The 72,089-nt window shown below is 37.7% G+C and overlaps 5 protein-coding genes and 1 long non-coding RNA gene across 6 annotated transcripts; 2 read left to right on the top strand and 4 right to left on the bottom strand.

The window, feature by feature from the left end:
* Window positions 1–17,590: 17,590 nt before the first annotated feature.
* On the bottom strand, window positions 17,591–20,646 carry LOC118484961. The gene is made up of 2 exons (XM_035981097.1): window positions 18,567–20,646; window positions 17,591–17,753 (listed from the first exon to the last, which is right to left on the bottom strand). Exons 1-2 carry the CDS (start codon window positions 19,540–19,542, stop codon window positions 17,719–17,721), a joined length of 1,011 nt encoding a protein of 336 aa, XP_035836990.1. The 5' UTR covers window positions 19,543–20,646; the 3' UTR covers window positions 17,591–17,718.
* Window positions 20,647–20,742: 96 nt separating this feature from the next.
* Window positions 20,743–22,608, bottom strand: LOC110895227 (glucan endo-1,3-beta-glucosidase 3). Its single transcript, XM_022142507.2, has 3 exons — window positions 22,451–22,608; window positions 21,063–22,352; window positions 20,743–20,976 (listed from the first exon to the last, which is right to left on the bottom strand). The coding sequence occupies exons 1-3, from the start codon at window positions 22,512–22,514 to the stop codon at window positions 20,942–20,944; spliced, it is 1,389 nt and encodes a 462-aa protein (XP_021998199.1). The 5' UTR covers window positions 22,515–22,608; the 3' UTR covers window positions 20,743–20,941.
* Window positions 22,609–25,575: 2,967 nt separating this feature from the next.
* On the top strand, window positions 25,576–26,384 carry LOC118484960. Its single transcript, XR_004875226.1, has 2 exons — window positions 25,576–26,143; window positions 26,288–26,384. It is a non-coding gene; the product is annotated as an uncharacterized LOC118484960 (long non-coding RNA).
* A 20,136-nt stretch (window positions 26,385–46,520) lies between these two features.
* LOC110893037 lies at window positions 46,521–48,166 on the bottom strand. Its single transcript, XM_022140159.1, has 4 exons — window positions 47,823–48,166; window positions 47,552–47,735; window positions 47,009–47,266; window positions 46,521–46,934 (listed from the first exon to the last, which is right to left on the bottom strand). Exons 1-4 carry the CDS (start codon window positions 48,164–48,166, stop codon window positions 46,521–46,523), a joined length of 1,200 nt encoding a protein of 399 aa, XP_021995851.1.
* Window positions 48,167–55,848: 7,682 nt separating this feature from the next.
* LOC110895226 (AUGMIN subunit 2) lies at window positions 55,849–59,914 on the bottom strand. Its single transcript, XM_022142506.2, has 6 exons — window positions 59,646–59,914; window positions 57,714–57,836; window positions 57,488–57,592; window positions 57,314–57,382; window positions 57,050–57,163; window positions 55,849–56,303 (listed from the first exon to the last, which is right to left on the bottom strand). Exons 1-6 carry the CDS (start codon window positions 59,772–59,774, stop codon window positions 56,004–56,006), a joined length of 840 nt encoding a protein of 279 aa, XP_021998198.1. The 5' UTR covers window positions 59,775–59,914; the 3' UTR covers window positions 55,849–56,003.
* Window positions 59,915–62,423: 2,509 nt separating this feature from the next.
* On the top strand, window positions 62,424–65,989 carry LOC110893036. Its single transcript, XM_022140158.1, has 2 exons — window positions 62,424–65,273; window positions 65,342–65,989. Exons 1-2 carry the CDS (start codon window positions 62,424–62,426, stop codon window positions 65,987–65,989), a joined length of 3,498 nt encoding a protein of 1,165 aa, XP_021995850.1.
* Window positions 65,990–72,089: the final 6,100 nt, after the last annotated feature.

Below are 72,089 nucleotides of genomic sequence, written 5' to 3'. Positions count from 1 at the left end.
TGAGTAGGTTTCACCATCTTGGCCGTGTAGGCTAGGTCTTACCTTTAAGATCCTTTTTAAACTGCATACTGGCAGAGAAGGAAAGATATTTATTTTATTCAGGATTTTTCTTTTTTCATAAATCCTAATTTATAAGTTAGTAATAGCACAAATGGCCTAGTCGCGTAGACAAGTTTAATTTATAAGCCATGATCGTCTGGGATCGAGGCATTTAGTAATAGCACAAAAGGCTTAGTCACGTGGACAAGTTTAATTTATAAGCCATGATCGTCTGGGATCGAGGCATTTAGGTGTGGATCAAAGTTCATTACCTTTTCTTGACAGGGAGTCATAGACCATGTAACAACCCTCACTAAAATTAATATTTAGTATGATAATTATGCAATAAGGAGACCCTAATTAAGTTTAGTATGATTAATTAATCAGTTAATCAATATTAATTAAGCTCACAAGATTAATTAAGCTAAGTAAGGTCTATTAAAAATAGATATATATAAGGTCGTATAAGAACGTTTAATATTAATAATAAAATATATTATTTTTTCCTTACTCCGTTTTTAATGAAACTTAGGTTAAAACGTAGATAAAAATATGCTCGTTCTAAAGACATATTCGTCGTTTTATAAAACGTTATATTTTAAAAGTTATACAAGAAAAACGAGTTAAGCAGCTGAAATAAAATAACTAAGCTAGCTAGCACGTCAAGCTAGCTAGCAAGCACGTCACTTAAATCCCACATCGACCAGAATATGAAATTGAGCTGCCTGCCTGCTTGCTATAAATAAGAAGCTTAGGATTCATTTTTCTTTGCTCATTTCTCTTCTTCTTCTCTCTATACGTTGGTGTTCTAACCAATAATCACTCAATCGCTATTACGATTCATTTTTCGAGTGATCAATATATCCAAGGAATGCCCAAGTGCCGCCCACATTGAGCTATGCTTTATCGTTTGTCGGTAATCCGATAAATGAGCCGAAGCATTGTACTTTGTCGTTGTCGATAATTCGATATACGAGTTGAAGTACTATACTTTGTCGTTTGTCATTTTGATAAATGAGTTGAAGTATTGCACTTGGTCATTCATTGTGAGAATTTGATCTCGGGAAATTATCGTAACTGCTGTATTAATCATTAACCCGGTTTTTGTGAAATTCGTTAAGGTTCGAATCTCATGACTACCGTTAAAGGTTTGATTTGGGTTTTACACCAATACGTATTCTATTCTGTTAAACCACCAAAAACACTCCCAACTACACCCTTACAATCAAACAAACTATTAAATCATCAGAAGATCCAGAATAATAAAGTACATGCTTAATTATCGGGAAAAGTAGAATCAAGAAGTTTGTTAACTCAATCCTGCATGATGATTAGTGAGTTATTCCTCTTTTGTAAATTCTTTTCTCACAGTTTGTGAGTTATTCTTCTTTTATAAATTCTTTTCTCACCGTTTGTGAGTTATTAACTATTTTACAATACTCCAAATTCATTTTCCGAGATTATAATACCAGTGATTAAGTTGATGTAATCACCAAATTACAGCCAGTATGTGGGGTATTGTGCACAATATTACAGTTTAAATCATTTTAGGTGGGCGAACCTAATTTAATTGATTTACGTCATTCATTGGGGCAGCCAATGGTGATATGACCACTGTCACAGATTCGGTCGAGTGACAAATACTGTGGGTAGTTGGTTGATATCAGAAACATGCGTAAAAGATCTTAACACTGTGAATAATCGTAAAACGTGTCATTTTCAGTAAAATGAATAATTCACTCAGTATTTCCCTGCTGACAAAATCTTTTTAAAACGCGTTTCAGGTAATTACAATAGATTGGAGTAAGGATTGGATCCGACACTGAAGGACTTCAAAAAGTGGCTTATTTTCAAATTAAGAAATATTATTTTTTTTTATTAAAAGCTACCTTTGTAAAACATGGAATTTATTCCATCTTTTTAAATAAAATCCGGTGTTTCTAAACTCTGATATTTTTCCTAACTCACGGTCCTGATGAAATTCCGCTGCAATGTTTTTCAAAATAATCACCGGTACCACTGGACTGTTCACGGCACCGATTCCGGCCAGATGGGGTCGGGGGTCGTGACAGAAGGTGGTATCAGAGCCAGGTTTTCATTGCTCATCGGTGGATTAGGTAGGGGTTCTGGGTCGAATTGTGGAAGAAACGAGTAAGGACTGTTGACAATGTTTTGGAATTGCCAATCGTTAGTCCACCATTCTTCTGGTTCTATAGGTTGGTCATGGACAACAGGATTTAGTGTATTGTAATCTGAGTACATAATTGTACCAAGAAAATGAAGAATCAAACGAATGACTCATGAATAGGGTTTAACACAGGCTACAACTCTATTCGGATGCTACAAAGCGTTTGTAATGATTTGAAAGAATTCAATAATGATAACCGAATAAATTCACCGTTTTCGAAATTGTGAGTTTCAAGGAAGCGAATCTAGATATTTCCAAAGATGAAATGTTCAAACGAATGAGATGAAATGGTATAGTTTTTTCAAGGTGATTGGGTTTAAGCCAAAAGATATATGATCTATAGATCTTTAAAATGAATGTGAAGAACTTTTTGGAATTAGTAAAATTCTTTGTCAGAAGAAAACTTACCTTGATTGGTACCTAAGGAAGACTTAAGGTTGACCAATTAAAAATGAAATGAAACCATGAAAATGATTCGGCAAATATTAAATTATGATATGAGAAAATCAATGTGCTGAGATGGGTGATTTGTAAGAATACATGAAAAGACAATAAAGTTAGAGTATTTTTGTCTTAATACAAAATTGTATTCAGATGATTTTAATCAAAATGTTTGATTTAAAGATAGGTGATATTTTGGTTTACTAAATACCTTTTCCTTTTATGTTATCATAAAGTAGAATAATAAATAAATATAGATAGGTTTAAAATATCAAAACCCGTAATAATAATAATATATGTTTTATAAATAGGTTTACCCAATATCGTGGAACTCATGATTATTATTTTTAAAATCAAGTATGTTTACTATAAGATTAGGGTATCATGAAAGTAGAATAATAAATGTTTATTTTAATATCGAGCATACTTAAATACTGGCTTGCGTAAATGACAGTTGATATTTTAATATGTACATATTATAAAGGAATAGTTCTATAAGTATTTAATAGTTGTGAAATATTAACCAAAAGTTTATTTATAATATGTCTTGCTTATGAATATTTAGGCGATTATTTAGATAATTTTATTCGTCTCTTTATTTGTTTTATGAAAATATGTTTTCTCTTCACAGTACGAAGTATATATATATATATATATATATATATATATATATATATATATATATATTTCTATAAAAATATTTATATATATAATTGAAATTTACTAAATAAGTATGATGACTTAATTTATATTAAATAGTTATTATCATTGTTTGATATTGGTTAGTACTGCCTTGTTTAAGCATAGGTGATCAGTCCATGCCTAACTAAGGCTGCGCTATCCAATATCTGTCTTGATAATACCCTTAAAATAATGTTAATACCTACTGTTATTAATATTTAAATATTTACTAAAAATAAATAATTTAAACGAGATCAGCGAAATTTTCAAATGTTGTGAAAAATGTCACCACAAGGTGATTGTAATCAAAATAAATGTTTTGATGAATTCGAAGACTAAACAAGCATGCTATGGTTCAAGAGAATTGAAGTGCTTGTCGGGACTATTTTGAATATGATGGCTTCAATCCATCATATGGGACTTTGAATTGAATACATGATGCGAGCAGGTTCACACAATTGAACTTGGTGTAAACAAAACGAGTTCATGTATTAATAAGAAATTTTGGGATATGTTTACAACAAAAACCATGTATGCAAAAGGAAATTGAGTTTTTTTTTTCAAGGAACTTATTGACTCAATATCAAAGAGTCAACGTTTTGCAATAAACGTGGTTTATAAATGCAAAGATTAAGTATAGTGATATGATATTTGAACTTTTGATAAAAATAATAAATTGGAATGAAGCCCTCCAGGGGTCTTTATAAATCAAACGAACCACATGCGCAACAAACAGTGCATGTGTAAAGTGTGGATTTACCAAGAAATGAAATAGATCAATATTTGCTACTATGAAAGAAATCCTCATGGTATGATGACTATTAGAGGAAGTAAAAACACGAAAGTCAATTCTTTATAGGCAGAAGTCAGAATTGTAACGAAAGAAATATAAGAGCTTTATCTGGAATTTCGTGTGATAATACCGACCCCATCTAGCTGGAATCGGTGTCGTGAGCAGTCCAGTGGTACCGGTGATTATTTTGAAAAACACTGCAGCGGAAATTTCATCAGGATCGTGAGTTAGGAAAAATATCAGAGTTTAGAAACACCGGATTTTTTTTAAATGGATGGAATAAATTCCAAGTTTTACAAAGGTAGCTTTTAATGAAAACAATATTTCTTAAGTTGATTTAATTAATAAAATAAGCCACTTCTTGAAGTCTTTTAGTGCCGGATCCAATCCTTACTCCAATCTACTGTAATTACCTGAAACGCGTTTTAAAAAGATTTTGTCAGCGGGAAATACTGAGTGAATTATTCATTTTACTGAAAATGACACGTTTTATGATTATTCACAGTGTTAAGATCTTTTACGCATGTTTCTGATATCAACCAACTACCCACAGTATTTGTCACTCGACCGAATCTGTGACAGTGGTCATATCACCATTGGCTGCCCCAATGAATGACGTAAATCAATTAAATTAGGTTCGCCCACCTAAAATGATTTAAACTGTAATATTGTGCACAATACCCCACATACTGGCTGTAATTTGGTGATTACATCAACTTAATCACTGGTATTATAATCTCGGAAAATGAATTTGGAGTATTGTAAAATAGTTAATAACTCACAAACGGTGAGAAAAGAATTTATAAAAGAAGAATAACTCACTAATCATCATGCAGGATTGAGTTAACAAACTTCTTGATTCTACTTTTCCCGATAATTAAGCATGTACTTTATTATTCTGGATCTTCTTATGATTTAATAGTTTGTTTGATTGTAAGGGTGTAGTTGGGAGTGTTTTTGGTGGTTTAACAGAATAGAATACGTATTGGTGTAAAATCCAAATCAAACCTTAACGGTAGTCATGAGATTCGAACCTTAACGAATTTCACAAAAAACCGGGTTAATGATCAATACAGCAGTTACGATAATTTCCCGAGATCAAATTCTCACAATGAATGACCAAGTGCAATACTTCAACTCATTTATCAAAATGACAAACGACAAAGTATAGTACTTCAACTCGTATATCGAATTATCGACAACGACAAAGTACAATGCTTCGGCTCATTTATCGGATTACCGACAAACGATAAAGCATAGCCCAATGTGGGCGGCACTTAGGCATTCTTTGGATATATTGATCACTCGAAAAATGAATCGTAATAGCGATTGAGTGATTATTGGTTAGAACACCAACGTATAGAGAGAAGAAGAAGAGAAATGAGCAAAGAAAAATGAATCCTAAGCTTCTTATTTATAGCAAGCAGGCAGGCAGCTCAATTTCATATTCTGGTCGATGTGGGATTCAAGTGACGTGCTTGCTAGCTAGCTTGACGTGCTAGCTAGCTAGCTTAGTTATTTTATTTCAGCTGCTTAACTCGTTTTTCTTGTATAACTTTTAAAATATAACGTTTTATAAAGCGACGAATATGTCTTTAGAACGAGCATATTTTTATCTACGTTTTAACCTAAGTTTCATTAAAAACGGAGTAAGGAAAAAAAATAATATATTTTATTATTAATATTAAACGTTCTTATACGACCTCATATATATCTATTTTTAATAGACCTTACTTAGCTTAATTAATCTTGTTAGCTTAATTAATATTGATTAACTGATTAATTAATCATACTAAACTTAATTAGGGTCTCCTTATTGCATAATTATCATACTAAATATAAATTTTAGTGAGGGTTGTTACATTCTCCCCACCTTAATAAAAATCTCGTCCTCGAGATTTGAACTATGATATTTTCTTGGGGTTATGTTTCTTCTTTTAATTAAGAGGAATAATGTAGCGTGGAATGGAATCAAAAGATATTTTGAGGGGTATGAGTTTTGAAAAAATGATTTATAGAAACAATTGGATTCAATATTCGAAATGAACTTACTTTGATTAATTGAGGGAGATTCTGAATTGATAAATATTTATTTGTAAATGGAAGTGTGGAAAATGATTTGTTAATGATTATCCGAAAATCAATATCGTTTACTTAAATGGTACTGGACAACATGATTCAGTGTATCGTAATCTGAGTACATAATTGTACCAGGAATATAATAAATTAAACGAATGGCGTATGAATAGGGTTTAGCACAGGCTACAAATCTATTCGGATGCTACAAAGTGTTTGTAATGATTGAAAGAATTTAATGATGATCGAACAAATTCACTGTTTTTCGAAATTGAGAGTTTCAAGGAAGCGAATTTGGATATTTCAAAAGACGAGACATTCCGATGAAATGATATAGTTTCCAAGTTGGTTATGTTTAAGTCAAAAGATATATGCTCTATAGATTTTAGAATGAATGTGAAGAACTTTTTGGAATTAGTAAAATTCTTTGTCAGAAGGAAACTTACCTTGATTGGTACCTAAGGAAGACTTAAGATTGACTGGGTCAAAATGAAATGAAAATATGAAAATGATTCGTTAAATATTGAATTATGATACGAGAAAATCAATGTGCTGAGATGGGTGATTTGTAAGAATACATGAAAAGACAATAAAGTTAGTATATTTTTGTCTTAATACATAATTATATTCAGATGATTTTAATCAAAATGTTTGATTAAAGATAGGGGATATTTTGATTTACTAAATACCTTTTCCTTTTTATGTTATCATAAAGTAGAATAATAAAATATAGATAGGTTTAAAATATCAAAACCTGTAATAATAATAATATATGTTTTATAAATAGGTTTACCCAATATCGTAGAACTCATGATTATTATTTTTAAAATCAAGTATGTTTACTATAAGATTAGGGTATCATGAAAGTAGAATAATAAATGTTTATTTTAATATCGAGCATACTTAAATATTGGCTTGCGTAAATGACATTTGATATTTTAATATGTACATATTATAAAGGAATATTTCTATAAGTATTTAATAGTTGTGAAGTATTAACCAAAAGTTTATTTATAACATGTCTTGCTTATGAATATTTAGGCGATTATTTAGATAATTTTATTCGTCTCTTTATTTGTTTTATGAAAATATGTTTTCTCTTCACAGTACGAAGTATATATATATATATTTCTATAAAAATATTTGTATATATAATTGAAATTTACTAAATAAGTATGATGACTTAATTTATATTAAATAGTTATTATCATTGTTGGATATTGGTTAGTTCTGCCTTGTTTAAGCATAGGTGATCAGTCCATGCCTAACTAAGGCTGCGCTATCCAATATCTGTCTTGATAATACCCTTAAAATAATGTTAATACCTACTGTTATTAATATTTAAATATTTACTAAAAATAAATAATTTAAACGAGATCAGCGAAATTTTCAAATGTTGTGAAAAATGTCACCACAAGGTGATTGTAATCAAATAAATGTTTTGATGAATTCGAAGACTAAACAAGCATGCTATGGTTCAAGAGAATTGAAGTGCTTGTCGGGACTATTTTGAATATGATGGCTTCAATCCATCATATGGGACTTTGAATTGAATACATGATGCGAGCAGGTTCACACAATTGAACTTGGTGTAAACAAAACGAGTTCATGTATTAATAAGAAATTTTGGGATATGTTTACAACAAAAACCATGTATGCTAAAGGAAATTGAGTTTTTTTTCAAGGAACTTATTGACTCAATATCAAAGAGTCAACGTTTTGCAATAAACGTGGTTTATAAATGCAAAGATTAAGTATAGTGATATGATATTTGAACTTTTGATAATAAATTGGAATGAAGCCCTCCAGGGGTCTTTATAAATCAAACGAACCACATGCGCAACAAACAGTGCATGTGTAAAGTGTGGATTTACCAAGAAATGAAATAGATCAATACTTGCTACTATGAAAGAAATCCCCATGGAATGATGACTTTTAGAGGAAGTAAAAACACGAAAGTCAATTCTTTATAGGCAGAAGTCAGAATTACAACGAAAGAAATATAAGAGCTTTATCTGGAATTTCGTGTGATAACTATTTGTTAAATGACATTATCAGAGAATGTCGAATGAAGTGAAATGAAATCAGGGATTTGCAAAAATATATGACTTCTTTTGTAGTGCTAATAATTATGACTCAGATTAGACTATGCACCGATGTTTGTGAAATATTGTTCCAACGTACCTTAGCGATATTTTGATCGTTTGTAAGATCATGTGGCAAAGTGCCGATTTTTGATTTAGGAGTTCTTTTACTGATGGAATTAGTGTAGGTATCATCGTGCCTGATTTATATTTTTTCAAAGATCTTGCCTTTGGAAGTTGTGTGTATGATAAACTTTGACGTCTGTGGACGTATAATTGAAGTTTTATGTGTTTTCTTGTGCATTAGCACAACTTGACATGCTTCTTACTTGCGTTCATAATTTATGGCGTTAATAATTTATGGTAACGTATTGGTAATTCTTATATTTTTGATGGTGTCCCAACTTAAAGGGGTTTCCATTTATTATTGTTGCTCGAGTTACGAGGTAGATGATCAAACGAAAGAATGTTTGACATCAAAATTAAAGATATATGCGAAAGATTCCTGATAAAGAAATCTATATACATATGCTTGTGCTTTATTCTTAATTGACTTTTGGAATTCCTTATAGATATACATATCTATATTATATATTTCACATGTTGTAATATACATACCTTTCATAGGGTTAAATGTATATAATAGATTCATATTTCCAAAAACCAGTCAGATATTTGGTCATGATACTATTTAGGGAAATCTTGTTACTGGTTTGACATACCATTTATCCCGTCTTATCCGGTTCGCGCCGGAGCGGTAATTTCAGTATATCCGGACAAGCTGGAGAGTCTGCTACTCTATATCCAGTTTTGCCGGAGAAAATTTTCTATTTCCCATAAATAGTATCTTTTCAAGATTTTAAAAGTGTCTCTTTTATTAGGACTTTTACCCAGAATCAAGGAAATTTGTATTTCCATAATATATCTTTATTCGTGACCAAGTAATACTAATAAACAAGAATAAGTAGCAATTAAATGCTATTGCCTGCTAGTCGTTATTCTTATTGAATAACAATTATACTTCTTTATACTCATATAAGTAATTTTATCTTGAAGCTTATATTAAGACAAAATTCTTAAGTTCGAGTCTAAATATCATTCAGAGTGCTATCAATTAATATTAAGTTTCTAATTTTCCGTTTAAGCTTAGGTATTATTATAACACCTATTTGCATAAACAAGTGGCTTAGCTTATACTAAGGCATCTTTTCTTATGTTCAAGTCTAAATGCTATCAGATGTGCTACCAGTTAAGTTAATAGTAATCTCCTAACTCTTTTATTTAAGCTTAAGTATTGTTATCACAACACTTATAGGCTTAAAGTAGTGGCTTAGCTCTGATACCACCTTCTGTCACGACCCCCGACCCCATCTAGCTGGAATCGGTGTCGTGAGCAGTCCAGTGGTACCGGTGATTATTTTGAAAAACACTGCAGCGGAAATTTCATCAGGATCGTGAGTTAGGAAAAATATCAGAGTTTAGAAACACCGGATTTTTTTTAAATGGATGGAATAAATTCCAAGTTTTACAAAGGTAGCTTTTAATGAAAACAATATTTCTTAAGTTGATTTAATTAATAAAATAAGCCACTTCTTGAAGTCTTTTAGTGCCGGATCCAATCCTTACTCCAATCTACTGTAATTACCTGAAACGCGTTTTAAAAAGATTTTGTCAGCGGGAAATACTGAGTGAATTATTCATTTTACTGAAAATGACACGTTTTATGATTATTCACAGTGTTAAGATCTTTTACGCATGTTTCTGATATCAACCAACTACCCACAGTATTTGTCACTCGACCGAATCTGTGACAGTGGTCATATCACCATTGGCTGCCCCAATGAATGACGTAAATCAATTAAATTAGGTTCGCCCACCTAAAATGATTTAAACTGTAATATTGTGCACAATACCCCACATACTGGCTGTAATTTGGTGATTACATCAACTTAATCACTGGTATTATAATCTCGGAAAATGAATTTGGAGTATTGTAAAATAGTTAATAACTCACAAACGGTGAGAAAAGAATTTATAAAAGAAGAATAACTCACTAATCATCATGCAGGATTGAGTTAACAAACTTCTTGATTCTACTTTTCCCGATAATTAAGCATGTACTTTATTATTCTGGATCTTCTTATGATTTAATAGTTTGTTTGATTGTAAGGGTGTAGTTGGGAGTGTTTTTGGTGGTTTAACAGAATAGAATACGTATTGGTGTAAAATCCAAATCAAACCTTAACGGTAGTCATGAGATTCGAACCTTAACGAATTTCACAAAAAACCGGGTTAATGATCAATACAGCAGTTACGATAATTTCCCGAGATCAAATTCTCACAATGAATGACCAAGTGCAATACTTCAACTCATTTATCAAAATGACAAACGACAAAGTATAGTACTTCAACTCGTATATCGAATTATCGACAACGACAAAGTACAATGCTTCGGCTCATTTATCGGATTACCGACAAACGATAAAGCATAGCCCAATGTGGGCGGCACTTAGGCATTCTTTGGATATATTGATCACTCGAAAAATGAATCGTAATAGCGATTGAGTGATTATTGGTTAGAACACCAACGTATAGAGAGAAGAAGAAGAGAAATGAGCAAAGAAAAATGAATCCTAAGCTTCTTATTTATAGCAAGCAGGCAGGCAGCTCAATTTCATATTCTGGTCGATGTGGGATTCAAGTGACGTGCTTGCTAGCTAGCTTGACGTGCTAGCTAGCTAGCTTAGTTATTTTATTTCAGCTGCTTAACTCGTTTTTCTTGTATAACTTTTAAAATATAACGTTTTATAAAGCGACGAATATGTCTTTAGAACGAGCATATTTTTATCTACGTTTTAACCTAAGTTTCATTAAAAACGGAGTAAGGAAAAAAAATAATATATTTTATTATTAATATTAAACGTTCTTATACGACCTCATATATATCTATTTTTAATAGACCTTACTTAGCTTAATTAATCTTGTTAGCTTAATTAATATTGATTATTTCTGTCACGGTCCCTGATCCGGTTTGACCCGTTTCAGGACCCGCGGAACAGAAAGTCTGCGGTAATCTGTTTATTGTGAGTTTAGCAGCGGAAAATTTATTTCACAGGATCGGCTAAGTTAAAATTTTTCCCGATTATTTTTATTTGACAATTCGGGTTAAAACCCCGGGTAATTTACAATATAAGTTTTTAGTAATAAAACACATTTCTTTATTTTTATATCGAGCCACTAAGTTAAGCTAATTAAGTATTTAAACGATACTTAATTTTTCCTGATTACTATATGTGATTATGTGTTTACATGCTTCTAACTGATTATTTGTTAGTTACAGTATGGATAAACAGAAGTTGCAAGATATCCATCTTAAATTAAATAGATCAATTTACAAAGAGGGTAGTTCTTCTAAAACAAAAATTTCAAAGCTCCCTACAATTCCTGAGGAAGGAATATTTGTGCAAAAAGCGAATTACGAAAATCCGCTTTCTCCTAGAAAAAGGAGTATGATTATTAAGAAAAGTAAGGAGCAAATCAAGGAAAGGAAAATTAAAAAGGAAACCCTGGAATTACTTAAGAAATCCCCTTGCGAGGATAAACTTGATGAAAAATGGGCCAATTTATATATGTTAGCTACTATAGCAGAAAAGGCTAGTCCTTAAAAAGTATCTTGAATACAGTACTAGTAATTCTCAGTAAGTAGATAAATAAAATTGAGTATTCCCTGTATTTTGTACAAATAAGTAAACAATACTGATTTTCGGATAATCATTAACAAATCATTTTCCATACTCCCATTCACAAATAGATATTTATCGAATCGGAATCTCCCTCAATTGATTAAAGTAAGTTCATTTTGAATATTAAATCCAATTGTTTCTATAAATCATTTTTATTTTTAAAAATGTTCATACCCCTCAAAATATATTTTGATTCCATTCCACGCTACATTATTCCTCTTAATAAAAAAAAAAAAGAAACATAACCCCAAGAAAATATCATAGTATAAATCTCGAGGACGAGATTTTATTAAGGTGGGGAGAATGTAACAACCCTCACTAAAATTAATATTTAGTATGATAATTATGCAATAAGGAGACCCTAATTAAGTTTAGTATGATTAATTAATCAGTTAATCAATATTAATTAAGCTCACAAGATTAATTAAGCTAAGTAAGGTCTATTAAAAATAGATATATATAAGGTCGTATAAGAACGTTTAATATTAATAATAAAATATATTATTTTTTCCTTACTCCGTTTTTAATGAAACTTAGGTTAAAACGTAGATAAAAATATGCTCGTTCTAAAGACATATTCGTCGTTTTATAAAACGTTATATTTTAAAAGTTATACAAGAAAAACGAGTTAAGCAGCTGAAATAAAATAACTAAGCTAGCTAGCACGTCAAGCTAGCTAGCAAGCACGTCACTTAAATCCCACATCGACCAGAATATGAAATTGAGCTGCCTGCCTGCTTGCTATAAATAAGAAGCTTAGGATTCATTTTTCTTTGCTCATTTCTCTTCTTCTTCTCTCTATACGTTGGTGTTCTAACCAATAATCACTCAATCGCTATTACGATTCATTTTTCGAGTGATCAATATATCCAAGGAATGCCCAAGTGCCGCCCACATTGAGCTATGCTTTATCGTTTGTCGGTAATCCGATAAATGAGCCGAAGCATTGTACTTTGTCGTTGTCGATAATTCGATATACGAGTTGAAGTACTATACTTTGTCGTTTGTCATTTTGATAAATGAGTTGAAGTATTGCACTTGGTCATTCATTGTGAGAATTTGATCTCGGGAAATTATCGTAACTGCTGTATTAATCATTAACCCGGTTTTTGTGAAATTCGTTAAGGTTCGAATCTCATGACTACCGTTAAAGGTTTGATTTGGGTTTTACACCAATACGTATTCTATTCTGTTAAACCACCAAAAACACTCCCAACTACACCCTTACAATCAAACAAACTATTAAATCATCAGAAGATCCAGAATAATAAAGTACATGCTTAATTATCGGGAAAAGTAGAATCAAGAAGTTTGTTAACTCAATCCTGCATGATGATTAGTGAGTTATTCCTCTTTTGTAAATTCTTTTCTCACAGTTTGTGAGTTATTCTTCTTTTATAAATTCTTTTCTCACCGTTTGTGAGTTATTAACTATTTTACAATACTCCAAATTCATTTTCCGAGATTATAATACCAGTGATTAAGTTGATGTAATCACCAAATTACAGCCAGTATGTGGGGTATTGTGCACAATATTACAGTTTAAATCATTTTAGGTGGGCGAACCTAATTTAATTGATTTACGTCATTCATTGGGGCAGCCAATGGTGATATGACCACTGTCACAGATTCGGTCGAGTGACAAATACTGTGGGTAGTTGGTTGATATCAGAAACATGCGTAAAAGATCTTAACACTGTGAATAATCGTAAAACGTGTCATTTTCAGTAAAATGAATAATTCACTCAGTATTTCCCTGCTGACAAAATCTTAACGCGTTTCAGGTAATTACAATAGATTGGAGTAAGGATTGGATCCGACACTGAAGGACTTCAAAAAGTGGCTTATTTTCAAATTAAGAAATATTATTTTTTTTTATTAAAAGCTACCTTTGTAAAACATGGAATTTATTCCATCTTTTTAAATAAAATCCGGTGTTTCTAAACTCTGATATTTTTCCTAACTCACGGTCCTGATGAAATTCCGCTGCAATGTTTTTCAAAATAATCACCGGTACCACTGGACTGTTCACGGCACCGATTCCGGCCAGATGGGGTCGGGGGTCGTGACAGACCACCACTGCCTTTTGTCTTATATGACAATTAGTATGGCCCGTAGGCGCTACATCACTATTGGATGTTTAATAAGTTTGGCCCGTAGGCACTACATCACTAATGGATGGCTATTTTACTTGCAGGGAATTTTAAATAAATCCCAATTTTCAAATTTATTACCCGTAGGCATCAAGTCATTATCAGACTTGTATACAGATATAATCTGTAGATAATTTATAAAAAGGGTGGCTTGTGTGATTTTACAGGTCACGCTTAGCCAGGAGTGTTAACATGTTTACAGATGTTAACAGAGATTTGAATCTTTTCAACCAGGTTTTACCATATTGGCCAGGCCTTTTATTAAGACATTCAAGCTAGGTTTTACCTTACTAAGATTCTTGTTAAATGGCAAATCAAATAAAAATTGATATTTTCCATTTATTTAATATTTCTTAATTAGAATGAAAGTCCAAACGTAATCATTCCATTATATAAAAGTAAAAGTATAAAGTTGCCCTAAGCGGGACTTGAAAGGAATAATGTCGTCCTCGTAGGGACTGAAAGATAATTATGTCCTTATAAGGACTAATAAGGAAACGATCTTCAGTAAAAGGAGTTTCTTCTTCATTTTATTTCTGAATGCTTTCTCCTTGGATGTTCATTTCACTTTAGCCGTGGTACGAAGCTCAGCATCTCGGGACTCCGGGTGTGGAGAACTCCTATTACGGCCTCTTCGTTTGGCGACGTATCCAATATAAAAATATTTGGAAGCAGTAAATTCCGGATTAGAATCGGGAGTATTCCTATGTTAAGTCTAGACTCAAGTATGTGCAATTGTGTCACTGAGATTAAACACATTAGGAAAATGTTTAATTCACTCAGCGTTGGCTCTGATACCAACCTGTCACACCCCGATTTCCACGTGTCACCGGTGGGCCCGGTGTGGGGTACAGTGACGTAGTTGGCATCGTCATAGACAATCAACACAATATAATAATGCACAGCGGAAGCAGAATAGATACATTTCAACTTTTAAATAAATTGCAATAATAATTATCACAGTAGTTGAAACGGATCCACAGGCGGATCAAATAAAATAAAATAAAAATTGTTCAACAGATATTTTGTCGTCCGAGCTTGCGAGACTATAGTGGACGCTCTTAGGAAACAGCCAGCCTATTTCGTATAGTACCTGCACTTAACCTTTTGGGAAAAATACGTCAGTTTACACTGGTAAATACAAATCGACTGACTCATTTTGAAAATGATTGAAAATTTATTTAAATGCACAAGGCATAAATATTTTTATTAACTTGGGATATTTATGCAATATAAACTTGTGAACGAATTACATGCACTCGTATCTTTGGTGGCCCGGGATCTACTATCCGGGCTAAAGATTAAATGACACACCACATTAAAGAGTTATACACGCCGAGTGTACGCCTACACCCCATGCTCTGGTCGTGGCCATCTCGTAAGATAATGCCAAGGATATCCGGGACACGGTCAATAACCCCCCAAAGCCTAAAGTAAGACAAGACTGTTTAAACGAGTCGCACAAGCTATTCAAGACTGTACACCCATAAGGTGCAGGACTTGTGCGCCCGATCAAGCGGTATTTTAAATACCGTACCCCAAGCCCGTATAGGGAAAATAAGTCAAAATGTATTTACCTGAGCTAAATATAAATTCAATCCCCAGCCGTATACCATCAAGCAAGTACAGATATCTTTTACTGGTTCTCCTATTCTGGAACAGAGGTTTATAATAACCTATTAGATTCCTAACGGGTCTTTTAATTAAGCCTAAGCTTTGACCGGTTAGTTTTAAGGACGATACGGTACAAGCGCACGATTAAGCGAAAGACCGGATAGAATGTGATTTAGTCCCGACAAGTTTGAATACTTGTATAATATGGGTATACTAAATACCTTCTGGATTTTGACATAAAAATGATAACGTTTGACCCGTTTCGGTCAATTTATGCAAACTAGTTACATAAACCGAACCGAATGCTAAAAGGGCGTTACGGGTAGCCAAATGAGTCATATGTAAGTTCCCTGAGATAATATGCTTTAAATATGATATAATATCAGTAAGTTATGTTCTATATTACCCGGAATAATTTTAAACTCAATTTATGCCTCAAAAGGGCATTTTGGTCATTTAAGAGATTATAAAAGAGTCAAATTAGAAATCTGAGTTTCGGGTCTGGTTTATACAGAAAATATACTCCATTTAACATATTATAACAGTAGGGTATGACCCATATACCAAACTTAACATTTAAAATCAAACTATGCACCGTAGGGGTATTTTAGTAATTTCACAAGGGCTAAAACTGCCAAAACTGGAAATCTGAGTTCATATACTTATACTTACTGTTATGATATGAAAATATATCATTTACATCAGTAGGTATGAGTTTTACATGTTTAAAATGAGTATAACGCTTACTATGCGCTAAAAATGCTTAAAATGCGATTTAACGCCGTTTCCGGGTTTTCAAAATAAATCTGGGATTTTTATATTTCCAGAATACTTAAAATAATTTATTCAACATATAAAATCAGTAGGAAAAGGTTCCGGGTCAAAAGAGTGCATAAAACTCATTTTATGGCCTAAACGGTCAAAACCGACATAAACCGAAATAACTAAGCGATCTAAGATACGACCAGCCAAAAATTAAATAAAAATCATCTAAAATCCCAAAATATTATATAACATCAGTGGGTAAAAAGTTTTATATCAAAACGTGGCCTGAAATGGGTTATACGCGAAAAGGGCCGTTTATGTAACTTAATAACATAGTTTTACGCTAATGGCCATAACTCAAAATCTGGACCACCAACTGATCCGAAATTTTCGGTGCAAGTTTATATATTAGAAATAAAGATTTCTACTCTTTCACTTTTCCAAAAATCACGTTTTATATCAAAAAGGGCAAAATAGTCAACTTTTAAGCATAGTCGGAAACATGCAAATGAATCGGCTAAGCATAGACTCAAGCAACAAAATTCCAGAGAGTTTTACCGAAATAAAAATGGTCAAAAATACTCTCCAATACAGAGCTCAAACATGCATGTACGAATCCGAATCGATAGTCTACGAAATAGTCGTTTTACAAGACTTTCGGTTCCGATTCGTATTTATACTAAAGATTTGTCGAGTTTATTATGATAAAACATATTCTTACATGTATTATAAGTTGTTTATGATGATCAAACAGATTGCATGTCCTTTACATTATCATTTAAGCTTATTTTTGCAAAAACAACTTCTGTTGACTTTTTAGAAACAGGTTTGACTCGACAATCAGCATGCATATAGTGGGAATCAGAGAATACCCTTTTGAGGGTTTGTTTCCCACATAAATACCAACATATATGTGGTTTCAATTTGAGAAATGACTGAGTAAAATTCGTTTAATCAGAAAGTCAAAGTATAAGAACAACAGTTTGACTTTTAGCAATTAATCTATGCTAGAACGAAATTATGATGATATGAAAGATTACCAAGGTCCTAATGAAGCCTAGCAAACACTTGGAGTCGGCCTTGATGTCCAGAAATGCTCCAGAAAGTCTTGAGAGCTTTTGCAAGTTGAAAGAGTTCTTGTTCACAAGTGCAAATGCCAAGGAATGGAGCTTTGATCTGATTTAAAGAGGGATTCAGAGGTTTGAGGATAGGTTACTATTACCATAGGCATGCATGGGATTTTATTGGAGCTTGGAGAGGTGGAATGAGCTGTTACACACTTCAATTTCGGACCAAATATGCAATTTTCGCGAATTTCTGGTGCTGGGGGGTTCACGCGGCCCGCCTAAGGATTCCCAGGCGGGTCGCCTGGGGTCTGCAGGCCCAAAAATGTTTCAAACTTGGCAGCTTTGGTCCCTGGTCTTGCACGCGATGTTTCGGCCTCTTATTTTGACTCGTAAACCCCCAAACTTGGTTTTTAAGAACCTTGGGACATTTACCAACATGGTAATGTCCTCGGATAACTTTGCGCTCAACCGAAAAGCCATGAAATTCGACGTTGACGCTTTTAGTCCCTCAAGTACGGTTTTGGCCATAACTTTCTCATACGTTGACGAAACTTCACGAAATTTTAACCACATATTCTAGTGAGTATATTTTAGCATTAAAAAGCTTCGGGTCTGCCAAAAGTTCACTTAGAGGTATAAATTCAACATGTTGACACTTTTGGCCCCTATAGTTTGTAATTCCTCACCTTTGTGCAATTTCCGCGTCGTATGATCCATGAACCATCCGTTTAAGGTTATAAACATTATGTAGGGTTATTATAGAGTCTATTTATCCATTGTTGACACTTTGGACCCTTACGTTCCATAGTTTTCACTGTTTGTCACTTTTAGTCCCTCTAAAGTTTGTTTTCACATTCCGGAACCTTATGACACGTGTCAAGACATTATTGGACGAAATTTTTCGAGGTGTTACACGTAGTACCTTGATCGGCCGTACTCTGGGGAATGGAGGAAGTAATCTCCGCGGCAGTGTGTTCCGGCGCATCTTGGGGAAGGACAGGACGTATCTCCTGGGCCGAAGAGGCCACTTGCTTCATAAGGGGGACTTCCCCTTCCACCTGATCTTCCAGATCAAAGTCAAGAACGTCGAAGCTAGGAACCTTCAGAGCGTCCAGGAGAGACATAATGGTACCTGCATTTTCAAGAAAACACGAGTCAGTCAAATTAAAAGAAAATGCCAAAGGGAAGGAAAAGGGCCGGAACTTACGATCACGTTTCCTACGGATAACCGGCCAAACCCTATCCCCTTGGCTCCACCTAAAACAAACTCGACTTAACAACAGAAAATGTTCATGAAGGGGGCGGATCGGGGACTTGTGCTCTATCAGGGAGCGGGCAAGATCTCGGTTAAAGACGAAGTCTTCACCGAGATCAAAGGACATCGTCTGATCTTTGAATCGCCATCTCATATCATCCAGAAGACAACGGTCGTCCAGCCAAAGAAAGTTATCTTTCCAATTCTTTAGGCTGGACCGTTCATCAGACGAAGGGGAAGGAATGCCTTTTCGGTGGGCAAATGTATACCAATCCCCCGCGGTGATGAACTCATAAAAATACCGAAAGACGTTCAAATCCGGTTTCTGGTCCAGGGCCCTGCACGAGATTTCAAAGTGATTCACGCGGCTCAGGCCGAACGGATTCACTTGACTAATGTGAACCCGGAAAAATTGAAGCACCCTTATCAAAAATCTTGAAAACGGAACCCGATAGTTCGCAAAGTTGCAAACACGGGTATAAAGAGGAAACTTCCCCCGGCGAAAGGGGTAAACAGTTTCGTCTTTCGAAGGCAGAACCGGATCTAGGTCTGAAGGAATGTTATATTCACGGATGAACTTATTCAACTGGCGTTGAGTAAGCAGGCTCACACTCTCTGACATGTTATCTTTACCAGGTGCCATAATAAAAACAGGACGCACCTTACCTTGAAGAAGAAGAAACTAAAAGAGGAAAAAATAACAGGGAGAGAAGAGAAATGGGAAGAGAAAAAGGTAAAAATGAAAGGGTAAAGAGTAAATTTATAGGGGCAATAAGTCGGTTAAGGGGAAATCAAATCGAACCGTCACTTCAGCCAGGGGATTTACAGCTGTCACGGATGGGTGACTGACGGTCGAATCACAAAGGTCACCCACGCCACCTCATCACCATTCGAAAAACGCCACGTCATGAACGCAGACCACTGCGATTACGACACGTCAGCAGAATGTGACAAAAGCATTAATACAACATTTTGTCAAGTCTCCATCAAGACTCAACAAACTGGGGGACTTGAAGATACATATCCGAGGCCGGATATTACCCACCGAAGAACGAATGAAACATAACAGCTCCGAACCCAAAACGGACATATCGGCTCCGTCCTACACATAACTCCGGAGACGAATCGCCATTCAAGTGCGTCTGACCGAATGACGTCATCCCAGTTGACCATTATAAATACCTCGCCCAAGTACAATCCAAGTACGATTTTCTGAACCTCCGTCCTTACTTTCTCTCTCTACTTTCTCTCCCTAAGCAAATACTTATCCTCACGCCGGAGGGTGGTCGCAGAGGGGCCCTCCCATCTCTGCGGCGAGCCTAACGGTTTTCTGTTTTGCAGGAGACTCTCTTAACTCTCTACAAGATCCAAACCCTCGATTACAGGCTCCGGCCTTAATTCGATTCTTTGGTTCTTCAGTATGAATTCTTAGTGAAAGTTTAAGTGGACGATTGTTTGATGAAATGCTTCTGTGAAGTGAATGAGTACAATAAAGGGTGATTTTTGTTTATATAGAAGTAGGGCAGGAGACTACTGTGAATACTGAGTGTAAGATGATGATCGAATCATCGAAAGGTATGTTGTTAATGGTGGTGGTTTTATTTCCAGAGGGTTGAGGCATGAGTGTGAGTTGAGAGAGAGATGGAGGGGTGAGGGTAATTTTAGTTTAATTAAATTGGTAAAAAGACTAAATTACCCTTATGTGATAGGATTTAACTGAAAATTGTAACCAAGTTAGTGGTAAAGGACTTAGGGTGTGATGAGTTTTCTAAATAAATGATTGTGAACGTAATTATTGAACTTAAAAGCTATTCATTGCAATCTGATCCTAACATAAAGGACGAAAAGTGTAATTAGCAAAAAAATGCAACACTTCTAAAAGGAATTCTCGTAACACCATATGCTTAAAAATATAAGCTTCGATTACGGTAATTACAAGAAGATATGCCATCATCTAGAATGAAATAAAACCTTATCATAAATATGTAAAAAAATGCTAAATTTTAAATGATATGACGACTTGATTTCTATTGCCATCATCTTCAATACCCCGTGGGAAACTCACACTTCCCAAATCCTGCATAAAAAAAATAAATTAAATTAAACTTTTGATAAGAATTCATTTTACAATATTTAAGCAGAAGAAGAGGGTAGAAAACGTACTAGGTCGCTGAGTCACCACAACACCCGCCCCACCAAAATAACACGCGCCAGCCGCGCGTCCCATCTTCTGATAATAACTATTAAAAGCATACGAAGCATGTGCTTTCAACTCATTAGGATCATAACACGTGGCACCTGGCTGTATCGGACGGCAATCCGCCCCACCTTCCCCACACGCATAATCCAAACCCGCTTGCAGCCTATCCTTCCCCACATCCTCCTTCGCCACACACCAAACCCGACCCGACCCGCTTCCCTCCACCCTCTCACCCTTACCCGTACCCGTTTCTTCCCTAAAATTTTTCAAACCCTCCACAGTAAAAGGAATATTATAAACCGGTTTCATATCCGGATAAAACAACCCGTAGTTCCGCTCCGAAACCGGACCCGGTTTTTTATTCTCGTTAAAAAGAGCGAAAAGGAATACTGTGAGATTTGCTTTTGGTTTAAGAGGTGTACCTCCGCCGTTAAGTATCCGTTTAATTAAATTTCCGTTATAAGCCGCAGCGTTTTCTAACGTCGAACCGATCTCATTATCGTCACCTTTTGACGGCCATCCGGTTTCCGAAACAACAAGCGGAACGTCGTCGTATTTCAAAGCCGACATAGCCGCAAACACGGCGTCGATTTGAGCATCAAACAGGTTAAAGTAACGTAAACCGTTCCCAGCGTCTACAACGCCGTCGTTTTGACGGAAGAGGGCGTAGTCTAACGAGATGACGTCAGCGTTTGACTCGTAAGCGAAAAACGGGTAGGCGTTGACCATGAGATAAGACCCGGTTTTTCTAAGGAATTGTAGTAGTGGTTTGAAAACCGGTTCGATTAGCTCCGGTTTGAATGAACCGGCGGATGACGGGTAGGAGTTTTGTAAAGCGCTTAAAGCGATTGGTGATGAGAGTTTGATTACGGAATCTAGTTTATATTTTACGAGTGATTTGTGGATGTTTTTGATGGCGGGAATGAGGAATGAGGTGGTGTTGGAAGGGTCGACGAAAACTTCGTTGCCTACTGCAATTGATTCGATTTGAGTGTGGGGATAGTATGCGAGGATGTTTCGTTGGATCCATTTGTTAGCGAATGAGGGTTTTTTAGCGGCAGCTGAGAGGAGCTGGTTTGGGAGATTTACGGTTACTTTGATGTTGGATCCGGATAAGGATTTGAGTACGGCTGGATCGGTGTCGTATACTTTGACGCGGGTGATTCCTTGAGATTTGAGGAGCTTTACGACTTTGAAAGCGGATGGTAGATCGCCTGCGGTTCGACCGTAGTTAACTCCAATTGAACCTCCATCTGCAAAAATAAAATAAAACAAGCTCATTCAACAAATGTGTGGAATTCATATATATATTTTTTTTAATAAATGGATAAATGTGAGTGAGGTTATGAACCTGCAAGTGAGAAGAGAGCTAAACAGATGATAAAAATGGAGGAGAAGAGGAATGTGGTCGGCATGGCTGATCGGATGTGGAAATGATGAGAGGAATAGGGTTTTTATGGGAAAATTGAATACGTTGGTGGGTCCTGTTTTGAAACAGTAGAATATAGCCGTTGATTGTAGAAAGTTTTCCGGATGCCGTTGGATTGGACAATCGTACTGATATGATATGGGACTTTGTTTCAGAAATCCGACCGTTCCCTGTAGGTGGGCAAAAGGACCAATAGCATAAGGTTTGAAAATTAAAAAAAAAATGAAAATGTAAAATAACATAATAATATCTTAAATTCTCATTTTATTAGTATTTAAATTAAATGATTGCTAAAAATGAGAGTGTTATGTGAACATAAAACTTCTTCGTAAATGTGAAACCAGCTGTTCAGAAATAATAATCCGTTCTACATAAAGGGTAAAAACACATAGTTTATTGTATGAAAATTTGATGTAGATGTTAAGATGAGAAAATAAATAATTAAAAAAAGTGACGTTTATAATTTCTGAACGTCATGGTAGGTAAGGGATTACTCCTGTTTATGAATTATGATGTAGGACACCACAATCTCGAATTTTGTACGTTACACCTTCCATTTTCTTTTAGGAGCAGGGACTAGAGGGGTAGATGGTAGAGCTGTCCAAAAAACTCGCGGCTCGAAACTCATTTGAAGCTCGTTTGGATTCAGATTGGGAAAAGCTCGCCCGATGTGGCTCGGTTTGAAAGTGAGCCGAGCCAGCTCGGCTCGGCTCGTAACAAGCCGGATTGGCTCGGTTTGGCTCGCATACCAGCTCGGCTCGGCTTAGCTCGGATTATTTTACTTTTAATATATTTTATTTTTATATACATTATAATATATCACAAAAACTGATTATTATTTACATGTGATTAGGAGTGTAATTTGATATCCATACCACATTTAAAGGTTGATTACCATGCTAATGAATTTATATATTGTATTTCGTTGAAATTAAAATGTATTTTGTGTTGTTAAACTTGATTTTGGCTTGTAATGTATTAATTGAGCTTATTTTGGATATATTCTTTTGAATTATTGAATAATATTTTAGATTACTAAATTTTGAGAGCCATGTATTAATTTTTCTATTCAAAATCGAGCCAAACAGCCGAGCCCGAGCTTAGATTTCTAGCTCGGTTTCAAATCTGAGCCGAGCCAGCTTGGTTTATAATCAAGCCGAGCGCGAGTTTTGCCCTAGCTCGGTTCAGCTCGGCTAGTGAACAACCCTAGAAGAGAGGGAGTATGTGAGTATGTGACCATGGTGCTCCTTGCTAGAACACCCTCCCACCCCTATGGTGCTGTGTGTCTGGGTAATTGGTTACCGAGAAGTATGAATAAAAATTGTTGTTGATAACTGCTAGTGTTTTTATATAATAATTTTAAAAAAATATCACATTTTTCTCTTATATATACCACTTGTAAATTTATTTAAGTTACACTTATATTCTATCAGTTTTCACTATATAACTCTTTTTATATTTCTTTCTAGAAAATAGCGATATAGCCTCTACCATGGACTACGATTGAGGAAGCAGCTCTAGCACGTGTGTGGATTGATATTTCAGAGGATGTTGATATCAGCAACATTTTTCATAATATTTAACGTATCGTGTGTAATCATTCTTATTTTATTGTTATGTAATGTTTTGTTATATTATAATATAACGTAACTCGTGAACCGAAGGTAGTTTTTGAAGATGTATTATCTAGTTTTTTTTTTTTTTTTTCACACTCTAATCTTACACATCATCAACTAACTCGAAGTAGAGGGATTTAAGACGGAAGTTGACGAGGTCTAATGTCCTCCATAACAACCTCTACAATCAAAGGATAAGTGGCATGGGTGAAGTCGATCATTTGAATACGGCTCATGAGATATATTGTTTGATAGACGGTACGTGATTTGCGCATATGGTGGCATGGTGAATAGTTAAATATCATCCTAAAGGTGGTTGGGGCGGTCGTGTGATGGCAGCTTGTGATGATGAGTGATAGCACACAGCCGCGAGTGTGCTATCACGCGTGATGCAGGCTAAGTGATGGGTATCGCATAGTGATGGAGGAATGTGTGCGTGTATGTGTGTGTTTGACGTTGGTGTTGAGGTATGAGTGGAGAATGTGTGTGTGTGTTTGACTGTGATGTTAAGGTGTTAAGTTGTAATTGAGTGTATGAGTGATTGACCACTGCAAATGTGATAGAGTAAAATGTGATAGAATATAATGGAGTGAGGTATCAAATGATGATCGGATATGGACATATAATGTGTGATGGGTGATAACGACCCATTCCACCCTAATACTTTTTAGTGAAACGTAACTTTTATTAATGAAATGTTTCTTTTATTCTTGTAATGGTTTATCAATGGCATTTAGTTTTTGTTTATCTAGTTTTAATTAGTTTATAATAAGTTTTATTTGTTTAGAAATGGTTAGAGACGGAACGAAAATAATTTGATGCACAGCTGATGTGATTAAGAATTTTGGCCACAATATTTTTCTTACTGTTTTTTTATCCATTGACCTTTTGAATTGGTATATTTTTAAAAACTGTTCTTACTTTTTGAGATACACATATCAAACGTATCATATGAGTTATTTAGTTAGTTGATACAAAGGGGTATATGCAGAACTTTTTAGCTATATAAAAATTATATTTAAAGGTCGATACGAACTGTAGAGAGTTTTTTTTTTTTTTTTTTTTTACTTTAAGTTTCACCGTTTACGTTACAAATAATATATGTCTTTAACTAATTTATTTTGTATTTAATTTGTTTTTACTCTAACAACTAGCGTATATTAACTTTTTAAAGAGAAAAATGCCCGGATAGTCCCTGTGGTTTCGCTTTTTTTCACCTATAGTCCCCAACTTTCTAAAATTACCTGAATAGTCCCTAACTTTTCATTTTTTGTTCCCGGATAGTCCCTGGGTCTAACTTCAGTTTGTTTTCTCTGTTAAGTGGGTGTAAAATTACAAAAATACCCTTAATAATTAATAAAAAAAACCTAACCTTTTACCCATCCCCATCCCCACCCCCTTCCCTTTCCCTTTCCCCTTCCCCTTTTCTTCTCTCCGACCGAATCACCATCACCAGTTTTCCTTCTTATTAAATAAATACACACAGTAATTCACATTCTCTCTCCCTACTCTTTCTCTCTGGTACCACCACCACCCTCAGCTCCACCTCCACCACTACCTCCACCACTGACCACCATCACCCCTGCCACAACCACCACTTCCGCCACACCCACCGCCATCAAGACCACCCCCGCCACAAAATCAACCATTGCGATCTTCTTCAAACCCCCTCTGTTTCTCTCATCAAAATCCAAACAAAACCTTAAATACCAAATCATGTTATCATAAACCCAGTTGCAAAACACCCAAAATTTCACACCAAGAAACCTATGAGAGCTCTAATTGGAGTTGGATTTGCCCTAACATCATCCCTCTCTTAACAGATGGGGCTGAAACCATAGATTTGCCCTAACATCATCCCTCTCTTGGAGAGGTTTTAAGTGCTCCCTTATGATATATGTTCGTCCTTCTGACCATTAATCTTATCTTGTTTGTTGGTGGCAGCTGGGACTTCTGTGTTAGACTGCAATATGTTTGGCCAGAAAGACAAGTTTGTGAGGTAAACTTTATCTTCACTAGGGACAAGTCATAACTCTTTCATATTAAACCAGTATTCTTCTAATATATCTATTTTTATATCTTGAAACAATAATTATTATTTTTTTTTATATATTTGGAGTAACACCCATTGTTTCATTTGAAGGTTGGATGATTTGGATTCAAGATTATCATCACCCTCTTCTTCAGTTGCTATAAATAAATGTGGATTCGACGGATTAACCCGTCCAAGACACGCAACCGCTACTCCCACAAGATCGTTCAAAAACGGAATCCGAAAAGGATCAGAAGGACTTAAATCAATCGGTCGATCACTCGGATTCAGGGTTTCTCATGCGGTTTTCCCTGAAGATCTAAAAGTTTCCGAGAAAAAGATCTTAGACCCTCAAAATAAATCCCTGAAGATCTAAAAGTTTCTGAGTAATGAACCGTGATTCACTAGCACACAAAAAACTAAACCCACCATCGTCTAATTTCTCAGAGAAATTATGTATGCGGCAGTTTATTGTGATTATGTTTAAGGATCCGGAGTAAGAAAAGTGAAAAACAAAGAAACATGCCCAAATCAGTAAGGAGGTGGTGGCCGACAGTGGTGTTAGGAGGTTGGATATCTCTGTTTTTTGTTGGGTGTTTGCAGGTTGCAGAGACAAAGAAAGAGGAAGAGAGAAATCCGATAGGGGTGTGGGGGTGGGGGTGGGGTAGGAAGAAGGGAGGAGGAGGGTGATGGTGGGTGGAGGTTGAAGATGGAGTGTGGTGGTGGTGTTTTATAAATAAAAATGAAGAAGATGCCCGGATAGTCCCTGTGGTTTGGCCTTTTTAAGAAAAGGGTATTTTTGACATTTCACACCCTTTTAACAGAGAAAACAAACTGAAGTTAGACCCAGGGACTAGCCGGGAACAAAAAATGAAAAGTTGGGGACTATTCAGGTAATTTTAGAAAGTTGGGGACTATAGATGAAAAAAGGCGAAACTACAGGGAGTATCCGGGCATTTTTCTCCTTTTTAAAAGTATGCAATTTTGTTTAAATTTATTCCCTCGCCATTCTAATATACATTTATATTGAAAATGGAATAAAGTGTTTCTTGGTATCGTAAACAATATGAGATATGTATATCTACACGTATGATATTAGTTGTTTAGTCAATATGAGATACAGTAGAAACTCTATAAAATAATACACTTGGGACCACCAAAATTTATTAATTAAAAGAGTTATTAATTAATCGATAAATTAATAATTATTAATTTATATATTAATTAATATTTTATTAATTTATAGTAGAATACTTAGTTTACAAACACCTTTCAAGCTTCCACTTAATTATTGTATACAATGCATGTATATCAAATGAACGGCCAAATTTGAAAGAAACCTTCAATCTCCCACCTTATTATGCTTCTTGTGTTCAATGTATCACTTTATAGACATTAAAAATATTTTCTATATAAATACAAGATCAAAATAGGTTAACACAAACAAATTGATTTCAACAAAAAACAAAAGACAATTGAGTCATTTTTCAAGAAACCTTCATAAATCATTCATGTAATATGCTAGAGTTAAATGCTTGGTTGGTCCCTGTGGTTTCCAAAAATTGCAGACTTGGTCCTAGTGGTTTACTAATTACATGCGTGGTCCCAAAACTTGTCAAAAATGCACTTGGTTGGTCCCCAGCCCTAACATCAGTTAAATTTCTTAGTTAACTATGTGTGAAATGACTATATTACCCCTGAAAGCCTAATCATTTTCTTCAACCTCTTACCCCTGAAACCCACCTCTAATACCATAGTTACTCCTTCCACAATCACTGCAGCTTTGGTCCATGATCTCCTTTCATCCTTCATCCACATCCCATCATAGATATCAATAACTATTCTCCGGAATCTTTAACGCGAATCCTCGTAACTGTTCTCCGGCACCCTCCGATCTATTCACGAATTAGACTCAAAATCTCGGGGATCACTCTCTGTTTAGTCTTTGGGTGATTAAGCTGACTTGCTGATAAGGATTTTGTTATAGGTTTTTGAATTCGTTTACAAATCACTATGTTACTTTTGTGCTGTAATCCTTCTTCTTTAATTTATGATATTTTTTTCAGAAAGAAACAAATAAATATGTTCTTTGATTTGATTTTACCCCTAATCAATCAATCTGATTAGGTTAGGTTAGGGTGTAAAGGAATTCGATTTCAGATTGCATATATGTTTTCTTCCTTTCTTCACAATCCTCCATAGTACTCCAAAATCCTACAACTTGTTCCAGGGTTACCACCGGAGTATGACACTATCGTCAACCAGCACCCCTACCATTATCTCAGCAGAACATGGAGTTGAAACATATTCTTCATTACCTTTAAGGCAAATTTGATCATGGTCTGCTTGTTCACCCCTCCAAGTCCTTGAAATTAACTGCCTTTATGGATGTGGACCGGAGGGACTGCCCTTGTGACAACCCGATCTCTCAGGGTTTGTACCTTTCAGCCCTGTGATTCTAGTTCCTCTTTATTTCCTTTGGCCACGTTCTCGCCATGCTAATTATTAAACGTGTGGTAATAAATTCATTAAACCTAAACGTAAATGACTGATTGTATATGGACTTGTGCCAAAAACATCAACTAGAGCCCACACACTTAAAGCTCGTGTAATCCGTAGATATATGAGTTATTTGAATGAGTTAAATGAGTTAAATGAGTTGACGGGTTATATATATGGGTTGTAATCAAGTTAAATGTTTTAATAAGGGTTGGTGAGTGATGTGGGCCGCACCTTGTGTGTCTTTGTGTTGTGAGCAGCCCATATCTCTGAAGCCCAAAACCAATCCAGCCGATATACATGCAACCACTTAATTGATTTCATGCGGCATTGCATTCCTTGTTACGCTAAAACACAAACGCAAACCCTATATCATTCCCCAGCCTTGTGCGACTACGGCAGGGATCCCCTCACCTGAAACACTCTACCTCTCGATCTAGGCCTCACATCTCCACTGGTCGCTAACCCTAAACATCTCCATAGTTGAGTACGGCAGAAGAGACCTCTCGAAACATAATCTGGTTCCATCTAATCATTGGTTAGTAAATCTTGATTGTTAAAGCTATTGTTAATTGCTAGTTGATGACGATGTTATGTATAATCTTGATTGCTAAAGTTATTACTCCGTGTTAAGCACTTAACTGTTTCGTGATTCCTGATTTAGTAATGATATGGGAGCGATCGACTATTGATTGTGATCATGTGAGTATGTCGCTTGATGAATGAGAACCATGATGTTTTAAGACGTAGAACTCAGTAATTATTAAATGTTATTGTGTGACTGGTTAGGGTTAGTATTGATAAATGTTAACTGGAACATGGTACCTTGATGAATCGACTTGATGTTAATGCTTAGATGTCGACTGAATCTGCATGAGATTTATTGATGATGTGTGAACTGATCTAATGTGTCATGTTTATGTAGTTATGGTGTGTTTCATAATCAATTCTGGATGTAACAGTGGATGTTAACGGTCAAATAGAATTAAAGGAACATGGCTTCATAATCAATTCTGGATAATGTGCATTTATTAATGCCATGTTTGTTAAATGATTACTTGAGTGCATGATCATTCCTTATGATGATGATAGAATGGAGATGCAACAGTGGGATTAGGGAATATAAATGATAAAGCCGATCATAGTTTGGGATAATTTGTTAATGAATTAAAAGTATGAAAAATCCATATTATGTGTAATGTGTATTAGGCAGCGAACTAGGGTTTTGAGAAATATTAGAAACATATTTCGGTTGGGCTTTTGTAACCGATTGGGCTGCACAAACAAAGCAGAAATACTTGATTGGCATGTTGGGTCACGATGTTTAACAACATATCTAGTTGGGCCGCATGGTTTAGAGGTAGTCACTTAATAGATTGGGTTGGGTTGTGTGAGCTTGGGTCACTCATGTGTATTGGGCTGCATAGTGAACACTTAGGCATATATGGCATTGGGTCATGTACTGAACATGAGCCGAGAAATAACAATTTATTTCTCAAACTGATTTGAATTATAAGCTAGATTCTTGGGTCGAGCGCTCTCGGGTGGGCCGCTAACTAGTTTAAATTGCACACGGTGTGAATAACGAGATGAAATACTAACTATTATGAGATTTCATGATGATAACTGACGGACATGTTGCATGATAAACTGTTATGATTCATAGAACATGTGTGATTCTTGTATGTCACTACATATACATGATGAAAGCTATGAATACGTGAATTACTGTTATGACACGTGAAACGATGGGTGTAAATGCGTGTACGATTCGTGTTTATTGCATGTGTAGAATATGTGGTTAATTACATGTAAAACTGATTCTTATTGGTAACCATATTAGGACTTGGTTGACCAACTGTAAGCGTAAACGAATATCTAGTCTTACCGAGCAAACCACAGGTGAGTTCATCTTTCTTGAGCATGCGTCCCGGTGGTTGGGACAGTCAGTGGGTATCCTGGGGAGGGATAAGTCTTTTGGGTAAAAACGGGAATGTTGGATAATATACTCTTCCTATCACCTTTAAAGTCCCTCCGTGTTGTTTGGTTACTGGGAAGGTAACATGGTATTAGTTAGTAGCGCTACTTAGGTTTGGCAACCTCACCCCGTTCCTGGGAGGACGGGTGTTGAACTAATGACCTAGTCATGACCAATGCTTTGATAGGAGCATTGGAGAAAGGGCAAAACAATCAGAAGCCGTCTTGTATTGGGGTATTATCAACATTGTTTTCAACATTACTTTCGGAATTAAATTTCAATGGATTAACTAATCACTTGGTAACTAACGTTTTCGTAAAACTATGAACTCACCAGCGTTGTCTGACACACTTGTTACATGCTCGCAGGTCGTTAGGTATCTTGGATTTGGGGAACTTGCTGTCTGGAATAGCTGGAGTGGTCATGGGTCGACAGGAAGGATTTATGTGACTGATTTCTTGATATTATACTTTGGTTTTGAAACAGTTTAACTTCGTTTACTATTTGCTTCCGCTGAACTTATTGGTTTTCGTTTAAACTTATTGAAGATGTTTTTATTAATAATGGGGATTTTATTTATAACTTGTATGGGTTCAATGTAATTGGTGGCTCGTTATTGGTATGTCACACGCCTAACAGGGACACTCCCTATGTGGTAATTTGGGGGTGTGACAGTTTGGTATCAGAGCCATTGGTTATAGTGAACTTGGTTTTAAAACGTTTTCATAAAACCAGACTATAACCGAACAGTACCGAAATCGACCATGACACTCAGCTCCAGACTGCAAGGTTCGTTCTCATTTACTATTGCGTAGTATATCTAGTGTACACTTATGTATAACATTACACGTGAATGCACACTTGGCACAACAGTATGAGACCTTATGTTATCAACCTCGGTTATATGATCTGTTAGTGTGACATTACCCATTGACTATCGTGATTCTTAACCCTGTAATGCCTTTCGTTTGCTGTTGGACGAGGGGAACCTTTTAGCGCAAGTTAAGAGGCACTGAGATGAGCATGCAAATTACCTTATTACTATGGGTGCACACATAATAATAACGTGAGGTGCATGTAAGTCCCAGTGAGGCTTAACGAACGTGAGTAGGATTCTGCCCTATTATGTGTAAACTTGATAGTTGTAGATTTTAATGTGAAACTTGACTTTTACCTCGTTTCGACCCTTAAGATAGTTCCCTTCTCTTATATAGAACCATGAGTGGACGTGGAGGAGGCCGAGGTGGTGGACGTGGTCACATTGCTATGACCCAGGCCGAATTAACCGACTTGATCAACACCCGTGTAGCTGAAGCCCTAGCGGCTTACCAGGCTGGTACGATATGTTGCCAATTACTCTCTATTCTTACGACGTATACTCGAATCTTACTTGTGTGTTGCATGTCCCTTCGTTTTAGGCCAACCTGCGAATCAAAACAATCCGCCTGCCTGCACGTTTAAGACCTTCATGGATTGTAAGCCACAGACCTTCAGTGGGACTGAAGGGGCTGTGGGACTCTTGCGTTGGTTCGAGAAGGCTGAATCAGTATTTGCTATGTGCAACTGTCCCGTGGGGGACCGTGTGAAGTATGCTACAGGCACTTTGGAGGATGGTGCCTTAACCTGGTGGAATGCCCAAGTACAAATGTTGGGTATTGAGATGGCGAATGCCACTACCTGGGATGATTTCAAGGAGTTGATGCGAGAGGAGTATTGTCCTCGTGATGAGGTTCAGAAACTGGAGAACGAGTTCTACAATCTGAAAATGGAGGGATCTGAGATTGAAGCATACACTAGGAGGTCTAATGATTTAGCAACTTTGTGCCCTAACATGTCTCGACCTCCACCCCGGCGAATTGAGTTGTATCTCAAGGGTTTAGCACCAGCTGTTAAGGGGTACGTTACTGCTGCAAACTTAGACAATCTGCCCCGAATCGTCCGTTTGGCACATAAGATTACTGACCAAGAGGTCGAACGTGGCAACCTGCCTCCACGTGTTTCTGCTACCACCTCGACTGCTACAGCTACAACACCTGCTAGTGCTAACAAGCGGAAATGGAATGACACTGATAAAGCTACCAGTGCCAGCCAATCTCAGAAAAGGGCAGACAACAGCATCCACCGTAGTTTTAGCCAGTCGTCTTCTGTGAACCAGAATCAGAGCAACGATTCAAATCAGGGTTCTTACGCGGGAAAGTTACCAAAGTGTGATAAGTGTATGTTTCACCATCGCGGGCCGTGCACCCGGGTATGTCATAGGTGCAACAAGGCGGGTCATATGGCTAAAGATTGCAGGGTCTGGCTTCCAAAGCAGCCGCAACAGCAGCCACAGCAACAGGAGAGGCAACAGTCCCAACAGAACCGGGGAAATCAAAAGGGGTGCTTTCAGTGTGGTGATGAGGGTCATTTTAAGAGGGATTGCCCTCAGCTTAATCAGAATGCTGGCAACAACAACAATACTGGGAGCGACAACAATGGGAACAATGGTGGGAACGGAGCACGTGGAAGAGTATTTACTATTGGCGCTGGGGGCGACTCGCAATGATGGCAATGTTGAGACCGGTACGTCTTCTCTGAATAATCTTTTTCCTGCTTCTGTTTTATTTGACTCTTGTTTCGATTGGAGTTATGTGCCTTAGGGTTCAGTCGTCAGTTAGGACTGACCCCCCCTTCTTGTAAATAAACATGTAGTAGAATTAACTGATAGTAGATCGATAGAAGCTTCTCATGTTCTTTTTGGTTGTAAACTTGATCTCGTGGGTCAAGTGTTCGACATTGACCTACTTCCCGATATTCTTGTAAGTTTTGGCGTAGTCGTTGAGCGAAAATTCTCTGTAAAGAGAAAATCGTGCGTATCCCTCTCCCTAGTGGGGAATCCTTATCAGTTCAAGATCATCGTAATGGTGCCATTGTTGGCATCGTCTTAGTCATGAAAGCCCAGAAGTGTCTACTGAAGGGCTACCCAACTATTCTAGCTCTCGTCACCGATTCGCCACTTTAAGAAAGGAAGATCGAGTGTCTTCCACTTATCCATGAATTTTCTGACATGTCTTCTGAAGAGTGAGCTGGTTTACTTCCACATCGTTAGGTGGAATTTCAGATTGACCTTATGCAAATCCTGATTTCCTTCTGGGATACAGCAATCCCTTGGGTTCGCTGGGTACTATCACAGATTCATAATGGGATTTTCGAAGATTGCGTAACTTCAACCTCCTTAGCACAGCGGGGAGCCGTGAAATTATGGGAAATAAAACAGGGAACGTCCTTTCAGCTTTTGAAAACCCAACCCTGCAACGCACTGAGCATCACTTCTATCTGATGGTACTTATGATCTGGCGGTATACCATGATGGTTCAAATTAGCGTCCTAGTTATACATCGATGCAACACAAGGAGGAGATGGCCACGTGGTGGACTTATAGGAAGAACTGCACGAGTCACGACCTACGGTGAAAGCCGGGGTCTTTGGATTTAAGTTGGAGGCATTACTTGGACGGTACCAAATGCACTACCTAGACCGATCACAAGGGCCTCCCGTATACCCTTGTTTTAAAGGAACTAAGCATGTAACGACATCACTGGATGGAGCTATTAGATGAATACGACCGTGAAACCTAGACGTGCACGAGCTTTGCAGCTCGCTATCCACACTAACATACCTGATCAGACTCGCCTTGTTCAAACTGAAGAACTGATGGATTTTGTCACAGACCTACTTACAACTCAAAACGGAAACATTATCGCCAGGATGATCGTTGACGGACACACGTTACTAGCACACCTTCTTGCAATCGATCAACTGACGAGTCTTCACAGCTTGTGAATATTCCTCTAAGAGAGGCGGTTGTAGGGCACGAGGTGCCAACCCCTGTCTGTCATCTCTGAATTTAATCTATGCATGAGTTATGTCAGGCAATACATAATACCCTTGGCTCACGTCAGGACCAGAGCATTTCTTATCGCCGTTGGGCAAACGATCAGAGAAAACGAACTCTCCTGGCACTCTAAGACATGCTGTGAGCATGTGTGTGACTGGCTTTGGTGCAAATTGGAAGGGCTCTTACCTATGGTTGAGTACTACTGCAGCAGTTATCATCCGGGTAACCAGACAACTCAGTGGAGACACTACATAGATAATCATGCCAACCTTCTTGTTAGACTGAGATGGTTGACAACTCAATTACCGGTCCAGGACTAGTACTCGAAACCCAAGACGTGGACCAAAGTTCCTGTGAGAACGCAAAGATCAGGTGAAGCTCTGTTATCCCCGATTGTTCAAATAGTGGGACCAACTTTCGATATCATTGTCGAATTTCGGGACGAAATTCCGTTTCAAGTTGGGGATGATGTGGCACCTGAGCAAAATCCGCAACAATCTTGATTTCTCACTTCACTTTTCTGTGCTTACTTGTCAAATTTCGGGACGAAATTTCTTTCAAGTTGGGGATGATGTGACAACCCGATCTCTCAGGGTTTGTACCTTTCAGCCCTGTGATTCTAGTTCCTCTTTATTTCCTTTGGCCACGTTCTCGCCATGCTAATTATTAAACGTGTGGTAATAAATTCATTAAACCTAAACGTAAATGACTGATTGTATATGGACTTGTGCCAAAAACATCAACTAGAGCCCACACACTTAAAGCTCGTGTAATCCGTAGATATATGAGTTATTTGAATGAGTTAAATGAGTTAAATGAGTTGACGGGTTATATATATGGGTTGTAATCAAGTTAAATGTTTTAATAAGGGTTGGTGAGTGATGTGGGCCGCACCTTGTGTGTCTTTGTGTTGTGAGCGGCCCATATCTCTGAAGCCCAAAACCAATCCAGCCGATATACATGCAACCACTTAATTGATTTCATGCGGCATTGCATTCCTTGTTACGCTAAAACACAAACGCAAACCCTATATCATTCCCCAGCCTTGTGCGACTACGGCAGGGATCCCCTCACCTGAAACACTCTACCTCTCGATCTAGGCCTCACATCTCCACTGGTCGCTAACCCTAAACATCTCCATAGTTGAGTACGGCAGAAGAGACCTCTCGAAACATAATCTGGTTCCATCTAATCATTGGTTAGTAAATCTTGATTGTTAAAGCTATTGTTAATTGCTAGTTGATGACGATGTTATGTATAATCTTGATTGCTAAAGTTATTACTCCGTGTTAAGCACTTAACTGTTTCGTGATTCCTGATTTAGTAATGATATGGGAGCGATCGACTATTGATTGTGATCATGTGAGTATGTCGCTTGATTAATGAGAACCATGATGTTTTAAGACGTAGAACTCAGTAATTATTAAATGTTATTGTGTGACTAGTTAGGGTTAGTATTGATAAATGTTAACTGGAACATGGTACCTTGATGAATCGACTTGATGTTAATGCTTAGATGTCGACTGAATCTGCATGAGATTTATTGATGATGTGTGAACTGATCTAATGTGTCATGTTTATGTAGTTATGGTGTGTTTCATAATCAATTCTGGATGTAACAGTGGATGTTAACGGTCAAATAGAATTAAAGGAACATGGCTTCATAATCAATTCTGGATAATGTGCATTTATTAATGCCATGTTTGTTAAATGATTACTTGAGTGCATGATCATTCCTTATGATGATGATAGAATGGAGATGCAACAGTGGGATTAGGGAATATAAATGATAAAGCCGATCATAGTTTGGGATAATTTGTTAATGAATTAAAAGTATGAAAAATCCATATTATGTGTAATGTGTATTAGGCAGCGAACTAGGGTTTTGAGAAATATTAGAAACATATTTAGGTTGGGCTTTTGTAACCGATTGGGCTGCACAAACAAAGCAGAAATACTTGATTGGCATGTTGGGTCACGATGTTTAACAACATATCTAGTTGGGCCGCATGGTTTAGAGGTAGTCACTTAATAGATTGGGTTGGGTTGTGTGAGCTTGGGTCACTCATGTGTATTGGGCTGCATAGTGAACACTTAGGCATATATGGCATTGGGTCATGTACTGAACATGAGCCGAGAAATAACAATTTATTTCTCAAACTAATTTGAATTATAAGCTAGATTCTTGGGTCGAGCACTCTCGGGTGGGCCGCTAACTAGTTTAAATTGCACACGGTGTGAATAACGAGATGAAATACTAACTATTATGAGATTTCATGATGATAACTGACGGACATGTTGCATGATAAACTGTTTTGATTCATAGAACATGTGTGATTCTTGTATGTCACTACATATACATGATGAAAGCTATGAATACGTGAATTACTGTTATGACACGTGAAACGATGGGTGTAAATGCGTGTACGATTCGTGTTTATTGCATGTGTAGAATATGTGGTTAATTACATGTAAAACTGATTCTTATTGGTAACCATATTAGGACTTGGTTGACCAACTGTAAGCGTAAACGAATATCTAGTCTTACCGAGCAAACCACAGGTGAGTTCATCTTTCTTGAGCATGCGTCCCGGTGGTTGGGACAGTCAGTGGGTATCCTGGGGAGGGATAAGTCTTTTGGGTAAAAACGGGAATGTTGGATAATATACTCTTCCTATCACCTTTAAAGTCCCTCCGTGTTGTTTGGTTACTGGGAAGGTAACATGGTATTAGTTAGTAGCGCTACTTAGGTTTGGCAACCTCACCCCGTTCCTGGGAGGACGGGTGTTGAACTAATGACCTAGTCATGACCAATGCTTTGATAGGAGCATTGGAGAAAGGGCAAAACAATCAGAAGCCGTCTTGTATTGGGGTATTATCAACATTGTTTTCAACATTACTTTCGGAATTAAATTTCAATGGATTAACTAATCACTTGGTAACTAACGTTTTCGTAAAACTATGAACTCACCAGCGTTGTCTGACACACTTGTTACATGCTCGCAGGTCGTTAGGTATCTTGGATTTGGGGAACTTGCTGTCTGGAATAGCTGGAGTGGTCATGGGTCGACAGGAAGGATTTATGTGACTGATTTCTTGATATTATACTTTGGTTTTGAAACAGTTTAACTTCGTTTACTATTTGCTTCCGCTGAACTTATTGGTTTTCGTTTAAACTTATTGAAGATGTTTTTATTAATAATGGGGATTTTATTTATAACTTGTATGGGTTCAATGTAATTGGTGGCTCGTTATTGGTATGTCACACGCCTAACAGGGACACTCCCTATGTGGTAATTTGGGGGTGTGACAGCCCTAACTCGCTTAGATCAACCTCTGTGTACTGTGTTTTCATTGGAGACAGTCTTGTCTTGTGGTCACCCAAAGTTCTACTTTGTCAGAGGGTGCCGTCTGTCGGAGGAAATTGTCGGAGGGTGCCGTCCGATCAGACGAGCATACCTCGTAACTATGAGTTGAAGATAAGGTGGGTTTGTCGGCGGTGGTGTTAGAGGCTAAAGAAGATGATTAGGGCTTTCAGGGGTAAGAGGTTGAAGAAGATGATTAGGCTTTCAGGGGTAATATAATCATTTCACACATAGTTAACTGAGAAATTTAACTGATGTTAGGGCTGGGGACCAACCGAGTGCATTTTTGACAAGTTTTGGGACCACGCGTGTAATTAGTAAACCACTAGGACCAAGTCTGCAATTTTTGGAAACCACAGGGACCAACCAAGCATTTAACTCTAATATGCTATATATAAGGAATTATTAATTTATATTTTATATGGGGTCTAAAGAAATTATCAAAAATGTATTATCTTATAATTTTAGCGAATTATTAATTTACCACCCTATCCCCGAGTCGGGACCGGCAAAAAATATTATCTTAGAGAGTTTATTAAATAATCGAGTATTAATTTATCGAGTTTCTACTGTATGTATATCTACACATATTATATCAATTGTTTAGTCAATAGAAAGATGAATATCTAGAACTTTTTAACTTAATAAAAATTATATTTAAAGATCGGTAAAAACGGTAAGGTTTCCTTTTTAACCTTTAGTTTCATCATTTACACACACCATAAATAATATGCATTTTAACTCCTTTTTCGTTAATTTATTTTAATTATATAAGTTTCCTTCGTTAACTTTTTAAAAATATACAATTGTGTTTAAATTTTTTCCCTTGACATTCAAGTATAAATTTTATTAAAAACGAAGTTGTATTCAAAATATAGTGTTTCTTAATATCTTGGGTAAATTACATTTTTGTCCTTTATGTTTGTATCGTATTGCAATGGATGACCTTTAACTTTAATAATTACAGTCACAATCCTTTATTTGTTAAACTCATTACACCTTAGGTCCTTTATCACTAACCTAGTTTATTTTAAATGTTAAGTCATATCATGTGCACCTCATGTGAGGGCATTTATGTCTTTTCACACCTTTTATTTAAAACAAATTTAAAAAATACAACAAAATGAATTTTCTAAAAGGGTCCTAATATTAATACATGGCAAAAACTTATTTGCACATGGTGTATACGGGCCGTATACAGTTATACGGCCCGTATATAATAAAATAAAACTAGCAAAGTCTGTGCCTTCAGACTTTGTCAGTTTTTTTCATTCCATACGGGCCGTATAACTGTATACGGCCCCTATACACCATGTGTAAAGAATTTGCATGGTCGTATACAATGGATACGAATAATGTATACGGGCCGTATAACTGTATACGGCCCGTATGAAAAGAAAATTAGATTTTACCCAAAGTATTTAATGGATTTAAGGTGTCAATCACACGAGACATTTTACAATCGTTAGGTGGTCAAATCTTTCTAAAAGTAGAAAAAATAAAACTTTAATAAGTAACAAAGATTGAAAAAAAAACGTGTCGTATGACTGTAATAAAAAGGAAGGGTGAGGCATTTGATGAGAGTTGTAAGGAGAAGCGTTTTAATCACTTGTTTTCAACGGGGATGTAACGCAATGATTCTGCTAGTGGTCGGGCTTCCAATGCTTACACAGGGTGATAAACAACGCTGATATGAACCCAAACCAACTGCTTTGTCTTGAGTCGTCGGGAAAACTTTTCCTCAGGGGAGGGTGAGTAGTATGAGTCTGAGTCCATTGTGGTTCGTGAATGTTTCGAATCATCATAGAAGACGTGTCGGGTTCTGCTAGAAGAGTATAAGGATTTTGTTGGTTTGTTTCCAAGTAGGGTTTAGAATGTTTGAAGTATTCTTGGTTCAATACCAACTCTTCTGAAAGACAAGAATACAACGTTCATGTATCACAAGGAATGACCGATCTAAGGCAGAGAACCTGATTTAGATACACAAATTCATCACCGGTTTCTACAGCACAAGCACATACACAGTTTGTGTAGAGATCTTTACGTACAAATTTGCATTATCCTTACGGTTACAAATGAAGTATTAAAAGATGTTAGTTTCTTGACAATATGGTTTCTCGACAAATGAAGTATTATCTGTCCTTGCTGCCTCTTCGGTTGGTAAAAGACATAGGATGGTTTCTAATACAGGCTCTTTTAGAGAAGCGTTGGGATTCAAGGGTTTATGAGTAAAAGATGGTAGTTTATTGACAGTATGGTTTCTCGACAAATGAAGTATTATCTGTCCTTGCTGCCTCTTCGGTTGGTAAAAGACATAGGATGGTTTCTAATACAGGCTCTTTGTCAGTTGTGGTTGATTTATAGCAGGAGGTTATGAAACGAATATATGTTTATGCGAATTCACAACATCCTTGCTTTATTCTCTTTAATCTATTAGAACGATCCTTGTGTTGTCACGTGCATGCGTTTAATTCCCAACATCATCTGTTCATCATTATTCTTGAAGATGAAGATGAAGAAACGAGGGTTTATTCTCATTAATCTATTAGAACGATCCTTGACTTGAATTTGTGGATTTCGGTTGGATCAGAAAAACTTAACAAGAGAATCAACTAAAAAAATACAATTGATTACTCGGTCGAATAACCGGTCCGTTAAAGTTGAGCTTCCTGATGCAACTTTCACAGTGGTACCAATGTCCTACTACTACAATCCTTCCAACGCCTGATTCCGATACAACCCTCGATGTTGATGAGTGAAAGAATTAACATTCTGATTCAGATTCAGGAAACAGATGTTTATGAGTGAAAGAGTTAACATTCTGATTCAGATTCAGGAAGCAGATGTTTATTAGTGTTTTGAGAAACTAACAAGGTAAACCTGAATTTTCAAAATTTTAGATACTTACTTAAATCGTTAGCAATGCTAGATGTCATTTTGGCTGAACCACAACCTATTACCATTTTTACCAACAGTATACGGGTCGTATACTGTTTATACCGATCGTATACTATGTATACGATGATTGTATACGGGTCGTATATTATTATACGGCCCGTATACTATTGGTAAAAAAATGGTAAAAATTGGTTTATTCTCTTTAATCTATTAGAACGATCCTTGTCTTGAGAACCTGATTCTGATTTAAACAATGGAATTTGTGGATCAACAGAAATAACTGAAAATAACTCGCCATTCTCTTGCATCTGTATACGTTGATTGTGGATTTAAGTTGCAAGAATTGTGTCTGTCGCATGGACTTAGACTCATACTACTAGCAGAACCCGACACGTCTTCTGTGATGATTCGAAACATTCACAAACCACAATGGACTCAGACTCATACTACTAGCAGAAGAACCCGACACGTCTTCTGTGATGATTCGAAACATTCCGAATCACTAGCAGAAGAACCCGACACGTCTTCTGTGATGATTCGAAACATTCACGAACCACAATGGACTCAGACTCATACTACTAGCAGAAGAACCCGACACGTCTTCTGTGATGATTCGAAACATTCCGAATCACTGCCGTTTTTCTCTTCCGGTTACCAGGCCTATCATCTCTGTCTACGTTTGGTTTCAGCTACTGGAGTGAAATATTTGTTGGAATTTGTGGATCAACTGAAATAACTGAATACAACCGGTCAAATCACACACTATATAAAGTGTAAAGTTATCGTGTGTTGTAGCTTGTAATAGATTAACTAGACCCCTCAAGTTGTCATTCATAACAACTAAGCGTCTGGAGAAGAGTATGTTGATATAGGAGAGTTGATGCAATTTTACAAGCATTTTACAAGTTCATCACCGGTTTCTACAGCACAAGTTCATCACCGGTTTCTACAACACAAGTTCATCACCGGTTTCTACAACACAAGTTCATCACCGGTTTCTACAACACAAGTTCATCACCGGTTTCTACAGCACAAAATCTGTACCGGTAATTGTTTATCCATACTATTCTTCATAGCCATATTCCCACTCACAAGTTGTTGATACTGAGCTTCCTGATACATATCGTTCATAAGAAACTTTTCGTGCACTAAACCTTCAGTTGTGTACTCGTCAATCTTCTTGAGTATTTTTCTAACTTTATGCTTGCATCCACCACAGTGAATATTAACTTTGAGTGAAAGAGTTTGGAAACCGGACGGTAAAAACGAAGTAACTGTTGGAATTTGTGGATTTCGGTTGGTTCAGAAACTTAACAACAGAAGCAACTAAAAAAATACAATTGATTTCTCTTCATGTTACGGAGAATGTTCTAGAAATTGAAGGAAAAGGAAAAGATTTGTTGAAATCAAATTCAACAGATATAACTTAATACAACCGGTCAAATCACACACTATATAAAGATTACAGAGGTTTTTACCATATGTATACGGGCTGTATACGGTTTATACGGCCGTATACTCTCGGTAAAAATTTTTTTACCGATCGTATACAATGTATACGAACGATGTATACGGGTCGTATATTGTTATACGGCCCGTATACTATGGGTAAAAAATGGTAAAAATTGGTTTATTCTCTTTAATCTATTAGAACGATCCTTATTTTGAGAACTTGATTCTGATTTAAACAATGGAATTTGTGGATCAACAGAAATAACTGAAAATAACTCGCCATTCTCTTGCACCTGTGTCCGTCACATGATACAAGACGTGTCGGGTTCTGCTAGAAGAGTATAACGAAGTAAGATTCTACAGCACAAGCACATACACAATGAAGTAAGATTCTTCAAGTTTGCACATTTTGAGAAAATACCAATGTGTTTGTCAGCTTCGTCAACACACAAAGTGATAGAATGATGTGGAAAAACAAGGGCCAGATGTCGATTGTTGAAAGTTTGAACTGATTATTTGTTATCAGGTGAGTTCCAAGCATTTTATCGTGTGTTGTAATTTTAATGAAGCAATGAAGATTGAATATGCACTAGGGTTTTTTCTCTTCCGGTTACCAGGCCTATCATTTCCGTCTACGTTTGGTTTCCTTAACGAATAACCATCAGCCATTATCTGCCCTTTTTCCTTTGGTTTCTGGTTGATTTTGAGGGTGAGGGTTTTGCATTGATTCCTGCGCTCCAATCATCTGCTTCCTGAATTGAATCTGAATCTCAAAGTTAACTAGACCCCTCAAGTTGTCATTCGTAACAACTAAGCATCTGGAGAAGAGTATGTTGATATAGGAGAGTTGAACCTGACACGTATTCTGTGATGATTCGAAACATTCAAAAATAACTAGCAGAACCCGATCCACTTACATTCAAATAAAGCTGAGAATCCACAACGCTTATGGCCAGATTCTTTCCTCCAATCTTGGCAAAATCAATGTCTGCTTGTTTTATTATCACGAAAGTACTGAACAACTGAGATATGCATAATAACAACAACAGCGTTCCATGATTTGGAGACTGATTGGTGATTTTACTGGAAGCCGTTTGATTATTTCCTCTTGGATCTCGAAAGGCACGTTGTCTGACATCTTGATTTTGATTACCAACTCACCATATCAATTTCTAGGTAGTTAACAACGCTAATTAGAAAAAAACGTGATTCATATACACAACGGTCTATTTGCTTCGTCCACTAGAACTATTTGTGTATGCATTCTTTTGGTAGTTAACAACGCTAATTAGAAAAAAATCTGTAAAATTAATCATATCGATTGCTATAACAGGATGGATGTGACACACACAGATAGATAAGCTGTCATAGTTGTCAAGACTGTTTGTCGGGTTTCCAATGCTCACACAGGGTGATAAACAACGCTGATACGAACACATGTGTTTCGAAATAGGCTTTGTTCTTGGTTTAATGAAGTTACACGTAACATCTACTTATATTTAGATTTAAACAATGCCCGCCTCAACTGAGATAACGGACATCCATCAAGCTCAAAAAGAAAACTTGTGTTTCCCATAGTCACAAAAGATTGCGGTTTGTATTTCGCATAACCACCGTTTCCCTAGTAAAAAACGGTTGCGGTTTGTATTTCGCATAGCCACCGTTTACGTAGTAAAAAACGGTTGGGTTTGCACATTCAATCTTCAATACTTCATTAAAATACCACTAGTAGAAGAACCCGACACGTCTTCATGTTACGGAGAATGTTCTAGAAATTGAAGGAAAAGGAAAAGATTTGTTGAAATCGAATTTGACAACTATGACAGCTTATTAAAAGTAGCAATCACCTCCAATCATTTCCTGGTCAAATCACACACTATAAAGTTTAAAGTTATCGTGTGTTGTAGTTTGGAAAGATGACCGAATAGAGATCTGAATAACAAACTGTGGAGAACTTGTTTGTGTCAGGTTCTTCTGCTAGTTACTTGATCAACGGACTGATCAGTAACGTTACTCTACTTGTGCTCCGATTTAAGCGGCGTGTTCCGATCAACGTTGTTTAAAGGTGATGAAGAGGCTAGAAACCCTAGAATGATGGTGTTTTTACGGGAAAAAACGTGATAATTGAAAAACATCAATCTATAAGGCCCGTATACAGTTATACGGCCCGTATACATTTGCTAAACATCAAAAACCTCAGAAATAAATCCTTTGAGCCGTATACTTTTTATAAATCGTATACACTTGTATACGGCTCGTATAACTATATACGGGCCGTATATAATAAAATAAAAAAACATTCTCTGCGCATTTTCCTATTCAAAAACATTCTGTACGGGCCGTATATTTTGTATACGGCCCGTATACACTAGGGATGTGAAAATAAGATCTAGGGGGTGTGGGAATAAGGGGGGCCTTTCTAAAATTATAACCCTCTTCCCTTTCTCTCTCTGACTTTACCTTTTCTTCATCATCACCATTAGCCAACCACCATAACCATTCAACCATCAGCACCATCCGACCACCACTACCCAACCTCCGGCAACCGTGAACACCACAACCATATTCCTTCAACTCAGACCCAACTAGCCAACCCACCCCAAGTCTAACCAACTCAGTCACCCAAATAGTTTTACCCAGTTTATGAGATTTGCATCATGAACTGAAATAAGACTGAGGAAGCCACTGAAATTTGCATCATGAACTGAAAGATTCAATCTTTTTTCCTGCAAATTATTGGGATCAGAGTTGATATCATCCACAGCAGCCCTCATGGCAATGACTGAGACCTCCGCACTCGAAGATTTCAAGCTCAAAGTGGCACATTTGACAGCAATGTTGCAGTTATTAACACACAAATTAACATCACTAAACACCTCATGGCATTAAATTGGTACCATCACAAGGAAAGAAAACAGGTACTAAATAGTGAGGAACAAAAGGGCTGTGTTCTTTTTTAAGTAATAATAATAATATAGGTAAAGAGTATGGTACAAATCTCACTATAGTACATTATGTACGCTACAACAACAGCCATACACGTGTCCTGATTCAATTTTAACAAATAAGGGTATATCAGACATTTACGATTGCTAATCATTGAATCCCGTCAATTATGGAGTTCGTTTCCTAACCGTTCCATTTAAGCATTCTTCGTTTTCGATTCGATTGTAGGGTTTTTGATTGATTCCACACAGAACGGCCATTTCAGAAAATGCTTGATTCGTCATTTATGTGAGTTTTGGGTTTTTTTTTTATTTGAAGTTTTTTTTTATTATTAGATTTATAATCATGGGTAGAAGATAAGTGTTTATTGGAATTAATTGTTGTGTTACTATATCGCATGTGTCTTTTTATATATCGCATGTGATGTGTTAAAATAATCCAACTAGTAAAGGAATGGATCTGTTGCATAAATTCGCATGTTTAAATATAGTCATTTCGCACACAATGAAGTTTGATATATAATTTCGCAAGTTTAATTCGAGATTTCGCAAACCTTAAAGATTTTTATCAATTGTAGCTTTTGATTTCGCAATCTTTATGAGTAATTATTTTTATTTTTGCACAGTGTGTTTCAATTATTGAAATCAAATAATTCAGTTCAATAATTGATTTCAATAATTCATATCAATAATTTTTTTTATTATATACTCTATGTTTTCATTACTATTGCAAACATCCAATTAAAAAATGGCAGATCTACCAACATCCTCTCCTTCTTCTTCTTCTGAACCAAGTATCAAGCAGGTTTTGAGGAAAAGGATTCAGCAACAGATTCAAGAGGATCAAACTTGTCAAGAGATGTTGGAGGCCAACATTTCTCGTGTAACAGGAAACATGAAGAGAAGACAAGAAATTCTGAACTTGTTATCCCAGATGCAAGTGAGTAGTCTTAAAGAAATTGCAGTTATGTTTATGGCGGATTTGGGTGAGAGGGATGAGAAACAGTTGAAAGAGTTGGCCGGTGCAATAACTGTATTAAGGTGCTCAATGAAGATGAAAATAGAGTTTCTTTCATCTTTTGAATGAACTGTTTTTTTTTTGGTGTATGTTCCAATAAATTAGCATGTTTTGTCATGTAATGGACTTGTATTTCGCAAATTTTAAGAATTCAATGTGAAACATGCGATTTTCAAACAAAACACATGCGAAATAAAAACACAATTGCCAATTAAGAAACACCAATATATGCGAAATTAATAAGAGAACTAAAGCAGTTGAAACAGTTGAAACAATTGAAATATGTAACATAAATACATCATCAAATGAAGTTTAGCTTTCCCTGTCAAAATATATTTTCATCCTTTCTGGGATTATCTTATCCAGATCTTTCATATACCTCTCTTTGTCTGGCCTTTTGTCGAAAGCATTGGCCATTTTAATTATTTTTTGACGATGCATGTTGTGTTCTGATAGAATGATTTTGCTGAGATATCTTGTCCTTAGGAGATGAAGTTGTGCTTTCTGTCTGTTGTTTACTTCATCTTCATTCACAAATCCTGTCACCCATGGTTTTTGGTCTCCTTTGTACGTTTCCATGTGACGCATTGTAAACACTCCACAGTCTACGCCGTTATTCTTCGTCCTCCAATCCATTTCTTTTCTTTCTATCACTGAGGTTGCAAGTTCTTCTATAGCCGGTGTTGGTTTTAAAGCATTTTGTAGGTATAAAACCAATACCCTTCTCTGTAACATTGTAACATTGTGTTAGTAGCTTTTACATAAAATATAACATGTAAAAGTATAGGGTTTTGTATTACCAGTGTGTCTGGAAGCCCCTTGTATCTTTCCTTAAACTCTTGTTTTGCAGCTGAATTGTCAATCAGGTCAATTTTGCCGGTTTTTAAGTTGAAGCACAAGACATAGAAGTGGTCACCTTGAAGTACCGGAATAAACACCAGGTCAACCGATTCAAGTTTTTTTACTTCATATCTATTTAACATGTCTTCAAAATTCGAGGCAAATATTTTGAGTCGTTGGTTGTCTGTGTATTTCTCCTCATCGTAACAGATACTCGGCTGTATGTTATGTAACCAGAGTCAAATCCATGCAAACAATGTACCAAATGCGAATAGTGTATGTACCAAATGCGAAATTACAACAGTAGGAGAAAGGCAAACATTTGATTTTTTCACATGCGAATAGTATATACAACACATGCGAAATTACAACAGTATGAAAATGTTTCAAAAGCAAAAATTCTGCCATAATACATGCGATTTAGATATAACTAGTTTGCGAAATCATTTAATATGCATTTACTTTTTAAAATTTCAAATGACAAAATGTATATGAAAACATACCATCATTGTGGAATACAAGAAGAATCTGTGTGGTGATGATTTTCTATCCCTTTTCTTCTCTTCAAGGTTTAGAATATCTACAAATGCATCTATTCCGTTCGATGCTACGTATTGTTCCCTGAAGAAGCTTTCAAACACAGCTTTGAATGTTGCAACCTCAGTTTTTGATCGGTAAAAATCTTCTCTGCCAGTCATAAAATAAATAATTAGTTTTTGTTTTGTGTATATTTTTATTAGATGTTTGTTTGTTGATATATGTTTTTCTACTTACTGCAAGTCTGCAAAGGTAGCAAATGTGAAGCGGATCACACTCAATTCTTGGGTCAAGAGTGCTTCATGCATGTTCACCACTCTATTGCAGTAAGGTGAACAAAATTTGTCTCCAAGATCTGCACATCTTTTTTCACCTCTTATTTTTGCTTGTTCTATTGTCTTATAAAGCAGTTCGTTTAACCCTTTTGGTATAACTTGTTTTGGAACTTGCTTTGGCTTTGTGGTTTTTCTCCCCTTAGTTTGTTTTTTTCCTTTATCTTCTTCCAATGTTGGTCCTATGCTCAAAACCAACTCAACTGAATGCAATTCTTCAGCAGTTACCTGAGGGCATTCAGGTTCCATTTCCTTTTCAACTTCAACATCCGTATCGAGTTGTTGAGGGTCTTTTTCTGGCACTCCTTCCTGGACTTTTTGTGTAGATTCTGCCAAGTTCACTGTCTCTTCGACAACAGTTTCATTTTCACCAGTTTCTGCATGCCAGAGTAATTTAAGATATACAATAATTTATGATGTTTAATTTTTCTCATAAAGTAAAGGGGTTTTATTACCATTGGCAGTTGTTTGGTAAGCATATACACCCGGTTCCACTGTTTGAATGTTTGCAATAAGGGTATCTGTGACTCCTCCATCATCTGGTTGCAGTGTACCTATAGATTCAAATTATTTTATTGACATCGTGTGCGAAATCAAATCTGAAGTGTTTTTGATAGTATCGCATGTGTTTTTCATAGGTTTCGCAAATGCATAATTTTTAGTGAATTTTTATATTATATCGCATGTGTTCTTATTGAGTTCGCATGTGTTTTTCATAGGTTTCGCAAATGCATAATTTTTAGTGAATTTTTATATTATATCGCATGTGTTAATATTGAGTTCGCATGTGTTACCTTTTGATGCCAATTGTACCAAAACATTGGATATTACTTTTTGTGCTTCTTCATCCTCTCTACCTTCTTCGTTTGTAGTAACTTCATGATGAACCTCAGAAGCTGGGTTTTCAGGTTCTTGATGAACAGGAGAGGCTGCAGGTTCATGCTCTTGAACTGGATCAGGTGGCAGACAAATGGGATTATTCTGAAGCGTCTGATCCCACTCTTTACAAGCCTTCATAACCTTCGGATCCCAAAAACACTTAGTTTTTGCCTCTGACAATAAGTTGTTCATCTCTTGAACATCTCGAACCATTTTAAGGTATTTTTTGACATTTGCTTTCATCTTTTTCAACAGATTCTGTAATATCAATATAGAAGTTAAATATAATTGATTAAGTTAAATAAGTTAAATTAATATTTTTTTACACTTACCTTTTTGTTTGCTCTCGAAGCCTCTAGTTGTTGTTCGTGGGCTGTGTCATAGAATACCGACGGTGAAAGTTGAGCAGGAGTGTTGCAATAATCCATCTTTTTCTACGTCTGCGTTCCAACTTCGAAGTCAATGTTCATCTGAGACATTTCATTGATTTCAAAACTGAAATCCATGAAATCATCAATGTTCTCGTTATCTTTTGGCTCTACCCCGGTTTCTTCGTTTTGTACTGCGCGCGCAGTCCTTCTTTTTTAGCTTATCGTCGTGTCAACCGGTGGTCGTAGTGTATAATCATCCTCCGGAGGACCCTCTTCTTCTTCATTCTTTTCTTCATTTTCTTCTTCATTTTCTTCTTCACTTTCTTCTTCTTCTTCACTCTCACTTGATATCCATAGAGGACCGTTATCCGAAATATGATCTTCGACTTTATCAATCTCTGAAGATGTTATATAACGAATAACCGGCATCTCCACGGCTTTCTCAAACAGGTTAAGCTTTTTGTTGTATTCATGTGTGTATAGAAGCTGTATAAATCGCAAGATCATTTAATTATATAAAAGAACAAACTAGTATTTTAAATATGTTATTAAATGTAGTAATGTATACCGTAAGAAAGGCAACAGGTCCTACGAACTGTATCTTATAGTTCTTCCAGCCCGCTCGTGTCCGGCGCAAGGTTTCGAGTAGATATGAGCACCAATCTAGATTTTTTATTTCCTCAACATCTTCTACACCGAGCAAACATCTATCATTTGCAAGTGTTGCCTTTGTAATTTCTGCAAAGAACGTCATCCAGTATACAAGGAAATTTAATTTAAACAGACTCCCTCCGTCTCTTTGATTTTCCATTGTATTTGCTATTAAGCCATGGGTAATTCTCGCGTTTTGTCCCCATTGGCGGATGAATGTATCCCGGACCGCATTTCCCGGTTCTTGACTTTTTTCAATTTTATCTTGCTTTTTGACTTTTCTCTTATCGGCTATTATTTCAACCTTCTTTGGACCTTTTGGTATTCCAAATACCTCATAAACTGTGTCCGATGTTATTTTTATTTGGTGTTTTCCTACGTTTAGCTCATCGAACTTCTCATCAAAGTTTCTCACTAGCCAATATGCCAATCTTGTCGAAATATGGTTGATGTTGATATCAAGAATAGCTCCAAACCCCATATCCCTAACATCATCAATCTGTTTTTTTGAAAATCTTCTAACAGTATCCATATATGAGTTAGGTTGGCATCTCAGCAGTATTGCTTCATTGCTGTATTTGGAAAACTCTCTATGTTCTGTTTTAGGTTGTTGCCCTTTTTTTGAATGTTTTTTTTGTGAGTATCTTTGATTTCCTCTTATCTTCTTTCTTCTCATGTTTTTTCTTTTTTGGGGGTGGCTTAACAAAGTCATCATCTTCTGAACTTTCTTGAATCACCAATCTCTTTCTATTCTTTTTAATTTTTATCAGAGTTGATATTGGTCCTTTAAAGTCATCATCAGATTCTATTTCTACAAAATCGCATGCTATAGTTAAAAACACTTACAAAATCGCATTTATCAGTTAATCATGCACAACAAGTTATCAATTCGCATGTGTTAGATATCAATTCGCATGTGTTATTTTATCAATTCGCATTTATGAGCTATGATTTCGCATTTGTTACATAAGCATTACCTAAACTATCAATCATTATAAATCATAAACAATACAACTAACTTATGATATAAAATCGCATTTGCATTTATATCAATTCGCAAGTTTAACTTAACCTAAAACAAAAAACCTTCGACATACTAGCTTTTTATCATATGAAATTGCAAATGTCATAAAAACCACCACAAAACCCTATATGATATCGCACATCCATCAGTATCATTAAGACAACTGCATAAAAAATGCAAAACCTAATAAATAAATATACCAGTAATAAACCCTAGCAAAATTGAAGTTGTTATCAATATGTAATGTTATAAAACTATATGTTTCAGTTAAAACGTTAATAAACAAACAAAATCGCATTTGATTTTAAAGCCCCTGTATATTACACTTTAAATCGCAAATGTAAATAGATACCTGGATTCATCTTCTTCGCTTGTGGTCTGTCGTTGTTTGCTTTGCTTCTTTTCTCAATATTCATGGAATCGTAGTTGAAATCGCAATGGTGTCACACCCTGGCTTTGCGGAAGCGTGGTTAATTTGGTGTGACTTCTTAATACCATAGCTTAATCATAACAAAGCTATATGAAATAAAATCATGCAAGATCATCCATTCAATTTAGTTTAAAACCAAAATACAATAACATTGTTTTAACGGGAACACACCCTAACGACCATAACCTTGTTCAACAAACATTACAAACTTAAACATAACACAAACACGGTTTAAGGACTGTGACTTGTCCAGGAAAGAGTCACATTCCCTAAACCCGGATGACCTCGGAAATAGTGCAGCGGGAAAACGTGCCATACCGTGCCAGATCCTTTAATTCCCTGAAATACATGTAAGTTGAAAAATCAACAATAATGTTGAGCGAGTTCATGTGTAAGTGAGTAAATAAACCTTTGTATTTATCGAAATCCTGGTATGTAGCAAATAAGGAAAAAGAGATCACCAATGGTTTGCAAGGCCAATGATATGTGTGAAATGCAAGTAGGAAGGCTCAAACCTAGCAGATTTATGCGTCGGGTACAAAGTCATCCCGAGGTCCGTTATGCTGGGCCTGGGACTGGGCTCGCTACACCCAAATAGATCTATTGCTCCTGCCCTCGGTCCTACCCTGAGGATTAATGACCTCAAGTTTCCGCCTACCCATTCACATGATCTAAATAGTAACCCTCCTTACGCTAAACATACCATGTATAAAGTATTCATAATCAAAGTAACATGTATTTCACCCCCGCAGTTTAGAAAACTGAAAACAGTTAAGAGAAAAGGGGGACATGAACTCACAGCGGTGCGTCTCTACCAAGTATACTCCAAGTCAAGCAGTTGTGCAACGACTTACATGTACTAACTTTATTAGACGGACGACCGTGCCTTAGCTTTAAGGTTTAAGTTTTTGAGAAATAGTTAGACAACTATTTCGTGTTTACGTTCTGCGCATACTTGGTAATTATTTTCCTTCCCAAGGATGGGGGATTTAATACATGTGCGTTCGAAATATATTATTAAGTCTCACTTAATACATATTTATTTCCAATCCCAAAATATAAGTATTTTTCTCAAAAATATTATATTTTTACTTTACAAAATTTTCCCAAAATAATACTTTGTCAAATATACGCGTGCATGAATATTTCCGTAAATGCGTAAGTTAGTTTTAACGATCGAGTGGTAATAGTAACTACCGGTGTAACTTATAAATTTATCGTGAAAGCGTTCGTATGATTTTGGATTCGTTAACATTCGATAATATTATTTTTACTCTAAAAATAATATTCATGTATCTTCACAAAATAATCATAAACACGCATCAAGTGATTTATGAAAAATATATATATTAAATATATATTTACTAAGTTTTATTTTGTGAAATCCCACCTCCGATATTTTGTAAATAAAGTCGTGGCGAAATTTATATATTTTGAAAACAGGTCAAAAAGTGTGTCTAACACTTATAGTGAAAATAATTCTAAGTGTTAGGTTTTTGGAAAAATTTCGCCAGAGTTTCCTCTGTAACTGGAGGTGGCCACGCTTTCAAGCGTATCATTTTCTTTTACAAATCAATTCAACCAATTTCTTATTCAATCCAAACAATATTCAACGCATCAACTAGTTAAATAATATGTAAATCGCAAAGATTTCATGAACTTGTGATTTACTCAAAAATATGAAGTAAATCTCATTACTTTTAGCGGATCTTAATATAAATTAGTCCGGTTTCGTAAAAACCCCGTTTTTATAGAAAGTCCGTCTTTACATCTTCTTGTAAATTTTACAAAAATAGTTATTTTGTCGAAGCTTTGCATTACACAAGTGTTTACACACTTGTGTGTTCTAAAAATCATTCTAGTTATCATAAGATCCGTCTTTAGAAAACATGATTTTCTTGACACTCGGTCCTTTGAAAATACCACTTGTAGATACGTAGATCTACTAGTTTTAAACACTATTTTACAAGTAAAAACGCTTTTACACAAGTTCATGATTCGTGTGTGGTAGAGTTTCACCCTTTAACCCTTGCTTCATTCAAAACAACCTTATGTCATGATCCATGATCATGACTAACCCGGGTTAAATGATGATCCGAGCTACCACAACATAGATCGTTCCTAATAACCACACAATTTAATTACTACAACATTTACACAACTTATAAGCTTTTAACCATCTTTATTTGTGTTTTTAGTAGACTTTAAAACATCAACTTGTAAGATTTCGAGTTTTAACCGTTACACATCATATTAACCACTTCAAAATAGTTCGAGAAGGTTTTTTAAGTAACATACCACTAGCTCGAGGCTAGGGAAGAATCTAAGCGCAAATAGGGTGGATAAAAGCAAGAGAATGAGGTCCTCCGAGCTCCGAGTGCACCAAGACTCCTTACGCGGGATCCTTGACACTTGTGTGGACTTGGAAATGGATGATCAAACTCGAAAAATGGTGGAATGTATGTAGGGGATCTCGGCCGAAGCTTTAGAGAGGGCAAGAGAGAGAGTTTTTGTGTGATGTTGGATGGTGAATGATTCTAAGTGCAAACCAAGGTACTTATAGATAAACATGAGATTAATGTCCAATGGTTCTATTGTCTTCTTGATATGGAACATAAGAGATTATAATATTCAAAATGGTACAAGTTAAGGTCACAATGTGACCGAAATCGGCCCAGGGGGGGGGGGGTTAGCTAGTTCATTTTCAACTATTAGTTAGATTAGTTTAGGTTAAGTAAGTTAGTTAAATATTAACCCGGTTGGTTGTGTGTTGTGTTTTATGGCGGGTGTTAGGGTATTCAGGGACCCTGACTGGCTCAGAAAAAGACAAATAATGTTTATGGCAATATTTTCATGTTTCGGGTAAAGTCCGGTTGTTCGGTTGGATAGTAATCCGTTTAAGCACTTAACAAAGCTTTTAAGTGTCGTTAATACCATTCTTAGTGACACAACTTATTCCCGACACTTTGGAAGGTGTCTAGTAATATTTTTCTCATGTTTTGGCACTTTATTAGTGAGCTAAAAGCTGAATTGTTTATCAAAGTGCTGAGTTTTGTGCTTAGTGTATGTCCTAGGCACATCCTGTCATTGTAACTTATCCCTAGAGACGCAGTTCTACAACCCTGGTATCCCTACACTCACTATGGGTGTAGTGAAATATTTCTGGCTCATACAGGCCTTAGAGGCAATATCTGCCTTATGCTGGCTTTATCAGCATGTTCAATAGGTTATCCGTTCATAGTGCTACTGTGCTTTTGTGCATCATGTTTGTCACTAGGGTTCAGCATGTAAATAATGTAGTGACGGTAATTAAAGTATGATGCAGATATGTACAAGTATCAGAAGTCAAGTAGCAGTTCATCAGTAATTTCAAGCAAGCACAGTAATTAAGCAGTAATTAATTATTAATTAAACCGTACGGATACATGATTTAGTGAGGGTTGTCACAAATGGAGAGTAGCAGGTAATGTTTTGGAGAAGGAGAATGCAATGTTTTGATTTTGGGTTTACGGTTTGATTTTGAGTTATTGTGTGCTGATAATCAGGGGTTTTGTTCTCGCTATGGATGATTCTAACCTTGGCGGTTTCTTTTATTAATTTTAATTTGATTAATTTAATTGTTTAAACACGCGCTTTTAATGAGATGATCGTACGGTTGTTGTTGTAGCGTATATAATGTACGATTAGAGTATTTGTATGATAACCGGCCTCAATAATATAAAACTAACTTATAGCAACAAAATAGTGAAAAGCACAAACCCATCAGACCAAATTAGCATATCTTTTTTTAACTAAAAACACCACCGGTCACTGTACCTACGATTTTAAAGCAAACCCCCAAATCTCTAAACCCCATCTGTCACATGGTTCGATGATGAACGAGGCGGTGGTGTTATGAACAGATCTGGTGTGACGGTTGGATCAACAAGATCTGGTGTGACGGTTGATGTGGTGGTGGTGGGTTGGGAGAGATTTGGTGGTGTGAAAGGTTTGTAGCATGTTGATTAGTTGAGATGAAGAAGATGAAGTTCAGTGGGATGAAGTTTAGGTGAAGATGTAAGTGAAGGAAAAATGAAGGTAAAAGACTTTATTACCCTCATATGGGATGCATGTGACCATATTTAACGTTTAAAATAAACTAGGTTAGTTTTAAAGGACCTAAAGTGTAATAGGTTTTACAAATAAAGGATTGTGACTGTAATTATTGAAGTTAAAGGTTATCCATTGCAATCCGATACAAACATAAAGGACGAAAAGTGTAATTTACCCTAATATCTTAAACAACACAAGTGTCAAATACCGTACATGTATCATTGATGAAACAAACTGAAGCGATTTCGACCCAACATCACTAGCATATACCAATATCCTTTTGGACATAGCAAGAACCCCCCCCCCCCCCCCCCTCTTTTGGTTGCTATATCGAATGTCAATGTCATACTAATCCGAACTTATACTGATCAAGTTCCTGCCGCGTAGCGTAGGAAACCCCACTACTTAATTAAATAAATGAACGACTATCATATCATATGCTTTTGACGCATTTTTTTCAAACTTCTTATATAGGGAACATTGATTGCATAATAGCCTCAAAGGAACTTTTCATTGACATATAATTCAAGACCCATCATTTGCTTCATTCACACATCTCAAACGCCTTATCAAACATAGTGGAAAATACACACACAATAAAACCACATCAACTTATCACAACATAAAACCCGGAAACAGTTATAAACCATTTGCCTTCCCCAAAGGCCATGATAATCTTCGGTTACTCGTGCCATCTAAATTATCACTACTGTTTCCGTCCTCCGTCGACGTCGTAAGAGCCAAATCATCAAAACTTGATTCTTTTCCCCAAGGAGGAGGAGTCACACAATCAGAGCCACCGCCTGTCATTTTCAGTTGAGAGTCGGAGGGTCCCAACCGCAGTTTTTGAAGCGTTGCAAAAGATTCTCTCATGGCAGTCATTGCTTCAAAAAACCTCGTGCATGATGCCAATGCCACAGGGATTGGCCTAAGCATCTCCTGCATCATACAAACTAGTTTAACTCGAGGTTTTTTCTTCATTTAGAAGGGTAGTACAGTAATTTGTAGGTTGATTAGTTAAACTCTTTGACAATCCTTGAAGTTTAACTCTTGAGTAACATGTCATTTTCGTCCGTGAAGGGTTTGGCCAGTTTTGTGACTTTCGTCCAAATATTTGTTTTTCCGCATTTGAATCCAAAGGGTTTGAAATCTTGCCATTTTCATCCGTCTTTTTTGTTTTCACTTTATGTAAAAAGACCGAATACCTTAGAAAAGGACCGAAATGCCCTTTAAAAAAGGTTAATTTGCACGGTAACCCCGACCGCGGAGGGGATCTCCCCTCCCAGTTCACTACCCGACAAAGATCCCTGGCAGAAAATATCCTCTGGTCGTACTCGAGTGGGATCGAACCCGAGACCTCTCCAAATGAGGGTCCCCGAAATGCCCTTTAAGTAACAAAAAAGACGGTTTTACCTCCGACTTAACTAAGAAAAATGGATGGAGTTAACGAGCTGGATAAAAATGGCAAGATTTTAAACCTTTTGGGTCCAAATGCAGAAAAACAAACCTTTGGACGAAAGTCGCAAAACTAGCAAAACCTCAGAGACGACGTAAATGGCATTTTACTCTAAACTCTTTTAGGGATGCAATCCGTTACTTTTGACATGCTAGAGAGACGAAAATTGTAATTTAGTGAAACAATTATTTTGTAAGTTGTTATTGGTAAAATAAAAAATAAAACATACCCCCCATACTGAAGGTGGCTCTTTAAAGTTTTGAGTCCACTGGAAATCTGCAACCGATGATGTTAGAAGACCATAATCACTGGCAGCCTTCATCAATAGTTCCGAGAATTGTTTCTGTAAATCCCAGGTGAAAACAATTAGCATATTGAATATAATTGTTGCATAAATTTAACAAAAAGATGTCGAGCATGTAATAAAGACACATTTCAGTTGATTCGTATCATTATGTATACTCGATATAATATTATAAGAAACTGGATTGACCTGATATTCTGCTTCCACCGGTATACAATCTAATGAATATGGCTGTTGAAGACGGGCTATAATTCGGTCCTGCAAATTAATTAAAAGAACAAATGAGGACACGCTGCGGATTGGTTGTTTTTTTTGTAACCGTGAGAACCCGTTTAGGAAAACTCACGGGTCCCATCGTATTACCTTATTCTGGATAACGTCTTTCAATATAGTAGTGATCCTCGCTAAAGTTTCTATCTTCTTTTCCATTTCACTCACATGTGTCAAGTGAGCAACATTCTTATCTTCCTGAAAAAAAAAATCCAAAAATAATATGAAACAGAGATAGAATCAGTATCCCAAAAAGCATTGAGACTTCACTTTAGAAACACAATAACATGACCAATAATATGAGAATTGAGAACTTCACCTTGCGACCTTGAAGTTCAACCTGCAAATCTGCAATTTTTCTTTGTACAGAGGTAAGTTCCCTCAAGACTCGTATCAAATCATCACCCTTTTCACCACCAGCTGATAAGTTGTGCAAATCTTCCTGAAAAGGAAATCATATTGAACAATATGAAGTTATGAACTTTAGTTTCTGGCTCTTGTAAGTTTCCTAGATATTTTCTAACATCTTCAGAAACTTACCGATTATATCTATGGAACATTAGTATCACACTTAAAAAATAATTGTTAAAGTGCTCCCATTCATAATGCTTTAGTAATAGCAAGTGAAGGCAACGTATGGTAGATGTTCATTTTCCTGGTCTCGGTTTTAAGAAAAGTTTCTCAGAATCCACACTTTACGAGTTTACGTATGTCAAAAGAGCAATGAGACAACTGTTCTTTCTCTTTATAAGGTATACATTTTGAGGTTCATGTATTGTTCCAGTGAGATACATCCAAAGGCAGCTAAAAGAATTGTTCGCTACATCAAAGAAGCTTTCAAGTTTTCAACTATGAAGTCAAATTTCAAATGACTCAAGACATGAAGTTGTTTAGGAATTTCGACAGTGATTGGCGGTTCCTTGGCTCCAGTTTTTTTTCATGGTGCTCAAAGAAGCGGGATATTGTGGCTTAATCCACTGCAGAAGCTGAGATTTTGGCCGTGACAGCAGTCGTGAATCAAGCACTGTGGCTATGGAAGATTTTGGGTATAAAACAAACCAGATGAACCGTTTTTTAGGGGATAATTAACCTGCAAAGGCAATTTCTCACAATCTTGTTTTTCATGGCACAACGAAGCACTTCAACATCAAGCTTTTCTTCTTAAGGGAAGTGCAAACCGATGGAGATACATCTCTTGTCTATTGGAAGAGTAAAGAGCAGCTTGCTAACACATTCACAAAGAAACTTGGAGTTTGCAAGGTCCTAAAGCAAGGAGTGTTGAACTTATTCTTAAGATCTACATGTGCATTTTTTAAATAGTGGACCTATTCTTCAAGCATTTGTTAGTCAAAGCACTATGCTTAGAGATCTCGCTATTTTCTCCTTTGTGTTGGGAACTTTTTTCGAATTCCACTCCTTCTACCTCTCTATAAAGGTGATCTAAAAACGTAATCTCTGATTATCAATAATGATATATTCTTCCGATGTGTCATTTACATTCAACAACCATAATCCAACATCTTCTTTCATTTCTAAACACCAACATACTTTCACTTCTCTAAATTTCATAGGGAAGTACGTAGATATCATAATATCATCTTTGGGGTTAGTTTTTTCAAAGACCGAGCCAAGATGTACATGAAAGGCCCACAAGTAAATACTCAGAGCCTAAGAAGTCAATATTAATCAACTGTGATTAAAGAACACAGTTGATTAATATACAAACCTAAAGTGCAACCACTCCCTCTTAATTTCTTTATTTCAATGTGTACAAACCTAAACCTTTGTCAATACATTATCAATCACACCAAACTACTACTTTCTTTTGTTAACAAGAGAAAAAATCCTCTTGCAACCTCAAATCCATATATCGCAACATTTTGATAAACTGACAATCTTTAACCATTCCTACATTATCAAATATAAAGGAGGTCACACTATACAACAATGTATTATACAATTCCTTTACACTCTTCATATACTATTACTGAAAACATAAACCATTGAAATATGTCAAAATCTTCATATAAATAAAACCTGACTTTTGCAACTAAGCATTAACAATCAAAACCACTACTACCAATGCCATTCCACAACATACTAACTTAAAATGTACAAACCCTAAGTATCTGTCTAAAAGCAGCAAGCAAACTAACCAAACTAAACCCTAAAATCCACAAACTAAACATGAAATTACTGGAATCACAACAAATGATAATGGCTAATAAGATGACATAGATTAAAAATTGACCTGAGAAGGAGGAGGAGCAACCGAAAACCCTAGGTCTGCGGCAATTGACAGAGCATCTGACATTCCACCGAGTCGTCTCAGAGGCTTTTTCCCCACCCAACCACTATCACTTCCCTGAATCGACGTCATTTTCACCAAAATAACTTGTAATTCTGCAGATCTTCGACGCTGTGACCTTAATCGGCTATCTGAATTTTGAAAATGGAAAGGAACTTCAAGTGGTCGTTCGTTGAGGATTCAATATCAAAGTTTAACCGCAATCGCATCATTGAATATCAACGTATAAATAAAGTAATCAAACTAGCGGTACACTCCCTGGACTACCAGCCAATTTTCATTTCTAGTCCTTCAATGTTTTTACTACCATTGACTCACACTTATGTTTGTAGTTTGTACAACAATCAAAAAAAAAAAAAAAACAAAAAAAAACAAAACAAAAAAAGAGTAAACTGCCATTTTGGTCCCTGAGGTTTGATCACTTTTATCACTTTAGTCCAAAACTCAAATCTTTTGCATCTGGATCCATATGGTTTCAGTTTTATTGTTATTTTGCTCCAAAAGTGAAATCAAGTCATATTTATCTTATAACACCTGTTATTTTGTCATTTTCTTATGGGCAAAATAGTCATTATATAAATAAAAAAATGTTTAAATAAAAACAAACTCAAACTCTACTCTCTCTCTCTCTCTCTGTATCCAGTTTTCACCTAATTGTTACCCAATCTTAAACCAATCAAAGATGGCCCAAATTTAGTCCCACAATGTTCGAAGCAGACTTTAATTAATCTCCATCCTTTCAGTTGTGCCCAGTTTAGCGATAAATCATATGATTCAGCACCATTTTACATCAGAAACTTCTTTATATCAGTCTCTTTTCATGCGATTGATAATCTCGTTCATTTGTTAAATCGTTTAAGACCTGCTTAATCTTTAATTTTTGGTTACAAATCTCCATCTAACCTCTGTCTGTCTCTCTTCTCTCCCTCTCTCTCTCTCTCTCTCTCTCTCTCTCTCTATCTATCACATGCTCAATGGTGAGACGGTGGTGGATGATAATGGTAGATCGGAACCTGAATCGGATTTATTGTTCTTGTGAAGCAGATCGGAAACCCACAACGAGTTTGAACAAAACTAGCCACCGCCACCAACACAGACCACCACCACCGGCCTTAAAATTAACAACATATCTGCAACAAAATCCTAAAATTCGACCTACAAACCTGCAACAAGACCCTAAAATTATAAAGAGTACAAATGCTACATCCAAATTGGATACAAGAATTGCAACATCACACTAAAACCAGGAACAGAATACTAACATACCAATAACATTGAGCCGATGATGAGGATACGTCCTTGGTCGGACCAAATGGTCAACAAACATAGGACCGAACCACATTACTTAAATGATCGGACCGAACCCAATGCCATAGACAGAACGACTAAACATATTGGTACGCCGTAACTAACTGGGACCCACAGCTTTAACTGCCATGACAACGACTGGTCCGACCCTAACTACCTCGCCACGTCAGCACTCCCAAAAACTATAAATACCCCGCCAAGATTTCCAGCAAAGGGTAATCACTACTTTCTCTCCCTAATCTCTCCTCTCTCTCTCCCTGACCTATTCTCTCCTCAAAAACACTTATTCTCATGCCCGAGCTTGGTCACAGAGAGGCCCCCCTCCCTTTGACGAGGCTAACGGTGTGCTTTCTTCCTTGTGATCTTGCAGGTTCTTGCTAGGTCATCTGAAGCTCTACTCTGACCAGGTCGGACCAACTGGTTTTTGAGTCTTCAGTGGCGCCATCCCCTCGAATTCACTCAATTCATTTTTGTTGATTCTGCTTACTCCAAACCATGGAATCCACGACAGCTGCTCCCACAAACACTTTCCCGTCTTATAACGACATCTGGGAAGGAAATGCTGCATCCACAACTGCCCCTGCAGCAGTTGCCGCTGCAGCGGTTTTGACAGGATCAGCGACAGCACCTCCAGCTGCAAGTTCGGTGATCGCGAGCTCTGTCACCACGCTCTCGGTTACCGCTCCAGTCACCACGTCGTTGCCTAATTTCGTTCCTTCTGCGGAATGCTGATCTACTACGGCAACTACAACAGCAGCAGCAGCGAGAAGAAATGTTGTAGAGCCTCCACACGAACTTGTTCAGCAGCGTTTACCCAAGGTCTAATCTCGTCTCCGTCAGAGCTTTCACATCTGGATCTATGGGGACTATGGATTTAAACCCTCAGGATCAGGAGCTGATCATGCCGTATCATCCTACATCTATGACTTCTCAATCGAAGTTCACGTTGAGGATCGTTAATGCCCCACTCCCGGCCAAACTGAAGATGCCCCCCACGTTGAAGTTTTACGATGGTACGTCCGACCCGGATGACCATATGTTCGCATTCGCCGGAGCGGCTAAGGTCGAACAGCGGCCTATGCCAGCTTGGTGTCACATGTTCGCCCAAACTCTCACCGGTCGGCAAGGGTTTGGTTCGACGGGTTGCTAGAAGGATCGATTGATCACTTTGAAGATTTCCGGCGTATATTTTTGCAAAATTTCTACCAGCAGCGAAGCTGCAAGAAAGACATTACCGAGGTTCACCACATAAAATTCCGCGACGGAGAATCCGTAGAAGATTTTATCGATCATTTTAATCGAGAGAGCATGCAGATAAGTGGAACGGTTGACCAGCTCTGAGTTTCTGGATTTTGTCACGGAGTTCGGAACAATCAGCTTGTAGAAAAGCTCCACGAAGATCTCCCAAAAACCATGGAGATACTTATGGAGCGAGCTCGAGCCTTTGTCTGGGGAAAGAATGCCTGCGGTCAACCGAACGAAACAGCAGCAAGGAATGCCAAGGCTCGAACCACATCATGGAGACGGAACGCGTCACCACCAAAAGATAGAAGCAACAATTGGAACAGAAGTCGTGGCTCGTACCAGAAATCAGATCGAAGCAGCTTCCGAACTGGAAACGTACGCTTTAACACCTTCTCCGAGCTAACAAAGTCACCAAGCGAGATCCTTAGTACGGAAACCACCCGGTTTCCTACGCCGTCGAAGCAGCGGCCTACCTCCGATAAGCATTCTAAGAAGTATTGTGAATATCACCGAGACAAAGGGCACACAACCGATGAGTGTTGGGCTTTGAAGCAAGAGATCGAGAAGGTTGTACGATCCGGAAAACTCTCTCATCTCGTGAAAGAAGTAAAAGATGGGAAGAAGTCTGCAGCAGGGATTGATAATCCGAACACCGAGGCCGAAATCAATATGATTCGATCTACCGAGCCAAGAGGGGTAAAACGGTCGAACCAACACATGGCAGCGTGGATGCACCAACCAACGTACTTTCCTCCGATTGATCCGGAAGATGCTCGAGACGGACCAATCACGATATCGGCCGTAGTCGCGGGACACTTGGTCCGGCGAATCTACGTAGATGGAGGAAGCGCCTTTGAGATAATGTACTTACAATGTTTCCAGCAGCTAAACCCCCAAACGAAGAAGAGGTTGACTGAAGTATCCACCCCTCTAATAAGTCTTTCAGGAGAAGTGGTTCGTCCGATAGGGCAAATTACACTCCCGACCACATTCAAGGATGATGACAAAAGCAGAACTGTTCAACTAACCTTTCTGGTTGTTGGTACTCATTCGTCGCATAACATAATACTCGGGAGAGCCGGGTTACGAGCTCTTGGAGCAATTAGCTCGACGATACACGGTGCCATAAAATTCCCTACCGAATCTGGGGTCGCCACTATCATTTCAGAATCAAATTCATTCATAGCTGAGGTAAGACACGCAGCAGAAACGGGCTCCAAAAAGTCTGAAGTGCCTATAGAACTCTGGGCGATTAATCCAGACTTCCCCGAACAGCAAGTGGCTATAGGTGCTCAGCTCCCAAAACGAACGAAGAAGCTCCTATGGGAGTTATTGAGTAACTCGATTGATGTTTTCGCATGGAAGCACTCTGATATGCAAGGGGTCCCCAGGTCTATGGCACAGCACCACCTGAACGTAAAAGAATCAATCAAGCCAATAGCGCAAAGAAAAAGGCATATGGCGCCGGATCGAGCCAAGGCAATTGCAAAAGACGTAAAGAGCCTCCTAGATGCCGGAATTATTCGAGAAGTCTGGTACCAAACCTGGGTGTCGAACCCATTTATGGTACGAAAAAAGGACAACTCATGGAGAATGTGTATCGACTTCACCGATCTAAATGACGCGTGCCCGAAAGATTGTTTTCCATTACCGGAGATCGATGAGAAGATTCACTCCGTCACCACGTTCAGGATGAAGTGTTTTCTAGACGCTTATAAGGGATACCACCAGATACAAATGGCAGTGGAAGATGAGGACAAGACAGCCTTTGTCACCAACGAAGGAGTTTACTGCTTCACTAAGATGCCTTTCGGTTTGAAAAACGCCGGTGCTACGTATCAGCGTTTAATGAGCAAAGCCTTCAAAGACCAGATCGAACGAAATGTAGAGGTATATGTTGATGATATCGTAATCAATAGTCACAATGAAGCCGCCATGCTGAAAGACATACTCAAAACATTTACCCGACTCCGAAGCATCAACATGAAGTTAAACCCTAAAAAGTGTACCTTCGGGGTAGAAGAAGGAAAGTTCCTGGGAGTCATGGTCGGGTCAAAAGGTTTGCGAGCCAACCCAGGCAAGATCGATGCTGTTCTTACCATGAAGCCTCCAACGCCAGTCAAAGAGATCCAGTCCTTAAATGGGCGATTGGCCGCCCTCCATCGATTCTTGTCAAAAGCGGCAGACAGATCTTTCCCATTCATGGACGTGCTCAGAAAAAGTTTCAGATCTGAGTTTAAATGGACTGAAGAAGCCGCACGAGCCTTTGAAGAGCTTAAAGTTTATCTCGGCACCTTGCCAACCCTCACCGTACCAGAAAAAGACAAGGTACTAACGGTCTACTTAGCCGCATCGTTTGGCGCTATCAACACAGTGCTAGTCGCCCACCGGGCCAGAGCACAAATCCCCATCTACTACGTGAGCCGAACATTGAAAGATTATGAAACGAGATACTCAAACTTGGAAAAGCTAGCTCTGGCATTAGTCCATGCTTCAAGAAGACTTCGTCGATACTTTCAAGCTCATCCAATCGAGGTACGAACGGATCAAAGAATCCAGCATGTCCTCCGACGGCCCGAAGTCTCGGGTCGCATGGCAAAATGGGCGATCGAGCTGGGTGCATTCAATATCACCTTCAGAACCAAAGGTCCGTTAGAAGGACAGGTGATAGCTGATTTTTTAGTTGAGATGCCGGAGGATAAAGAAATGGAAGAAACAGAGAAAGCTCCAGACAAACCCTGGTCTTTGTATACAAACGGCGCCTCGAGCGCCAAAGGGGCGGGAGCAGGTCTGATACTCACCGATCCGGATGGCACGGATATGACGTATGCGCTCCGATTAGAATTCAAAAGTTCTAATAATGAAGCTGAATATGAGGCCCTGTTAGCCGGATTACGTCTGGCAACGAAAGTCGGAGCAAGAAATGTTGTGGCCCATGTAAATTCCTTTCTCGTAGCGAATCAGGTGAACGAAGAGTATGAAGCAAGGGTAGCCAACCTGATTGAGTATCTCGAACAGGTAAAGCAAGTCATGGCATTGTTCGATTCGTGCAAAGTTGAGCACATTCCCCCAACAAAAACAAAAAGGCCGACGCGTTGAGCAAGTTGGCATCCGTAACGTTTAGTCATTTGGCCAAGGAGGTAAGGGTGGAGGTGTTAACCGCGCCTTCAATTGCCACTCCTCACGTTATGCAAGTAGAAGCTCCATCACAAACATGGATGACACCCATAATCAACTACCTGGTGCACGATGTTCTGCCAGTTGATAAAGCAGAAGCGAGAAAGATCCAAATCAACTCTCTTCAATATCAGATGCAGGAAGGAGGTTTATACCGAAAGACTTTCCTTGGGCCTCTGTTAAAATGCCTTGTCCCGGAACAGGCCAGCTATATCATCAGAGAAATACACTACGGCATTTGCGGGATTCATGCCGGGCCAAAAATGATCGTAACAAAGGTGAAAAACGCAGGATATTACTGGCCCGGAATACACGAGAGTGCAGTCAAAGAACTCCAACAATGTGACGAATGCCAAAAGCACGCACCAGTAAGCCTCCGAGCGAAGAATGAGATGATCCCGGTAACCGCCGCATGGCCCTTCCAGAAGTGGGGCGTTGACATAGTCGGACCCTTCCCGCGGTCGAGCGGGAGCGCCCAATATCTGCTTGTAGCGGTGGATATTTCACCAAATGGGTGGAAGCCCGGCCATTTACAATCATCTCTGGCTACAATGTAACGAGATTCTTTTGGGAGCAGATCGTGTGCCGCTTCGGTCTTCCCCTCTACATTGTGAGCGATAATGCAAAGCAATTTGGGGAAAATCCATTCAAACGCTGGTGCGAGGATTTGAAGATTAACCAAGTCTTCTCCTCGGTTGCACACCCCTAGGGGAATGGGCAGGTCAAGCAGATAAACCGACGGATCGTAGACGGAATAAAAAGAAGACTTGGTTATGAAGGCAAAGGATGGGCAGATGAATTGCCGAACGTGTTGTGGGCTCACCGAACGATGCACAAGACTATTAACGGAGAAACACCGTTTAGTCTTACATATGGCACTGAGGCCGTGATTCCTGCAGAAATCGGACTCCCAAATCAAAGGTGAAAAAACTGGGAAGAAAATGAACGGGAGCTCCGATCCAATCTCGATCTACTGGAAGAACGTCGAAACGTTACGGCGATTAAGGAGGCACGATACAAAAAGAATATCAAAAAGTATTACAATGCCCGTGCCAAGCTTTACAAGTTTAAGGTCGGAGATTTTGTGCTCCGAAGCAACGATGCAAGTCGCGTCGAAGCTCCTGGAAAGCTAACTCCAAAGTGGGAAGGGTCGTACCGAGTCAAAGAAGTAAGCGATAAAGGCTCTTACGTGTTGGAAAAAATTGACATAACTCCCGTACCCAGGATATGGAACGGAGTTCATTTAAAGAAGTGCTTCATGTAAACGGCAAACCTGCTACGGCTAAAAAGGGTCGCTGATTTTTCGTTTTTTAGTATTTCCAATTTCCATGTATGAATCGGGAGGGTAATGCCCCGAACACATTTCCGTTTTCCTTGTAAGCCGGGAGGGTTTTCCCCGGAACTATGATTAAATAAATCAATAAATAAAGCGATCTGCATTTTTTGCAAGTATAAAGCATACCATATGTATAAGTTCGAACAATATAAAAACGTGCACGAACGGGCCTCGACCCATGCCTCGCGCCGATCGAGAAGGCTTAAATAGTTCCAAAGACAACAAAATCTATTAAGTAGAAGGACCATATCTAATACGGTCCAACTACAAAAAATCTACTTGGCAAAAGAAGTTAACTTACAAAAAACTTCTTGCTATAATCCGGCCACCTAGATGACCGAACTATAATCTGGCCGAACAACAAAAAGTTTGGACGCAAACTAAAAAGCTGAAAAGCCAGGCATAAATATTTTTACCAAGAATATTACTTCATATAAAACCAAGGAAACATGTTCATAAAAACTGTGAGCGGGAAATTAAGTTGTTTGGTTACATGCCACAACAAAAACAAAATATTGTACGATTACAAAAGGTGAACATCAAGTTAAGCTTCAAAATCTTCTTTCACAATACGAAGTTCACTCCTTTGCTTGATAACGGACAAGGGCTTGTCTACTAAATCTGCAACTTTTCCCAGAACGGAGATATGGAAGTCATCAAAGGCTTTTATCGCGGCATCTAGTGCATCCTTGGCACCTTCGTCATAACCAGGGACTTCTTCGAACGAGCGAGCCGAACCCTTGGCCACCTGGAATCCCTGCTTAATCCCCTCATTCACTCCAACCACATTAACACAGTTCACTAAGTCAGCAACCACCTTCTCCAGCTCAAGGCTTTGATGAACCAGTTTGACCACCCAAGCAAACCCGTCTGTCAGAAACCATTGCTTGGTAAGCATGAGCTCCGACACCTGAGCGTATACCTCAACCATCTCGTCGTCACAACGAGTTAACATGCCTTTTGCCTCATCGATCGTTGCACGGTGCGATTCAATCACCCTGTCGCGAGCCCTTTCAAGCTCCTCTTTGTCTAAAGAAAGAAGCAGGATTAAAAAGTGGAAAGGGAAAACAATAAAGAATAAATTACGAACATACCGTTAGTTAGGCGATGATGATCGGCCAGGAGTTGGTCGTAGGATTTTTGCATCTCCTTTAACTCAGCTTTGCTTCTTTTTTCTACATCAGACATTTTTTTCTCCAGATCACCAAATTTCAACTTGAGAGTTTCCAAGTCTTGAAGAGCCTTGTCCCGGGCTTAATAGGCAGCTGCAGCCGAAGCCTGCGAAGATTTGTTATCCTCTTTTGCCTCCGAGACCTGCTCCTTCAGACGATCGACTTGAGACCGAAGAGAAGAAAGCTCCTGCTTGGCTTTAGATCGAACATTGTCTTCATTTTTCAGGTTAGCAATCTCGCGCTCAAACTTGCGACAATTCGACTCTGATTCTACCCAACGCTTGTAAGTTTCCACCACCAGAGAATTCGATTGAGCTTGATTAAGCATCAGGGCGTTCCCGACCTCTGGACCGCTCATCTTCCGGTAATGTGCATGCTCGGCCGGAGTCCCGAGATGAAATAATGCCATCTTTGCTGACAAGGCATCCACAATCCTATCTTTGTTCGCCAACGACCACTCAGGGATATACTTTTCCAAAGCACGAGCAGAATCCATGTCCAGTGCATCACCCGAACCTAGCTCCCAATATAAGAAAACAACCTCAGTTTCATACCATAAAGGGGAGGAAGAGGCACTATCCCCACCATCAATTGGTTGGGGGCTCGGCCTTGACACATTAGAAGCGACCCCTATTGTTGGCTTACCCGAAGGAGAAGGTTCGATCTTCTTGAAAGATAGAGGCTCGGGCATATGGATATCTTCGATAACTTTGGTAGCAGGTCCCCCAAAAGATAATGGGCTCGTTGGAAGATTAACCGGACGATCCCTCAGAGTCCTGCCGCTATGAAGATGAGCATCCAGATTCTCCAATAAACCCCCGGCAGTAGAAAATCCGGTAACCTGATCGACCTCGTCGTCGTCCAGTGTAATTTTATGAAAATCCAACTTTTTCTTCTTCGGTATCTTCGGGTTCGGGTCGGGTTTAGAAGAAGTATTTCGTCTTCTTTTCAAACTAACTTGAGGTTGCTCTTCGGTACCATCATCATCACCTTCTCCTCCCTCCTCAGCGTGCACCCCTTCATCCTCAAGTGAAAGATGCTCTGATCCGTATATTACAAACTTGGAGCCGGACCCCTTCGCACTAACCGACTCAGATCTTTTCCCTTTATCACCAACCACCGCGGTCGCCTGAGTAGGGACTACATTCAACGACCGTATGGAAGGAACCGAACCTGAACCACCCTGACCCGCCGAACCCCCTTGACCGATTGGGGCTGTTGGTTCTCTAATCTGAAAAAGATTCTCCTGCACTACACTCAAATATGGAGGATTACCTTTCGGTGTCCTGGTAGATCGAACATCAAGTTCGGTGGAGTCGAAGGACTTCAACCTTAAAGCTTCTTTCAAACCCATAGCTGCACAAAAACAAACTATAATATCCATAGTCCGGCATGATAAAGGATACGACACACAGAAAAATAATCAATAGCAGTGTGATAAACATCATATCAAATTAAAAATAAAACTAACCCTCTCCATTCCATCTAAGGGTTGGATACCACTCCGGTTCGGCCCAAATCGTGCTTATCCGCCCCATAACAAGGATGTGTTCCGGATACTTTTGTACGCGCTCGACCTCCTTGATCAAAGCTGCATATAAATTTTTGTTGAATGCAAAATCTTCAGGAAGAGGGGGTGGAAGGCGTGACTTTTTTAATCTCCATGTTATATCGGTCGGAACGCATCGATCGTCAATCAAGAAGAAACGGTCCTTCCAATCTTTTAAACTGGTAGTAATCCAAGTATAGCAGCAAGCATTCTTCTTCCTGACCTCGAAGGTATACCAACTACCAGACCGATTCAACTTGTAAAAAGCCCGGAACACATCCAAATCCGGGTCGGAGCCCAAGCCACGACAGGCTAACTCAAAAGGACACACCTTGGCAAGGCCAAAGGGGTTCATTTGAGAAAGGTGAACCTCATGAAATAAAAGAACTTCGACCAAGAACTTCGTCAGAGGAAGACGATAGTTACAGTAGTCGAATAGGCGAGTATAAACCCCTATCTTCCCCGGGACAAAAGGATAAATCGGCGTATTCTTTTCGGGGAGAACAGGGTGCAAGGAAGCAGGAATCGCATATTTATCTACATACCACTGCAAACCGTTTCTATTCAAAATACTGAAGCAAGCGGATAAGTTACTTTTGTTCGCCATGTTTAAAAGAAGGTACTAACCTGATCGGAGTCTCTGTTTGTAAAAGAAAGAGGAAAAAAGGGGAGAAGAAGAAGACAACACGGGTAAAAGTGAAAAAAGAAAAGAAAATTTTCCTTTATATATAAAGGGCTTTTCTCCCCACCGCCATAGTGCCACCAATAGGGAGACGTCACGTCATGATAACTGACATCAGTCAAACGTCACGTCAGATAGGAGGAAGATAAAAGGACCGTCAGTTAAATAACAAAAGTCACCGCCAGAATTTTAAATTTGAAAATCAACAAACAACGAACCAGGAGATTAATTCGCCGAAAATTTCGAAGCTTTTACCAAAGAAACGCTACGAACTAGGGGGACTTGATGAGGATACGTCCTTGGTCGGACCGAATGGCCAACAAACATAGGACCAAACCTCATTACTTAAATGATCGGAACGCACCCAATGCCATAGACAGAACGACTAAACATATTGGTACGCCGTAACTAACTGGGACCCACAGCTTTAACTGCCATGACAATGACTGGTCCGACCCTAACTAACTCGCCACGTCAGCACTCCCAAAAACTATAAATACCCCGCCAAGATTTCCAGTAAAGGGTAATCACTACTTTCTCTCTCTAATCTCTCCTCACTCTCTTTCCCTGACCTATTCTCTCCTCACAAATACTTATTCTCACGCCCGAGCTTGGTCACAGAGAGCCCCCCTCCCTGTGACGAGGCTAACGGTGTGCTTTCTTCCTTGTGATCTTGCAGGTTCTTGCTAGGTCATCTGAAGCTCTACTCTGACCAGGTCGGACCAACTGGTTTTTGAGTCTTCAGCCGACAAATACGATTTTAAGGATTAGAACATTTTGTTACATACAGCTCAATAGTTATTTTTTAATAACTGTTTGTTTTTAGTGTGTATTCGAAAAAAAAAGAAAGCTATGTTGGGTACATATGACCATTGATCACCAAGCTAATAACATCAATCTTACATAATTGCAGCCAATCCAATTGTACTCCCATCATCTGTTCTGGATTCTGAAGGAGACAGCCAATCCAATTACACTTCCGTCATCTGTTACGGGTGGTAGTGGGTGTGTTGTTTTGGGTTTTAGATTTGGGGGTTTGGGTGTTGATGAGTTTTAGCGGTAGTGTTGATGTGGGTGGTGGCGATGGGAGCAGGTGGTGGTGGGTGTGTTGCGAAGATGGTGGTCAGTGGAGTGGAGGTGTGAAGGTGGTTTGGTCGTGTAGATCAGAAGGGGAAAGGTAGAAGAAAAGGAGAGAGGGTTGGGGGTGGGCAGGTAGGCAAAATGACCATTTTGCCCTTCATTAAACTGAGGAAAAGGACAAAAAATCATATTTGTTTTTGAGAAATCTCAGCTGACTTTGCTTTTGGACCAAAATGGCAACAAAATTGAAACCACAGGGACCCAGATGCAAAAGGTTTGAGTTTTGGACTAAAGTGGCGAAAGTAACCAAACCTTAGGGACCAAAATGACAGTTTACTCAAAAAACAATAATAAATAAAAACTATGATTTTTCTATTTCCCCTAAAACGAATAGAAGTGCCAAAACTAAAATGTGATGTTTAAAAGTTTGTGATTGCTATGGAGGCATTATCCGGTATCATGAAGAAAGCATGTACTATTGGGCTTTTCCATTTGGTTCGGTGTAGTAACTCGTGCCGGGTACTATCCCATCTTATTTACGCGTATGATGTAGTATTCTTAGGAGAATGGTCGCGGATAAATGTGGAGAACCTAAGGAGACTACTAAGGAGTTTTTACTTAGTACTCTGCCTTCGGGTAAATATGGCCAAATGTAGCATCTTTGGAATTGGGGTGGACACGGTTGAAGTGAACTTTATGGCAAATTTGTTAAGATGTAGGGTGGGTACTATGCCTTTTAAGTTTTTGGGTATCCAAGTAGGGGCGAATTTGAACATGTGCAAATACTGGAAGCCGGTTGTGGACTTGGTGAGGAGTAGGTTGTCTCTTTGGAAGGCCA

This window comes from Helianthus annuus, chromosome 12 (assembly GCF_002127325.2).
Source record: "Helianthus annuus cultivar XRQ/B chromosome 12, HanXRQr2.0-SUNRISE, whole genome shotgun sequence".
NCBI lineage: Eukaryota > Viridiplantae > Streptophyta > Magnoliopsida > Asterales > Asteraceae > Helianthus > Helianthus annuus.
The sequence above is the reverse complement of the archived record's forward strand: the minus strand, read 5'-3'. Positions and strand labels throughout refer to the sequence as shown.

Coding starts and splice junctions, on each gene's coding strand:
- LOC118484961 (XM_035981097.1), bottom strand. CDS start 19,542: ATGGCACCTGGTAAAGATAACATGTCAGAGAGTGTGAGCCTGCTTACT. Junction 17,754..18,566: donor CCAGAGTACGGCCGATCAAG/GTACTACGTGTA, acceptor TCTTTAAATCAG/ATCAAAGCTCCATTCCTTGG.
- LOC110895227 (XM_022142507.2), bottom strand. CDS start 22,514: ATGCCGACCACATTCCTCTTCTCCTCCATTTTTATCATCTGTTTAGCT. Junction 22,353..22,450: donor AGCTCTCTTCTCACTTGCAG/GTTCATAACCTC, acceptor TTATTTTTGCAG/ATGGAGGTTCAATTGGAGTT. Junction 20,977..21,062: donor TGTGGTGACTCAGCGACCTA/GTACGTTTTCTA, acceptor TTTTTTATGCAG/GATTTGGGAAGTGTGAGTTT.
- LOC110893037 (XM_022140159.1), bottom strand. CDS start 48,166: ATGGAACCTGAATGCCCTCAGGTAACTGCTGAAGAATTGCATTCAGTT. Junction 47,736..47,822: donor GCTACCTTTGCAGACTTGCA/GTAAGTAGAAAA, acceptor TATGACTGGCAG/AGAAGATTTTTACCGATCAA. Junction 47,267..47,551: donor TCTTGTATTCCACAATGATG/GTATGTTTTCAT, acceptor CATAACATACAG/CCGAGTATCTGTTACGATGA.
- LOC110895226 (XM_022142506.2), bottom strand. CDS start 59,774: ATGACGTCGATTCAGGGAAGTGATAGTGGTTGGGTGGGGAAAAAGCCT. Junction 57,593..57,713: donor TTGAACTTCAAGGTCGCAAG/GTGAAGTTCTCA, acceptor TTTTTTTTTCAG/GAAGATAAGAATGTTGCTCA. Junction 57,164..57,313: donor CGGTGGAAGCAGAATATCAG/GTCAATCCAGTT, acceptor TGGGATTTACAG/AAACAATTCTCGGAACTATT.
- LOC110893036 (XM_022140158.1), top strand. CDS start 62,424: ATGGAGATACTTATGGAGCGAGCTCGAGCCTTTGTCTGGGGAAAGAAT. Junction 65,274..65,341: donor TGATTGAGTATCTCGAACAG/GTAAAGCAAGTC, acceptor AAAAACAAAAAG/GCCGACGCGTTGAGCAAGTT.